This window comes from Phaseolus vulgaris, chromosome 3, assembly GCF_051622355.1.
Source record: "Phaseolus vulgaris cultivar YP4 chromosome 3, ASM5162235v1, whole genome shotgun sequence".
NCBI lineage: Eukaryota > Viridiplantae > Streptophyta > Magnoliopsida > Fabales > Fabaceae > Phaseolus > Phaseolus vulgaris.
This window is the reverse complement of record NC_143500.1, coordinates 40,088,871-40,160,959: the sequence shown is the minus strand read 5'-3', so window position 1 is coordinate 40,160,959 and position 72,089 is coordinate 40,088,871. Positions and strand designations below refer to the sequence as shown.

General features: G+C 29.1%; 6 protein-coding genes across 6 annotated transcripts; 1 reads left to right on the top strand and 5 right to left on the bottom strand.

Moving 5' to 3' along the window:
- The first annotated feature begins 11,542 nt into the window (after positions 1–11,542).
- On the top strand, positions 11,543–13,958 carry LOC137807548 (uncharacterized). The gene is made up of 4 exons (XM_068608234.1): positions 11,543–12,360; positions 12,455–12,569; positions 12,674–12,788; positions 12,946–13,958. The coding sequence occupies exons 1-4, from the start codon at positions 12,260–12,262 to the stop codon at positions 13,824–13,826; spliced, it is 1,212 nt and encodes a 403-aa protein (XP_068464335.1). The 5' UTR covers positions 11,543–12,259; the 3' UTR covers positions 13,827–13,958.
- Positions 13,959–28,687: 14,729 nt separating this feature from the next.
- On the bottom strand, positions 28,688–30,097 carry LOC137807546 (blue copper protein). Its single transcript, XM_068608232.2, has 3 exons — positions 29,828–30,097; positions 29,296–29,724; positions 28,688–29,181 (listed from the first exon to the last, which is right to left on the bottom strand). Exons 1-3 carry the CDS (start codon positions 30,000–30,002, stop codon positions 28,790–28,792), a joined length of 996 nt encoding a protein of 331 aa, XP_068464333.1. The 5' UTR covers positions 30,003–30,097; the 3' UTR covers positions 28,688–28,789.
- Positions 30,098–40,398: 10,301 nt separating this feature from the next.
- On the bottom strand, positions 40,399–41,982 carry LOC137807545 (blue copper protein). Its single transcript, XM_068608231.1, has 3 exons — positions 41,620–41,982; positions 41,059–41,517; positions 40,399–40,943 (listed from the first exon to the last, which is right to left on the bottom strand). The coding sequence occupies exons 1-3, from the start codon at positions 41,792–41,794 to the stop codon at positions 40,543–40,545; spliced, it is 1,035 nt and encodes a 344-aa protein (XP_068464332.1). The 5' UTR covers positions 41,795–41,982; the 3' UTR covers positions 40,399–40,542.
- Positions 41,983–47,321: 5,339 nt separating this feature from the next.
- LOC137805918 (early nodulin-like protein 14) lies at positions 47,322–48,742 on the bottom strand. The gene is made up of 2 exons (XM_068605797.2): positions 48,484–48,742; positions 47,322–48,266 (listed from the first exon to the last, which is right to left on the bottom strand). Exons 1-2 carry the CDS (start codon positions 48,668–48,670, stop codon positions 47,797–47,799), a joined length of 657 nt encoding a protein of 218 aa, XP_068461898.1. The 5' UTR covers positions 48,671–48,742; the 3' UTR covers positions 47,322–47,796.
- Positions 48,743–51,935: 3,193 nt separating this feature from the next.
- On the bottom strand, positions 51,936–52,855 carry LOC137807547 (mavicyanin). The gene is made up of 2 exons (XM_068608233.2): positions 52,539–52,855; positions 51,936–52,453 (listed from the first exon to the last, which is right to left on the bottom strand). Exons 1-2 carry the CDS (start codon positions 52,717–52,719, stop codon positions 52,113–52,115), a joined length of 522 nt encoding a protein of 173 aa, XP_068464334.1. The 5' UTR covers positions 52,720–52,855; the 3' UTR covers positions 51,936–52,112.
- A 3,562-nt stretch (positions 52,856–56,417) lies between these two features.
- On the bottom strand, positions 56,418–59,953 carry LOC137807544 (glucan endo-1,3-beta-glucosidase 14). Its single transcript, XM_068608230.2, has 3 exons — positions 59,430–59,953; positions 57,777–58,804; positions 56,418–56,834 (listed from the first exon to the last, which is right to left on the bottom strand). The coding sequence occupies exons 1-3, from the start codon at positions 59,482–59,484 to the stop codon at positions 56,751–56,753; spliced, it is 1,167 nt and encodes a 388-aa protein (XP_068464331.1). The 5' UTR covers positions 59,485–59,953; the 3' UTR covers positions 56,418–56,750.
- Positions 59,954–72,089: the final 12,136 nt, after the last annotated feature.

Below are 72,089 nucleotides of genomic sequence, written 5' to 3'. Positions count from 1 at the left end.
AAACTCAGAAAAAGTCTCAATGTTGGTCGAAGGTCCCAGACACATGGTTACACGATTTTGTGGAGTACGAAAGAAATAAAGGACCATTCACGCTTTCTTTGTAATGTTCGTATATATTAGATATCTCTAAGACAAGCGTTGGACTAGAGTTTTGTTGTTTTATTAGTCTACACGTTCTTACCAAATCAAATTGGGAAAATTTATTCTTAGGTTGGGATAACCACGAAGAAGCTTCTAAAAAAAACAATTGAAACAAATTATTGATGAAGACACTAAATATGAAAATACATTCTACTTTTATTTCTTTTGTTTTTTTAAAAGCAAAGTTTACATTTAACTTTAAAATATATTTTAGTCTCTTATAAAAAATTTGTTGTAACTAATTAAGTTTATTTATTTTCTGGTGGTGGCAATTGTTCTAAATAAATTTGCAGTAATATTTTTTGGCGATATATATGTGTGAGTGTCCAGCAGTATAATAGAGGGTTTCCATTCATTCTCTTCTTCTCCATTTAAGATTTCAAAATATTTTTCTGCTAAGAAAAAATTAGGTGTGGCAAGGCAAGATGGGCCTTTTAGTTCATGTGTCAAGTTTAGCCCACCTTGTCTAGTCTGCAAAACTGGAAAATCTCAGGAACCAACTTTTTTTAATTACAAATTAAAAATAAAAGATAGATTAATTTTTTTATTATTATTATATTATTTGAAAATGTAAATATATAAAAATATTGTAACTTAAATCATTAACACTTATAAATTAAGTTTTAATTATTAACTATAATAAAATAGTTTAACAAGTAAAATAATAATTATTTTAATTGATCTTATTAGAGATATTAATTAATCAATTAAAAAATTATAAAACATGTGTAAACATTTGAAAATATAAAATTTGAAAAAAAAATTGGCTGGCCAAAAATTTTCAACCTTCTTTGTTGGGGCGAGCTAATGGTAGATCAAGCTGACATGTTTTACCACTCTGAGAAAATTGAGTTTATTAACTCAAACTCCAACAAAATGGTATCAACAGTAATGGTACAAAAGGACTTGTAGGTGCTACTATAGGTGTAACCTTGCTAATTTTGAATGGCAAGAACTACTATCAATGAATAATAAGGATGGAAGTCATTCTTGGCTACCAAGAAATTCTTAAGATTGTGAAAGAAGAAATTTTAGTAGGAGAGAAAAATGTTTCAACAACAACGAATAAAGATTACAAAGGAATGCATTTTCTCCATTAATGTGTACATTTGAGAATCTTTGAGAAATTTTCAAAAGAAAAAACATCAAATGAAGCTTGGGAGATAATGAAGAAGGCTTACGAAAAAACAGAGAAAACTAAGAAAAAAGGTAATATAAACCGATAATACACTACAACAAGAAAATCATTAAATATAAACTAATTTAAAAAAATAAAATAATTAATTATAATTTGATTAAATTAAAGACTATTTTATAAACTATAAAAATTATTGGTATCTAAAGTAGTTTTTATTATTAATAACAATTTATAAAATAGTTTTTAAATTGGTATCTAATCATTAGCTACCAAGGTTTTAGCCACTAATATTTTAGATTTTAAATTAGTCTCTAAAAGACTAATTTATAATATAAAGTAATAAGTAGTTGAAACTTTGGTAGCTAATTTAGATACCAATTTATAAATATTTAATAAATTTTTACTAATAATATAAACCACTTTAGATACCAATAATAAGATAGTGTCTAATTTAGTCAATATAGTGACTAATTAATTTTGGTCTCTAAATTTGTTATTGTTTAGTGATTTTCTTGTATTGATAATGGTTGAACAAGAATTTATTGTTGAGTATTTCAATAGGATGCAGTTGTTCGTGAATGAAATGAAAGCTTGTGCAGAAACAATTTCTATTGATAAAATTGTTGAAAAAAACCTTAGAACCTTGTCTCCTTGATTTGATCACTTTGATGTTACAATTGAGGAAACTAAGGATTTTGATAGCCTGAAGGCAGAGGAACTTCATAACTCTCTTAAAGCACATGAACAAAGACGTATTGAGAGAGTTGGTACAAGAGAAATAGAATAAGCACTATAGGATAAAGTCACCAAGAAGAATTGAAGAAAGAAATGGAAAAATAACAAAGGCAACGACAAAGGGAATTGGTTGGTGTAATCGGTTTGTAATAATTCATTTAATTAGTGAAACCTCTTAAACAATATGCTAAATGGAGAATTGGACGTAGTCCATGTGTTTGGGTGAACTAATATAAAAATTTATTATGTTATTTATTTTGCTTGTTTGTTAGACAATCTACTTTAGTATGTTGCAAAAAGAGCTAAACTTTGCAACCCACTAAACAAAAAAGAAATGAAATTAGTAAATATATGGTGGTGGATCAATTTGGATCACGGGGTTGAAATCAACATAGAAATCAAGTGGTTGTGAAACAAACTAACCCAATGATTTTTTAGGACCAACTTAAGAATTTGATTAAGGAAGATAAAATTGATAACCAACAAATATGAGATTTCAAGAATCTAAAGATAAATAAGGTAAGAAGATTCACTGAATTTGATATGATAGATGACAATGGGTAAGAAACAGTTTTTGAAACTACGACACAAGTTGACATGATCTTTAGCTACCAACTAGAGGGTATTGTGTGCAATTATATACAATTAATTTAATAATGATAGAATCCACAATGATTAGTGAATTCATACATACTTAACCTAAAGAGAAAGTCTCCTATAATATTGTATGTATATGGAAATATGTAAATACCAAAATAAATAAAGAAATCTTTTTTTTTTTTACTATCTTCTTATATAATATATATTGTATTGACAGCCAAATAGCTAATAGGATGGTATCTGCTAACCCATTACACATTTTCGTTAGTGTTAGTAGCTATGCGATGAGATGACGAATTGGTCAAAAGTACGTAAAATTTGTTGACAAAATTATTAGAAATGGTTCAAAATTCTTTTATTATAATGGGTAGAAATTCTTTTTATTACAAAAGTAGTTAAGTAGTGACCTAGAAATATGAGTTTGTTAAGTCGTCTTTTATAGAAAACAGAAAAATTGTGATAGAGTATTGACTCCAGTTGTGTTGATTTTTTTCTTTAAGTTTAAAAAATGGAATCATTAATTGAATTATTAAATTTTTTGACAAATTTAATAAAGTTTTACAGATAATTTTTCAAATAATTATAACTTTTTATAGAAAACTTGAGTTAAGATACATTAAAAATCAAACTTGCTCGAAATAAAGCAAGGAATAGGTGACTGAGTATTGGAGATATCAAAATTTTAAAAAATAATTATTTATTAATAGTTTTTTTATAGTATTTTTTAGACATTTTTTTATTATATATTTTATGTTTTTAGTTTACGTTATTGGTTTAGAGTTTAAATTTACATTTTATGTTTTATAGTTTTGAATTTAAAACTTTTACCTTTAAGTTGAAGATTAGGATTTAAGTATGACATTTTCAGTTAGAGATTTATATTTTACGGTATAGGATTTAGAGTTTCAACACCATTTTAAATTTTTCATAATTTTTTCAATTAAAAAACAACTAAGATTTTCTTAAATGAATAAACCAATTTTTTTTATAAAATCTATCAAATTTTTGACAATAACAATTTAATCAATTATTCTATTTTTTTAACTTTTTTAAAAAATCAAATACAATTAAAATCGTACTTTTCATGCATGATTTCAACTTTATTGAGGTTTTACAAAACTGGGACGACTTTTTCACACAAAAAGTTGACACATAAATTCCACACATGGAAAATAACTTCAATAGAACAGACTCTACTTTTGCCTCACAACTTATTTTTTAATAAAAAACAATTATGCGCATTGTGATAATTTTGAAGAAAAGTTACGCTATTCTAATGCTTTTACTTTCGAATTGAGAACAAGTGAAGATTTGAAGTATCAGTTTTAGACAATATAAATAAAAAAATAATAAAGGCAATAAAACTTGTTGCTTTTTACAAAAGAGTTGTTTTCAATTCTCAAGTATTACATTTATGTGTTTTTTTTTTTTTTTGCAAAAGTTTTTGTTAAACTCTAAACCTATCTTTGTTCAATAACTTTAGTTTCCAACATATACAATTCTTCTAATAATTGCTGAATACAAACTATGCCCTTTGCCAATGTAAATTGAGGTGATCTTAAAACCATCAAATAAAATAGAATTGATAAAGTATTATGTAAGTCTTAGGGTACGTTTTGGATCCAGCGAGAAATTTATAAAACAAACAACACCAACACTAAAAACAATAAATTCATAGAAAAAAGTGTAAGGCATGTCATGTTTTATATCATTGTAAAGACATGAAAAATCTTTAGGGCTACAAGAAAGACTCTCGATAGGCGAAGAATTCCAAAATAACTGAAGTACACTATAATAAAATTATTAAATAATAAATAGTAATTAAAATTTAAAAAATAATAATTAATTATTATATTAATTAGATTATATATTATTTTAAAGATTACAAAATTATTAGTATCTAAAATAGTTTTTATAATTAATAAAAATTAATAAAATAATTTTGAAATTAGTATTTAAATTAACCATCAATACTTTAGTAATTAATATTTTATATTTTAAATTAGTCTCTAAAAGACTATTAAAACCTTGGTAGCTAATGATTATATACCAATTTAAAAATTATTTTATAAATTTGTATTAATAATAGAAATTACTTTAGATATCAATGATTTTTTTTAGTTTATAAAATAGTCTCTAATTTAGTTAAATAACAACTAATTATTTTGATCTCTAAAATTAGTTTCTATTTAATGATTTTCTTGTAATGAGTAGAAGAGTTACAAAATTCCAAAGATATGATATTATGAGCTAGAAAAGAAGACCAAATGAATTTAGAGTAAATTATAACATCATACTATAAAAAAAAAACGATGGGATACAAAATAAACTCTTTTTTAAAAGTTAGTATTTGAATCAACTATTATTATTATTTTACTATTATTATATATAAATATAATCCATTTACACTATAGCTAAAAGTGAGTGAAATTACACTTTCAATAATTTTCTATACAATATAAATTAAATCATTCCAATACTTAAATTTTATAATATTATTTTAATAATTATATATACAGTTTAAAGTTTTATAGATATAGTATTTAACAATAAGTATTACACATTTTAAGATATAATATTATACATTTTAATAAAAATATTTAATAGACCTTTAAATATTTTCAAAAAAAGTATAAAGTTTTTTTTTTATAAATAATCTAATTAAGAAAATATAAAATCTAATAATTAAAATTGATTTAATTATAAAGTCATTTAAAATATAATTTAATTAACATTTACATACTATATAAGTAAATCATATATATATATATATATATATATATATATATATATATATATATATCTTCTACATATGTTCTATTTTTGTACCTTTTGTACCGGTAGGCACCGGACGAACGCACGTGACCGACCGACCGAATGCACAATAAATGTAAGGGCATTTATGTGACAAGCTAAGGTGGTTAAGATACACCTCCGAAGAATAAGGAATAAGCGTTTAAAGAAGATATGTTCCCCGGGTATTCCGGAGCACGACTGGCAAGACATATCCATAACCACCCTGAGCCCAAGGGATAGAAAGCCCATTAGGCAATCCTATAAATACTGTGCTCAAGTCAGAGAAAGGTACGTTTTCATTCACTTACGAAACCGCGCTTGGAATCTCATACTTACTTGAGCGTCGGAGTGCCTTCGCGGAGTGCCTTCGCAGGTACCCTCCTCCACCCGACCGAAGGAGACACAAAGAAGGAACGACCGACTGAAGGAGACACCAAAAAGAAACGAGGACCGAAGGAGAAGAAGATCGACACGTCAGCAATCTCATTACGTCAACCGACCGTGCCTGGGCCCCATTTCTCCAAACAGGTACACCTTTCGTTCTTGTTGTTATTATGATAGATATTAAGATGGGATATGTTTAGATAATTTTGTCCTAAGCATTTTTAAGAGAAATAATATAAAATAAATTAAATAAATTTTACATAAATTATTTTATAAAATATTTTTTTATATAATTATTCTAATTTTTTTATTTTTAACTTATACAGAAATTAAGTTAATTTCAACTTAAAAAAAACCTTATTTATTAAACCCTGACATCTTTACCCTGTACAACAGTTTGTCACAATTACAACAGAACAATTAGATTTTACAAGGAGGGTTTCATTGCGACAAAAATAAAATGTACTTATTGGAAGAGTGGATCTTGGAATAATTGACATTGAAGCAGGAATGTGACACAACATAATGCAAAAATATACATAAAAGTGGAAGAATATTTCCCAAAATCTTGTTAGAAATGGAATAATTGGGTAACCTTGAATGAAGTTCGTTTAAAAGAAAATTATTAAGTAATCTTTTATGGATAAAAATTAATATTTTTAAAAACACTACTTAAGGCAGCATCTCAACAAATACTTGAGATCACTATTTTTTTCATTAAACATGATTATAGTAGCAAAGTAAGTTGTAACTCTCCAGAAAATACATCTAACTATTTAGAAGTTTTACCGGTTTTCATACAAACTTGAAGTTTTTCAAAATATTCTTATTACAAGATTATGACTCATAGAAATACAAATATGTATAATATAAGGTTTAAAACATCCTAAAGCCTTCCAAGACCTCCTACACCTGTATAATCATCTGTTTGTGTACGTAGTACAATCATTCCAGTTCAAACACAACAATAAAAGTAAGGGTAAGCTAATGAAAATAAATTCTATAATATATTTAATTCATGCAAAAAGAACCAATCAAACTAATTATTTATAAATATTTCTTTAAATGTTGTCATATAAAATTTCAATACCAATTCCATCATTCATATAGACCACACGTGAATCTATTTTCAGTCACAATCATTGGATTTCATTTCAATCTCATCGTCTTCTGGAAGACTCATTAAATATGCCCCTACCAGAGACTAGCACCTGATCCAAAGATTACCAACGAATCCAATAGAAAAGATCAAGGTAAGTTCAAACATCCAATATCGAGTATCTACAGTGGAACTCCTTTTTAGCTCCTCACCACCTGATATCTTAGTCTATATGACTTAGACCATCAGTGAAGCTATATGATCTCCGTTAAACATAGACTTTTCATACTTAATGCCATCAATTAACAACTCATACATTATCCCAAATGTATGACATCAATTTCATACAATTTTCATCATTGATATATAATACATATCATTCAATCACATAACATTTAAAAATTCATACTATTCAAGAACTTTTCCAACATCAAACAATATTTAACTTTCAAACTATCAAAACATAATATTTATACATGTTCACACAAAATAAAATCAAACAATTTTATGAACTTACATCCCTGAAAGAGAAAATGAAACTTGAGACCACGTTCCCTGAAAGTTAAAGTTAGTTTCCCTTACTTGAAATTTCACTGATGAAAATTCTACCTAAAACAAAGGAACCACTCCAAAATTTAGAACCTAGATCAAGTTATCAAAATATTACAAAATTTTAGTATGAGCTTAATCAAGTTGAGAGAAACACTTTTCTCAACTGGCCCCACTAAGATTGATGATTAAATCATAGAGAAAAACAAAAAATAAAAGATCTTTGGAGTAAAAATGAACTTACTCTGTTTGAAAATCTGATCGGATAGAAATGTACCCTGACTTCTTAGTTACAATATGGTATGATCATATTTTGGAATAGATGAGGTATGAGAGAGAAAATGAAAAGAGAAAAAAAAAATAGATAGAAAGCAAGTTGGGAAAAAAGGAAGAAAATGAACGTGTGTGGGGGCATTGCTACTTTGAGTATTACAATTATCCCCAACAACAAAAATTTCAGTCCTCGAAAATTTGTTTACCAAGAAATATTAGGATATTATTTTCTTATCTTTTCTTTTATTTTTCAAGTGGAATAAAATCATACGAGATTTCACATAAGCTTTCACTTGAGTCCATTTTTTTTTTATCACACTTTTTTTTAAAAGCTTAAGTTATGTTACATAATGAACCTTTACATCTCATTTAAGCTAACATATGTAAAATTCAACAATCGTTAAGGACATGAATCAAATTATAGAAGGATAAAAAATCTAACTATAGACTTTCTTATCATATTAAGAAGAAATAGGTTTTGTTTCTATTGGGATTAAGAATGTTTCATGTTCTTGCTATATGCTGATGTCGTCTATTCTTAAGTCTCAATTCTTAGTTGAAATGTCAGAGAGGTACCTGCAAAAAGTCTTCTGATAGTCAAGTTAGTACTCAGACAGTTGAATGTAATAAATGTATATCTTGACATGATATTTGTCAACTTATTTATATGGAAAAGTTAATCTTGTACTTATAGATATGTATTAACACAATTTTCGTAGTTAACATTCCAACACTACTTATCATTTTGCAAATAATCTTCTTTTAATCTTGCTATTAGGCAATGTCGATTTAGTTATCCATGGACGAGGGATCTCAACCCAGAAGGATACAAGTTTAAATATAATTCATCATTAAAAAATCAGTTTTATAAAGTGAGAATTATCAGTATTTATACGGTATAATCTAATTTTATCTTTAGAAGAGGTAAGATGTCCGAGATCTCTTTGACTGTTGTTTGTGTTTCCCGTTTTGGTGATGGTACGGACCAAATGTGGGGTGTAGGATTTACGCTTTACCTGTATCATGTGCTTTGCTATTTCCAACGTCACTCCAATAGATTCAAAATTACACTGGAGTGATACACTAAATAGGACAACTTCAATATACTTGAAAACTGCTTGAAATATTTAATGAAATCATAACACACAAATTGATCTCTGATTTCACAATATTTAGATTATGTATAGTTTTTTGAAGTCTATGATTTGTGAAGTGCGTAGTTGATGTGAAGCTGTAGTTGATGAGATAATGTATGTGAATAACTTGCAATTCAATGATTATGAGCATGGCTTACAGAGATAGAGTATGTTTGAGTGGAAAAAAATGGTTGATTGGAAAAAGGGTGCAGACGTATAAAGGAGGAGGGTAGGTGGTTAGGATATAGTGATGAGTCATGATGCGTTGCAAATGGGCTACTGGGCTATATAAAATCAACTTGAGGTGGAGATTGATGCAGAAAACCATGTGGATAAATAATGTTCTGTAAGGTAGAATGTTTATCCTCTCATTGCTCATGGTAAATGCTGTAGAAACAGTGTAGGGGTGCAGAACATGAATAAAGTGTTTTAAATGCTGTGAAAAATAATACTTTAATCATTTTTGCTTTGTAAGAGATAGCCATGGTGTTAGTTGCAAGAGCAATAATGTGTAACTAATGGTAAGAAAATACCGGCTTAGGTGAAGAGGTGGCTAGTGTCTTTGTATACATGATTTTCAACCTTTGAAGGGGCGTTCATATAAAAGGGATAAGTTATTATATTCACCATCAACACCATTCAGACAAAATATGAAAAGTATTATGTGTTCATGTTTATAAATTACTCTATATTTGAATCTGTAGATAACACGAGATTTAAAAAAAAAATACAAGAACTGAGAAAGTAGATTTTGATTGGGCTTGGTCTGATTCGGCCTTAGTGGACTTGAAGTGAGTCCAGAAAAATATGGTAGCTAAAGTTATAGAGTTAAGGATATCTATGTGAGTTGAGGTGAAGAAGATAGATGGAATGGATTTTGTGGTATTGTTTGAACGAAATATGGGAAGACCTAATGAAAAGGAAGGTAGTGATAGTGGGACACAAGAAAAAGAAAAGCCTTAATAGTGGGACACAGAAGAAGAATGAAGCTAGTGATGCTTAAACACTTGACAAATAAAAAGAGAATACTTGAAGAATAAGACAAGGACGAAATAATTGACGAGCACACAGAAAATTACGAAGATCAAGAAAATGTTCCTTAGGTTTCTCATTTAAAAACTATTACATCACATCACTGTTTAGGTAAAAACTATTTTCTTACAAATTTGGTTCATCCGAGTAAAACGAAGTGGAGATAAAAAAACAATTTTATGAACTGAGAAACCAAAGAGATAGTTATTCTTTTAAACATTAAAGCATGGAATGTAGTAGGGATGGAATTGATGAGAAGGGTGTGGGAGGTTAAATTTGGATGGAAATAAAAAAAACGAGTGATTAGGCGAAGTTGGGTGGAGAATCTTGAGGTTGGTGTTGTGTTGTGTTCCTTGGATGAGGTGAGGATAGGAGTGAGGGAAGTAGCTTTCCTCGCCACATTTGTCTTTAGCCTTGGTACTATTTTGCTTATACCCCCGCCATAAATGCATCAAAATGAATTGAAAGGCAACAAAAGTTGGTACAATCCCTACTACCATCACTGATATGACATGCATGATGCATCTGTTCCATCTCCTCTCATCCCACACAAATTAACAAAATACTTTTGCTTTTTTCTTTTTCTCAACTCTTTCCCTTCCCCTGCTTCTCTGTCTCTCTGCTGTGTGTGGATACTGATTTGCCGCAGACCATTGCACGTATCCCTTCCGATTCCTACCCATCACAATTATTTATTTACTCATTGCCAAAATACAGCAGTACTTGGCAGGATCCTATGGTGAAACTGTGTGATTATATATATATTTTATTTATATGGGTAGTGGTCCTACTGGGAGAAAGCAAGATAAATAATAGGAGAAAAATGTGAGCTTGTGAATATGGGAATGGATTAATTCCCTGTTGATTTAGTTGATGTATGAAGTTGAAGATTGAAAAAGTAGGAAGTGGAAAGATGAGGGTTATGGGAAGTACTGTACCGAAAGAAAAAGGATAGAAGTTGGAAGTGGGATGGTCGAGGCTTACATAAAAACTGAAAAAGGAGTTTGGCTTTGTGCAGCCGTTGTCAAGAGTGGACGTGACATGAGAGAGTGGGGAAGGCCCATGCGGCGTCAGTCTTATGCCAAAGGCTGTTTTCATCACATAAAGGGAATTATTTACAGCGCCCAGGCTGCAGAATGTACCTCTTTACCCATCAATGTCTTCACTGCACATTCAATGCAATGCAATGCAAATGCAATAAAATATTATCTTTCTACATCACAAATACACATTTTTATTTTTTATTTACTGTATTAGTAGATAGACACTGGCAGAGGTCACTCATGTAACGTAGTCATACACATTAATTTCTTCAAGCCTGACCTACCAACAACAATTGAAAGAGCAGCATGTGCACGTTGTAGGTGGCACACACGAGCCTAGCACAACCGAAATAACGATGTTTGTCCCCGGAATAAAAGCATGACTGTCAAACAAAAATTAACCCAAGGTAAAAAAAGAAAAGGGGTTTGTTTAAAATTAAGAGATGAAAGAATGTTAGTAGCTTTATTTAGGAAGAATAAGGGCGGAAGTGAAGTAATTGGATTCTCTTTGATTGCTACTAGTTTGTATGGAAGCTGATATTGGTTATGTTTTGTCATTTTCCTTGCAGTTTTGGTGCGGGTTGAAGGGTTGGGTTGTGTTGTGTTGTGTGGTGTGTAGGAATATGGTGGCATAGGGGATGGATGTGCAATAATGTAAAATATAGGGGAAAGATATGATGCATGGAATGGAATGTAACAACCAACCCAAATATTAATAAATATGGGTGAGGGGATAGCATTGGGAAGGGGAGAATTTTAATGGACTTTATTATAGAGGTACTTTTTGATAGTAACCTAACTCTCCCACTCTCCTTTTCCCAAGAGGTGTGACCAGACCCCACCCCCTACGCAAAGGAAAAGATTGAACACAAACATACATCAAACAAAGAAAAGAGTGACCATGGTAATGGCATAGCCTCTAAATTATTGGGGGGAAGACAAAAGAATGAGAAACAAGGGTACCTTCTTGGGCTACTCCCACCCCCAAACAAAACCGTCCCATTACAAATTGTGCAATGGCAACAACGGCGAGACAAGTGAGAAGTAATTGACCCATCAAACAACAAACATAACCCCATGTAATGTAATTGTATTTGTAGAGTGAGTAAGTGAGCAGTTTCACTGTGTATATAGGAGTATGTAAACTGCCCCCAACAGACAGACACGCCTCTCAATTATTTCTGTCCATTTCTACTTCCCATATTGTTTTCGTGTGTTGTGTGTCAGTGTTATTGGTGTGTGTGTGTGTGACTGAGTGAGAGAAAGAAAGAAAGAAAAAGAAAGAAAGGGTGTGTTGGGTTGTTTGGTCTGGTTCAACACTTCCATTTCGGAGATGCCACGCCCAGGGCCTAGGCCTTACGAGTGCGTGAGGAGGGCATGGCACAGCGAGCGCCACCAACCCGTTAGAGGTTCCATCATTCAGCAGATTTTCAGGTTTTGGGTTCTTTACCTTTTCCCCTTTTTTCTCGCCCCTTTTCTCGCCACTGTGCATTCCTCTTACTCTATTGCGCGCCATGTGTTTGATTAGGGTCGTCGTTGACGCTCATAGCCCCGCGACCATGAAGAACAAGGAATGCCAGGAGAAGCTCCCCGTGGTTGTTCTCAGGGCCGAAGAAATCATGTACTCCAAAGCCAATTCCGAGGTTTTTCTAGTTTCTCAAATGCTCGCGGAATGTAGATTCTTAGATCTTTCACTGTGTTGGGTAAAACCCCTTTTGCTTAATCTTTTGTGATTTTGTTGCTGTAGGCAGAGTACTTGAATCCTGATACGCTCTGGGACCGCCTCAATGATGCCATTAACACAATCATACGGAGGGACGAGACATCCGAGACGGGAGACCTCTTGCCCCCATGCGTTGAAGGTACTTCGTTTTTTCGTCTTCTGTGGATCCTGCACTTTTTAAGTGTCTCAAAATCCTATTTTGACGAGTCATTGTGTTGAGTCAAAATTAGTAGTTTTTGAGCTGCTAGTGATTTTTTTATTTTGGATTTCTGGGTTTGTTCACTGTGTTTAAACAGCTGCACTTAACCTGGGTTGCAAGCCCGTGAGAACTTCCAGAAGTGATCGGCACAATAACCCCAGGACTTACCTCTCTCCTAAATATCAACCACCCCCTTCTGTGCCTCTCAAACCTGTTGTTGGAAATCCCTTAAACTACGGCAAGGTCCCAGCTTCTGCGGTGTCACCAATTCCTGTGCCAGATTCAACCCACCGAAGTAGCAAGCTGATGGGTTCCCCTAGCTACCACTTCTCGGAAGGTCTCCCTTCTGCTCATCATCAGCCATTGACAATGGAAGCTAGACCGTCATTGAACATGGGTTCAGTTTATCCCTTGTACTACGGTTATGATGCCAGAGAACCTCAGCCAAGGACCACCCCTCGAGATACAACGTGTTCCGACACAATCTTTGTTGGAAGACCAATCGTTCAAGTACCGGAGCCTTCTGGAATTGGTATATGGCAAAGCTATTCCGATGGTAAGTTCCGTCACTCTGCAAGCAGAGTGGCAGAAGAAAATGCTTTAGTCATTCGGGGGGAGGCACCAGGCAGGGAATGTGATTTATCGTTGAGATTGGGTCAATGCCTGCATCCATGTTCAGGCAGCAAGAGTAGTTCAGCATATGAAATAGATGATGTTGGTTTAGGAGCCTCACCCGAGGGCAGCAAGTTTAGCCATCTATCTTTGCAGAGAAATAAAGAATTCTGTTTTTATCCTAGAGAAACGGGTTATGGCACCATTGAATCTAGTTCTCAATGTTATGTAGACAGCGAAGATCGGAGCTTAGAGGCAACTCTTCGGAAGCGCAAAGCACCTTTAGGTAACAACATGGAGGATGGGCAATTTTGTCGGCATCTAGGGGTCCCATCCCATCGGTTTACTGGTAGGCCAGGTTCGTAGGCAGCCTTTCTTGTTGTATCATATATGCGTTTACAATTCTAGATGACCCTTAATGTTGTGTAATCCTCCTATGTAGACTCTATGTTTAGCTCTGCTTGTGAAAAAAATTAGAATCTGGCGTTGAGTTACTAATTGCATTTCTCCCAATGTGAACTGTATATAAAATCTTAGCTTTCTTTGTTTAATTTCCGCTAGGATCTGAAATAATTATAAGGGGGAAATAAAATGTGAACATCCGCAATGGGGGTGTATAAAAGGGATCATATATTTCCTAGTAAAGATTAAAAGAGTCTAATTTAAATTTGAGGTATTCTATAATTTGACGGGTATGTAATGCTAAGTCTGCTACCTGGTCCTAGCCTGGTTAATAATGGCTCAGACTCCTAACCTTCTAACTGAAATTTCTGTTTTTCTCAGTTAAGATTAGCTACCTAGACCACAATAGGCTTCTAGCATTCTGGTGTCTATTTATGCATATGATCAAGCTACTACATGTCCGAAGGTGTGTACTTTATTATCAAGTCACGAGTAAAACTGTGAACTAACTTGTGACACCAAAGCCAATGAGAGAGGTGTTTCTCCGGCGAAATTTACAATATTTATGTTTGATAATTTAAATCATCCTAATCTAGTAGTGGAATTGAAAGGTGCATTTTAGATAACCTTCTTAACGGCGTGTTGTCCCCCTAAAGCAATAAAAGGTTCTTGGTTTTTAAATCCAGAGGCAGGAAGTTGCTAACTAGGTAAGGATTGTACCGTTAAAAGGCACTATAATACTGTGAAATTTATGATTTTCTTGTCAAGGGCATCTCAAGCTTGGTGAGGGTTGGTTTCTCTCACTTGGAACATATTCAATGTACACTAATTCTTGTTGGGTGTATGGGTTACGCAGCAACAGGGAGGGAAAGTGAACACAAAGGAAAGACGAGAAATCGATGCTTACTATAAAATTGACAAGAGTAAAAAATATACTATGAATATTGAGGTCAATGATCAGAGGTGGAAGGAAACTGATCATGTTTTATGTACAAAACTGAGATGAAGCATCAAGGATTTGCTCATTTGTAGATGATGGACGGAGGTATTGTTGCCTACCATAAACTATCCTTGCACCAACATTTTATGTTCTGCTGTTTGGATCAGAAATACAATTATTTCTTAAGAATGCCTTTACACCTGTCAACTATTGAACTGCTCACATTAAGATTTTCTCGAGATCCTGTGTACTTGTGAGATCCTGGGACCACATTAGCAATCTCCATGCACTGCCTGGATATGGACAAGGAATCAGTTTGAAGTATATCTGTTCAAGTGTATTAGGGAGTGAGTTTCAAGAGATCATAAAGGATAATAAACTATCATATGTCTCTTGGGATCATTAGCAGAATTTCCGCCGTACCAATTGGCTTTTGCTTCTTGCATTTTCGTCAAAGCCACTAAGTAGCCTACAGCCAAACTAAACACAATTCTTGTTGAGGCCCCTTCACTTTTCGTTTCAAAAAGTATTTTTAGCTGAGACACAGTATGTAGTGTTCGAATCATTAATTCACCAGCATAAATTAATTTGAAATTTTTATAGCTTAATTAATATTTTGGTTTGAGTATATAGTAACTATTTTAAAAGTCTGAAAATAGACTTTTTGAATGTGAGAAATCTTATTTGACTTCCAAGATTGCTTTTGCTGTGTGAACTTGCATTAACTCTCTTATAGTAGTTCAATACATGTGACAACCTTACAGGAACATAACACATAAGGGGAAAAGGTATAATTATGTCATTAGTTCACTTAGTTGGAGTGGGGATTTACAGTAATAATAATCAGTTGACAGCAAAGGCAAAGAGAAAAAGAAGAGTTAATTTTATAAAAAACCTGGAGTGCAGTTAATTTTAGATATTTTACTACTTTTTATGATATACATTTTTGGTAAGATCTATAAAATGTTATTTAATCGTTGTTAAGTGGTAGATGCTATTTTGATTAAAAAAACAGAAATTTTATAGTGTATTTTTATTTAATTGTCTAAAAATTCTTAGTTAATTTTTTTTTAATTATTTTAAAAAAATATTAAAAATTAGAAACATTAATGATTGATGTTTTAATTAATAAATATAATAAAGAAAGTATAAACATGAATTTGAATTATTACTTAAAAAATAATGATATTCATGCAAAATTAAATTATCATTAATTACATATTTTTAACATTAATATTCATACACTATTGATAGTTGTGAATTTTAAAACAATTCTTTCAGATTAAGTATGTTTTTCTAAAATTTATTAATTACACGTTATAATTACATTATTTACTTTAAAGAAGAGAATATAATTATGAATTTATGTAGTAAATAAGCAAAATACTCTGGATTTTGAAATAACATATAGCATGAATTGGTTGAAGGAGAAAATAGTTTATACAAAATTGTCTTTTTCAAATATTAGTTGATTTTATGGCACATGATTCATTTATCTTATTTCATTTTCTTCTAACTTCCTCTGTATCTTTTTATCTCTATCATCTTGGCGTCCCAATTTACGCATAAAGAGATTCATGGTGAATAGTGTCCTTAGTTTTGTCAACATCATGCAGTAGTAAGGGTTACAGTTGTTAGCAAACTGATATTACTTATCCTGAAGCTGGCATTCATTGATATATGTTACTTAATGGCGTTATTATCATTAGTCACACTCAAAACACAGCATGTAGACAATTTACGTCAATCTAAATAATACTCGTGGATAATTGTTGTCTGAGAATTGATGTAACCCTGCACCTTCACAAAACAAAGAGACGAGCTTTCAGCTACATTCATTTCTTCATTTAAAATGGGACAACTCTTTTTACATTTTGCTTTATATATATACACTTTCATTTATGGTTTCCCATGAAAAAAAACTCTAGTTCGTTCTATACGATACTATAGCGTGATTTATGTTTTTCTTTTATAAAAATATGATATTACGCAAAACTCAGTATAATTTTTTTATTCAAATTATCTTAGTTCTCATTTCAGATTATTTATGTGGAACCAAACAGCTATTGGTTTTAAATAAATTATCAGGTTTCACACAAACTGGTGATTTTATACTTTTAGACAGATTAAGTAAAAGTAAAAATATGAAATTATTATGAAAAATATGTTTTGTTTTAAATTAATGATAAACCTTGATACATAAATGGACATTGTAACCAACTCTTAGCTATTTACTAGATAATTAATTTCCAAATAAATAACATTTATTTTGAAAATATTAAAGACAAAAAAGTTATTGTGATCGAATGCTGTCAAGTTAATGTTAGAAAGACGCATTCCAATAATAAAAATCACAATTTATTAAAATTAATCATAACATTAAGTAGAACAGACAGAGAGGGTTAATCTTTCCAGGTGAATTAATGTTCGACATTAATTGATAAATGCGTCTATTTATTGTACTAATCATGAGTGAAAAAAACAAAAAACTTCTCAAAGGCAACTCAATATAAAACAGTCTCAAAGTGGAAGACCAAAACTATTAAAACACAGGCATCACTTCCTCCACCTTATATACTATGTCTTGCATCCCATAAATATCAAAGTCTTTATTTATTCTTGAAAATAAAAAAATCAATTTTATTTTTTAATTGTACAACTCGAAAATCATTTTTTTATTTATAAAATGTATAATTTATAAATTATTAGGATTATACAATCCAAGAAGCCCAAATAACTTTTAGATTGTAGTTTTGAGATGTTTTTCTTTTTAAAATATATTTTTAGATCGTATAATTAAAGAAGAAAAATGATTTTTAAATTATATAATTCTAAAATTGAAAATAGTTTTCGAATTATATAATTCGAAAAACTCACCTGGATTGCATCGAAAAATCTAAAACATATTTTTATTTTTGAGATTTCACAATTAAATAAAATAAAAATTTCATACTTATGAGAGTGCATGACGAAAATATAAAAATAGAGGAATAAAGATGTAGCAGTGATCTTGATTCTATTATGTTTTAGTCCAATAACATGACATACCAATATCTGAAAAGTAAAATAGATCTATCAGCTTCTGATTAAGAAATAACTAATTGGATCAACACTACTTAATCCAATACTAACATACTCAGACTTTATGATGCACACATGTAATTACTTGTATTCCATATATACGGATATGATACCATATATATATATTAATATAATATGAAAGACACATGATACAATACAGTAACTAAATAAAAAATCATGAAATGCTCCTAAAACATGTCAAAATAATAATAATTTTTTCAATTAATTACGTTTGATCTCAGCTTTGATGTAGTAAGTTTCTTTAGATTTCTACTTAAACTTGATCCATTTCACCTACAATACACAACATACTAAACAAATAATTTATAGCTCATCTTTGTAATTTTAATGTTTAAAATGTCACATTTTAATAATACATATTTGAAAACTTAATTCACTCATTTAAAATATATTCAATTGAGAAACTTAAAAAAACAAATTAGAAACTTTTAACTAAGTCTTGAAGCTAGATTTAAACAAAATCTACATGCAAGAAAAACACAATAAACCCATTATCCTCTGGTCATCCTAAGATGAAGCGTTCTGATACCATTAAATGTAATACCCCACTAATACCTTAATCACCTCACTAATAAACAGAACCAGGTTTGGTTGGGTGTATGGGCGACAATTGTCACTTGTATTTGGAATCAGCGGAATCTGGTGGTGTTTAAGGAAGGGACCCCCGATGCTGATGAAATTCTTCAAAGTGCTCAATTACAATCCTGGCTGTGGTTGAAACATAAGGCAACTGGCTTCTCATATGCCTTCTCGGATTGGATTTTGTGTCCGTATCAATGCCTCCTTGCTGTTGTGTGAGTGGGTCGTCTGGTTGCCTTTATATATCTACCAGTCTCTTGTAGGGGATGGGTTTGTGAAGTTCTGTTTCGTTGTAGACCAGTGTGGAATGTTGATGGTAGGAGGTGGCGGGTTACCTAAGGCTGCCTTGTTGTGCAATGGTTATTTTTCATTTTAATAGTACAGTGGTTTGTGAACTGTCTATATCAACAAAACAGTTGGTTCCTCTGTAGGCAAACTAGTACACACATAGGAGGATGAGTGTGGCGCCCTCGGGTTGGGGTCTTTGCCTTCAAACAACTCATAAACCAGGTAGTTGAGGTGTAGGATTTTCTACTTGTTTCTGGTGCTGATTGTGCCGCCCGAAGGTGTTCCAAAGATGACCTGTAGATGAATTATGAGGTGAAGCGGTTTCACCTGCTGCAAGGGTTTTATAACAATGTTGCCTGCTGCTGTTTAAGAAGTGTGAGGTGAATTGTTTCTGCCAGCTCGGTGGAGGGGTTTGGGTAGTGAGGACAACAGAGTTCTAAGACTATAAGGGTTAGGATGTTGGAGCACGGTTAATAGTTTGCCATCAGGTGCTGAGGGACATATTCTGTTTCTTCTGCTGGGGATGGCCTGTGATACAGCTTATACTGATCCAACAAGGATATCAACTTGCATCAAAGGCCTCACGTACCAGATAACAGTTTTTTTGCTAACGTCGTTTGTAGTTTTGCAGGTAAAAAGGTGTCTTTTTCAGAGTTGAAGTGTGTCCTCCACGACAGTGTTTTCGCTTGCTGCTGGTGCTCCTTTTTCTTAGGCTTCGGCTCTGCTCTCAATGAACAACAGGAACAGGGTGTCGTTGTTTGTGGGCTACTGCGTGTTATCTTGGTCTTTGTTGTGTAGAGTGCCTAGTTTGTTTTTCTCCTGGTCTTATGGTCATTAGTGGTGTATGTAGTTTTTGGTTTTTCATAGAGGGTGTTACTAATGTCCTTTTTGTTGATGCAGTGATAGTTTCTTGGTCTGGTAGGATCCTCTTTTTGAGGGCGTAGTAAGCCCTTCCCACCAGCTAACAGTGTTTAGAGGTTTTTTGGTGTAAGGTTCCTTAGCTTTTGGTAGTACTCATCTTACAACTGTCACTGTTTGGGTCTTCTTTTGTTCTGTTCTGGTAAGTGTAAAAGGGTTGGGATACCCCTTTGTATCCCCTTAATTTTAATTCATTCTTTGTTGATAAAAAATAAATAAAAATGTAATACCCCAAAAAATATCTATAACTATTACAATACAAGTTCTACATGTTTCTATACAGACTTTTGAGTTTTTCAAAATATTTATATTACAAGATTATGACTTATAAAAATACAAATATTAACAATATAAGGTTCAAAACTACATCCCAAAGCCCTCCAAACCCTCCAACACCTGTATGATCATCTGCTCGTGTATGTAGTACATCCATCGCAGTTCACAACACAACAAGAAAAACAAGGGTAAGCTAATGAAAAGAAATTTCATAACATATTTTATTCATGCAAAAAGAAACAAACAACTAATTGTTTATAAACATTTTTTTTAAATGTTGTCATATAAAATTTCAATACCAATTCCATAAATCATATAGACCACACATGGATCTATTTTCAATCACAATCATTGGATTTCATTTCAATCCCACTGACTACACATGAATCCATCGTCTCCTGGAAGACTAATTAAGTATGCCCCTACCAGAGACTAACACCTGATCTAAAGATTATCAGCGAATCCAAGAGAAAGGACCAGGGTAAGTTCAAACATCAAATACCGAGTGTCTACAATGAGACCCGATGTGTATGAACTCCCTCACCAGCTTCTCACCACCTAATATCTTAGTCTATATGATTTAGAGCATTAGTAAAGTTATATGATCTTTGTTAAACATAGGCTTTTGATACTTAATGTACCATCACACAATAACTCATACATTATCCCAAATGTATGATATCAATTTCATACAATTTTCATCATTCATATATAATACATATAATTCAATCACATAATATTTAAAAATCCATACCATTCAAGAACTTTTTCAACATAAAAAACAATATTTAACTTCCAAACTATCAAAATATAATATTTATACATGTTCACCCAACATAAAATCAAACAATTTTATCAAATAACATCCCTGCAAGAGAAATTGAATATTGTAACCAAGCCCCCTCCACATCCAAATCTTCTAGCCTAGAGTGCTATTAAAAATTAAAGTTAGCTTTTCTTACCTGAAATTCCTTATTCTGATGGAAATTCTACCATAAATCGGGGAACCACTCCAAAATTTAGGAACCTAGATGAAGTTATTTAAACATTACCAAATTTTAGTATGAGCTTAATTAAGTTGAGATAAACACTTTTCTTAACTGGTCTCACTAAGATTGATGATTAAAACATAGCGAAAAATAGATAATAAGAGATATTTAAAGTAAAAATGAATTTACTCTATTTGAAAATCTGATCGGATAGAAATGTAGTCTGACTCAAAGAGAAAGAGAGAGAGAGAGGAAAAATGAAAGAAGTGACGGGGAGGGGGTGTTGCGTGTTGCAAAGTGTTACAATTTGTACTCTTTTTCATATATATTGGTCACATATATATTGATAGGGATGGCAAAGCGGGTCAGCCCGCCCCGCGCTTGGCCCGCCCCGCAAAGTTATTGCGGGCTAGAATTTCCGACCCGCCCCGCATAAGAGCTGGCCCACAGGTTTGCGGGCCAGCCCGCGTTCTTTTTTTTTAAAAAATTAAATATTTATTTTTTTACATTTTGTTATTAAAAAATTGTCAAATTAAACCTATATATTTGTTATTATCAAATCTAATTTTTTTCCTTCCTTTTCAAATATAGTCAAACATCAAAACATTAAGATAAATATCAAATATCACTATTCTTCCACTTCCAAAACATTAAAAATACCTAATTCCAAAACATTAAACATAAACATTAATTCAAAAACATTAAACATAAACATTATTGACATTATTCAATTTCAGTAACATTGGATGCCACTGTAGTAGAACCTTCATCCATTTTTTCATAATTATAATTTTCCTCATCATCTGCATATATTAAAACAATGACAATTAATTAATTAATTTTTCATAAAAATAATACAATAAAAATAAGATAATTTTTGGCTCAACTGAAGGCTTGGTCATGGGTAACTTCTAAATACCCTCTGCTTACTTCTCATTCTCTGATGTCTTGCTCCTTTATCGTGTTTGAAATTGATTTAATTGGCATGACCCAGTTTAGGTTGCCCTGCTACTACTAAGTGCCAATATTTTTTTCTTGCGGGTTTGCGGGCCAGTCTGACCCGCCCCGCTACTGGCCCGCCCGAGTTGCGGGCTAATGCGGGTTAGTGGGTTGAAAAGGTTATCCCGTCCCGCGTTTTTTACTTGCGGGCCGCGGATCGACCCGCACGGCCCGCCCCGCTTTGCCATCCCTATATATTGACATGATGGCAAAAGTATTTTATAAATTTTCTAAACCTCCTATATTTAGTGAAAAGTACTTAAGGTTACTCTATTAACATCATAGCTACTATGTTAATCATTACTTTTTGATCAACTTACACAATTCTTTATTTTTTTCAAAATAATCAATAACATATTATTTTTTTAAATAAAAATAAATTATAATATATAAGTGAACTTATAATTCTAATTATAATATATATATATATATATATATATATATATATATTACAAAAGTTCTCACTTTATATTATATATTTTAAAAATGAGTTATGAAATCAATCAACATATAACTTTTATTGAATATTACATTGAGATTGCATTGAAGAAAGAAAAGTATTTTAAAGTATAAAATAAAAAAATTTCTTAATCAGCAGAGTGATTAACACTTTAAAAAAAAATATTGCTGAACACTTATTTATGCTTTGTTCGGTTTAAAGAAAAAGATGAATAGTAAGTGAGATTATTTTTTAAGTGTGCTTTTTTAAATATTTTTTAAGTGTGATATAGTAAATAGATAACTTTTATTATGATTGTGAGTGTAAATTTTTTATATTATCAATTAATTATAAATGAATTTAGATATAATTTTAAATAGTTATTATGAATATTATAAACTTAAACATGGGATGAAATAATATCTTTAGCGTATTCTAATTAACTTTGACATTAAAAAGAAGGTTCATTGAGGTAACTATTATAAATTAATTTAAGTTGTTGTGAGGACATTTTATTATTCCTTTTCTTTCAAAATGAATGTTCTCTCAGTCATAAATTAACTTATATTTTCACATTCTAATGAAATTTTACTGTTTTCGTAATATGCTTTCAAATTAATTAGTTATCATTTTTATTTAATGTATTATAAAAAGAGTTGGACTTGTTTAATAAGATTGTTTCAAATGATTATGTAACAAAGGAAGTATAATCAAGAGTGACTATATTTATTTATTATTAACCATGATATATATTAGATCGTAACTTAAGACTACTCTTTTCATAAACATAAATCCAGTTCTAATCTTCCTTTATTAAAAAAACAGAAATTAATTGTGACTTTTTAATTATCATTTTGACCCAAAATTTAATCTCACGCCTTCATTTCTAAATTCTAAAAAAACTTTAGCAAAAAAAAAAAACATGAATTTAGTGTTGTCTTTTAAAAATGTTTTACAAGTAAAGATTATTCAATCTAGACACTTTTTTCCTCATAACAAATATAATAGAAATATAAGTCGTCTTTATATTAATTCATCTCCACAATTGATATTATATTCGGCCTAAACTTCAAACTTTCACTAATATTAAACTTTATTAGAAGTATTATATGAAGATACTTCTAACCAATCATTCAACTATTTTTTTTAACTTATTCTCCAAATAAAATCTCAATATTATTTTAACAGTTATATCTTAGATTTTGTACACTATTACAAACCGAAACATTTTTTTATAGTCAGATGTAAAATTAAGTTCATATTTGCAAAAATATTCAATAAGATGATATTATATTTGTTTTAGAAAGGTAGAATATGACAGAGAAGATTTGCTAATAGACTAATAATCTTTTTGGAAAATGATAGTGGTCACAACTATAATAAATATTGTAAAGAATAAATTTGTAATTAAATAATATAAAAAAATATTAAAATAATAATATTGTGAATGATAATGTAGTTGTATAAAAATTGAGGTTGTCCATATATTATTGTTCAATAATCTTATTGCATGTCCTTATGTGCGAATTTTACGTTTGAAAAAAATATTTGTCGTTAGACTTTTAGAGTTTTCTGATTTTTTTTTCTTCTTTCAAATGAACACTTTTATCTTAAATATATAAAACTTTTAAATAAAAATATTAAATAATATTTATGATAGTAAGAACAGTTAGTTTTACTTAGATATGACTCACACAAATTATAAATAATGATTTTATAATGTAAACCTTTAGTGTATATATAGTTCGATATATCACTTAAATAATATATTGTTTAATATAGAAGATAATTTATTTAATATTTCAAAAACATATCTATTTAACATTTTTTACAAGTCTCTTAATAATTTTAGTTGTAAAGCCTCTCTAAAATAATACATAATTGTTTAAAGTCTGACAAAGTGTTTATCAAGTGGAATGAGGACAACTTTTGCAAGATTATTAATTATTTAATGTAGAGGTCACGGAAGCATTATAGTCTTTTACTTTTTCAGTTCTTTGTTTAAAGTATAAATTAATCGTTTAAAGTGTTTTTTATGTATACATTTGACTTAAATTAAAAGTAATTAGTTAATTGAAATACTCGGTGGTATTTTATGCATTTAAACTTGTTCAAACATTTGTTCTTAAAAGAAAAGGGCAATTGAAACAATTTTTTTTCTTAAATATCCTTCATGCTTCCTTGCACACTCATCCAACAAATAAATGAAATTAAATAATTAATTTTTATAGCCACACTCACTATGTTCTTTCAATAATAATAAAGTTGTATAAAATGAAGGCAGAAAATTATAATAGTAGACTGCACAAAAGCAAGCCATGGCCATCACAAACAATTAATGTAATAAATTGAATTAGATCTCCACAAAGTTAATATAATAAACGTAAACGGCCCAAAACGTGTTTTATTCTACCATTAAATACACTTTTAAATTTACAATGGTGAGACGAATTCCAAGGTTTTTGGTGGGCACGAAAGGCCCATGTTAGAGATTATTGTTATTGTTTTCTCTTCATGTTAATAGTGGTACCCATGTGTGTGGTTGGGTCATTCATGCTTCAGCTTCAGGTCATCATCATTCCAAAATAATAAAAATATTAGAATTCTATATAAAAAAAGTTTATATGTGAATGCTTAAGTCACCACTAACTTTTGGTTAGTCCTTTAAATGAATTGTTAGTTAACTTGATTTTGTCTACTTGCAAATTAATTTTTGTTTTAAATAATAATACGTGAAGGTGATTTACATGTTAACAAATTATATTCTAAAAATAAATTTATAATAAAATGTTGGAAATCTCATCAACTAATGACATTTCATATTATACCAATATTGAAATATAAATCAACATTTTAAATCCAAAATCTTAAAGATAATGATTTTTTTTTCAAATATTTTATTCAATTTCTCATTTTAATTAATATAAAACGGTTTTTTAACATTTTCCAGTTCCTGACAAAAAAAAAACACGCTAAAATTCGACTCAGTGCTGTTTCATTTTGACTTTGAACAAATGGAATAAAAAAGTCGTTGTCGTTTCTTTCTAGAAGTAATTCTCTATTCATTTATCATGAAAAGTAGCACTTTTATTTTCCAAAGCGTAATATATATTTAAGAGGTCTTTCTCATATTTTTATGATTTATTATTATTCTTTAAAAAATTTATATCTTGAGATATTTAAGTGTATATCATAGATCCACGTTTTACATCTATATTTCCATTCATCCCGGCAATTCACATCATTCAACAACTCCTTTCACACTCATCCTACCATACATGTTCCTTCTTTCTTCTTCACTAACACAACACATTTTCCACCAAACAATTTTAGTGCTTACCAACATTATATTCATCATTTTATTTCCTAATTCATAAGTTTTAATACAAAAAAATTTGACAAAAACGCAAATATAATAGTCACAACTTCAAGTTCCCATGTAATTTTTTGTGCATATATTGATGAATTTATGCATCATCATGTATTTTAAATTTTTAGGAAACTTAATATTATGTTAACATGTGAAGCCCATAAACAAAGTTGTTGCGAGAAGTAAATTTATAAAATAGAGGGAAATTGGGGAATCATTTGAATTAAGGATAAAAATAGAAAAATACTAAAGTAACTATTAAAAAGACGGATTTATAGTAGAAGTGGTAAAATTAAAATACCTGAATATTTTATTATTGTAGTTAAAAGAGTATATAAATAGAAATTCAGTTATGCATATTTCATTTTAAAAGAATTACTATCTTTCTAAAAACTTTTTTTTTCTTTCATCTGCATTCTCTCTAAGATTTTGATCCCCTCACTCATCAGTTTGACGATCGGAATCCACCATTAGACTTCTGGCAGTGAATACTAAAAGACTGTCTGATCATAATTTTTAGTAGAGTAAGTTCATTTTTGCTCTTTTCTTTGAGTCCATTTTTGAAGTTGTTAGGTTTGTCTCTGCATAGGATTTGCATGAGACTCTTTTAGCTTCAGGGTTAATCTCTATTAGCTCAAGATCCTAGTAATATAATTAGATTTTTTTATCAGGACTTTGTGGTGCAAGTTAGGTTAAGTTATCCTTGAGTTTTTGGTAGGTTTCGAGTTCTTGGTGAGCATTTGCTCAAGTTCAAGTAAGGGAAGCTAGTTTAAATTTTCAATAGAACCTTAGGCTAGAAGATCTGGATGTGGGGGTGATGTGGTCACCAATTCTAAATTTTGTTTGCAGGATTGATTGTTTATGAGTAATATAGAATATTGTTTGAAATAAAATGTGAATATGTTGATTTTGATATGAATGATTTAAGGTTGATGCTCTTGTTTGAATATGAAAAGTTGGTTGATTTGTATAGTTAATATAGTGTAAGTTACTTTTGAAGTGAAATGAGTTATTGAAAAAAAAACTTAAATTTTATTTTGCTTTTGAAGCTTAGTTTATTATTGTTCATTGTTTTTCAGTGAAAATTTCAAATTTTATTTAAAAATATGGTTAGGGGAAATTAGTTATGTGTTTAACTAAATTTTGAGATATGTTTTGATTGTTTAGAAAATTTAAATTATGATGCGATTGAATGGTATATTGATGTGTTACATAAGGTATGGAATGATGTGAAAGTGTGATCAAAACATAGTATTTTCAGGAAAGGAAATACTGTGTTCAGATTGTTATTAGGGTGTATTGATATGTCAGGTCTCGATCCAATGAGACAATTCTGACTCTAGTGATATAAGGAATCACATAGAAGTTATTCAGTTGGTGAGAGTTGATGGAGGTTCATATGACTTTGTCTGCGGTTTGAAATATAATTTGGTCTTTCAGGTCATATGAATTTACTCTGTCATACGAGATGATGAGATATTGAGATGTTTATGCGCATGGATGATTGTGTGGATTCACAACAAGTAGTATGACAGGTGCAGGTCTCAGGATTCTAATTTCAATACAAGAGTCTTCCGGAAGTATCATCAAGTGTCCATATGTTGTGAGTCAATAGAAGTCTAACATGAAAAAGATTAATTGTGAATTTTGATAGACACTTGATGGTTGTGTGAAAATGTATGAGAATTGGTGACTTTATGTGGATATTTAAAGTTATATTTATATTAAAAATTTTAAAAATAGCTGGTGATAGAGTTCCCTAGTGAGAAGCTGGATGATGAAATTTTTTATTTTCTTGTGAATATTTATTTTAATTTTATGTACATATTTAAAGTCCTATGAAGGGTAATATATTTTGAAACACTATATTAAAGAACTCTAAACATATTTATATCATGTTTATATATTTATTTTGATATTTCATGCAGATTATGATTATTAGATATGAAAAAAAATATAAGGATGTTATATTTATAAGTCATATGTAGTTTTTTTTATCAAATTGGTATAATGTTATTTCGTTATTTACATAAATGAATAAATTTTAAAAAAATTACAAATATAAATAAATTGTGTTTGAAATAAGGATTTTAAAATTTTAAATTAATACAAAATTTATAATACTCACATATATATATATATATTAAATTATATATACAAGTATATTTTTAGGTTTTATATATTTATTTAAATCAATTTCTTTTTGTAACCGAGAAATGCATCACAATGAAATCCTGTATTGAATTTAACTTTGTTTGATAGGTTGTGCTAAAAATTAAAAATATTTAGTACTTTTTAAATATTTTTAAAGTTAGTAAACATTTTTAAAGAATAGTAAATATTTTTAATTTTTAGCACAACTTATTTTTAATCTAATTTATTTAAAATGTTTTATATATAATTTTAGTATATAAAAAACTAATATAGGATAAGTTTATTTTTATAAAAGAATTAGTTTTAAGTTTTCAACTTCATATATAATTTTTTAAATAAAATAAAATAAAATATTGATATTATATACTATAAAATAAAAAATTTCACAGATAATGTACTTTTACATAATTTAAAAATTACTATATATATTTATATTTAAAAAAAAATATTATTTATTATTTTAATGAAAAATATTTGAACTAAATTGTGATAATAACTTCAATTCAAATAAAATATATTAAAAATAACAATCTTAAATAAATTTTTTTATATTTTATTTAAATTTAAATTGTCATCCAAATTTAACTATTTTGTACTCATATTATAGGAATTTAAAAACGTTATTTTCATAATTTCCAATTGAAGAATCTCATTGTAGTTGGAGATTTTGGAGTACTTTAGAATATTCTTTTCAATTTTATATTTGAAAATATTTGTAAATCTTAATTATGTATGAAGAATGTTCTAAAAAATTCTATAAATATGTAGATATGTATTATAATAGTTACAAGTACTTATGGAATATTACAAATTCATGAAAAACAATGGAAAAACGATAATAATAAACACTCCTAACTAAAATCTCATGTATATCTAATTGAAGAAAGCCGCGGCCAGTGAAAGAAGGGTGGCAGAAACTCCAACAAGTCCGAGAGATGCAGCTCCGGAGTTCAGTGGGGGAGGGGCGAGAGAGCCTGCAGGAGAAGGCATAGAAGGGTTGGTGGTCGGAGAGGTGGTGGCGGAAGGTGGGGTGGCGACGGGGGAAGGCGAGGTGGCGTTGCTGCCGGTGACATTGATGACAAGCTTTTGACCTGCTGGACAGTGGCCTTGAAAGCCACAGATGAAATAGTGAGCACCGGATTTGGTGAGAGTCACTCTGGCAGGTGGAGTGGTGTAAGTGGCAAGAGGAGAGGTTGAGTTGCAAGAATCGAAATTCTCCTTTGTCACTTCCTCAACGTTGTGTGTGTTAGATTGGTAGTTGAACACTGGAAAACACAAACCATAGATGTTTCTGGTTAATTATATGATTCAAGTTTTGACCAACTATAAATCTCTTAAAAATGTGTAAGTGTTTAATTTAATGATGGATGGTGACTTACCTAGTATGTCTCCAACCTTGAAGGTTTTGCCAGAGGCCCAGGATGCGTAAGCTGTAGCACCATTAGCAGGAACGGTCCAGCCTAAGGTGTCTCCAACAGTGAAAGTAACTGGTTCAGCGGATGGGCCTGGAGCAGGTGCTTGTGTTGGTGTGGGGACAGGGCTAGCCGTTGGTGGAGAACCACTCCTACTGGGTTGAGGGGCAGGGGAAGAAGTGGCAGAGGTTCCGTTAACAACGTTAATTGTCAATTTCTGACCGAGAGAACAGTGTGTTCCAAAGGAGCAAATATAATATTGTTCCCCTGATTGGTTCAACACCACGCTCGCTGGACCGGAGGTAAGGGTGAAAAGGGTGGTGGCACCGTTGCATGCGTCATATGCTGATTTCGTCACCTTAGCCACATCGTGTCGGCCGTTGGTAAAGTTAAACACTGCAAAAGTCATTAATAAAAAAATTATAATGCATAAATTTGTAATTTGAATAACACATAAATAATAAACCAATGAATAGAAAGATTTGGAAGATTAACGTACCAAGAGTGTCACCCAATGTGAAGGTTTTGTCGGAAGCCCAGGTGGTGTAGGTTGCAGCACCGTCGGAAGGGATGGTCCAGCCAGTGGAATCACCCACCATGTGTCTGGTCTGTGCAGCGGAGCCATGAAGCAGGGTGGCTACTGCAAATAGCACAAGGAAGAAGCTTCTTGCCATGGATATGTGTTCTTGGAAAGTTGCCCCTGGTTCTATATCTCTTGCTCCTCTTTTCTCTTTTTTCTCCTTTTCGTTCTACTCAATGAACTTGCGATGTCCAATGCCAATGCTCTTCGTTGGTATTTATAGCTCAAGGGGAACTAAGTTGTTATTGGAAATAACAACTGCATTTTTTCTAAAAGATTTTTTAAGATAAAACTAGATTAGTTAAGATAATATATATTCTGTTAAAAAGATTATTTAAGATAATATTTTAGTAATAAGATTATACAAGATTATCTATAGTCTATTAAAAAGATTATTTAAGATAAGATATTATCTGTATCTATATAACATATATTTCGTTTAATAACTAACTACCCGTATGATCAAATTACCTGCAAAATGACAAAAAAGGTTTAAAAATATAGAATAGTTAAACAATTAAACAATTTTACTGTTGAATAAACAAAAAATAACTTCTTTATTTAATAAAATAAAAAATTAAATAACTTTTCTTTAAAAAATAACGACTATATAATTTGTTAATATTATTATAAAAAATCATATATATTTACTTATTTTAAAATATATTATTTTTTTAATTAATTATATCAAATTGGTATAATGCTATTTCATTAATAAATTTTTAAAAAATTACGTATTTAAATAAATTGAGTTTGAAATTAAGTTTTTAAAATTTTAAATTAACTAAATTTTTTGTAATATAACTTTTAAATTTTTTTATATACAAGTACATTTTTAGGTATTATATATTTATTTAAATCAAATTCTTTTCGTAACAGAGAAATGCATTACAATGAAATCGTATATTGAATTTTAACTTTGTTTGGTTTTTGTAATGAACTATTTTTTTAAAAATTTTGTAGATTAAAATTAATACAAACATTAATTTTAAATTAAAAAACATATATACATTTTAATTTTTGAAATAACCATTTTTATATAAAAATTAATCAGTTAATTAAAAAAATGGAACAAAGTTTAAAAGAAAATTCAAATTCAATTGAGTTCATGCTTACATGATTTCAATGTAAATCACTTCTCCATTTAAAAAAAAAAATCAATTTACAAAAATATATAATTTTTAAAAAAGTGGTTGTATAAAAATTTCATTTGATCCAAAATTATGTTTAGAAGTAAAATTTCTTCATTTCAAAATCATGATGATTAAATAGAATTCAATTTTAGAAAAAAATAATAATTAATTATTATATTGACTAAATTAGATATTATTTTAGAGATTAAAAAAATTATTATTTTTTAAATTAATTTCTATTATTAATAAATAAATTATAAATTGATATTTAATTAACTACCGAGGTTTTAACTACTAATTATTTATATTCTAAATTTGGTTTAAAAAATCTTAATAAATAATTTGAATCCAATTTAAAAATATTTATCAATAATAAAATTATTTTTAATAATTTTTTTAATTTATATAATATAATATAATATAATCAATATAATAACTAATTTTTTTATCTATAAAATTGATTTTTATTTATTTATTTTTTTGTAGTGTATGTTTAAAAGTAAAATTTCTTCATTTCAAAATCATGTTTCTAATCACACTTTATTAAATGTGAATGTATTTACAATTTATTCATTTGCGTAATAATAGAATAATATCACACCATTTGGTTGAAAAACCAATACATGTTACTTATTTTATACAAGGTTGGGTTTTACTTAACTAATTTATTCAATATAATGTTAAAAATAGTTTTATTAAAGTTTTCATTTAAATAAAAAGTGAAAGACTTTATATAGTTCGGATAATAAATACGGTTAAGCCGAAAAAGAATTGTATATTTATATACTCATAGAATATATATAAGGGCTAAAAAATGTATAGCCTGCCAATAAAACTATACTTTGCTAGCAGTCTTAGAGACAGTTTATTTATTTACATAAACAATAAGTATGGTATTGTACAATTACTTATAGGCTTGCCAAATAAAACTACTAGCTTTATTATTTTATAAGTTTTACAACACATAGTCTTTGTTATTTGTACTCTGTACTTAAACAAAACTAAAAAATATATAATTTTTATAATTATTATTGTACAACTTGATATTAGTACAGTGATCTCAAGCTGATAAAATAGACAGAGATGTAGTTTTATCATGTGAAATAAAATATATGAGCTACTAATTATGTACATAATAAATTAAATGAATTATAGAATAACGACGTAGAAACATATGATGCGTCAATAAAAGAATCATTTTAAGTAGATGCATCTATTTTATAAACTATTAATAATTTTATTTTGAATAATTATTTTAAATTTAAGTTCCAACATTAAATAATATAATATATTGAAATAAACTAAATTAATTCACGGTAATTAATCTTATCCTTTGAGCAATAGTGAAAGTTTTGAACATGAATATTATTATTTTTATCTTATTTGTTTAGATTCATTTTAAAATTTATACATTAGTAGTAGATAATATTTTTTTTAAATGTGAATTTAAACTAATACAGGCAAAAGATAAAACAACATTATTTTTATTTTATGTTATCTTGAATAAATTTGTATATCTAAATATTATCTTTATGAGATGATTTTAATAAATGACATATTTTCAATATAAAAATTAAATTAATGTCTAATTTAAAACGTATTAACTAAGTAAATTTTAAAAAAATAACAATTAGTATTTTTTTCATTTAATTGTAACCATATTTTTATCTTTCTTCATACATTAACTTTTACTGTTTTTTTACATATTTGTTTTAATTAATATCTATATATTTAAACTTGTATTAATGGTAAATATATCCAGGTGACGTTTGATAAGTTTACCCGAAAAAGAAAGTGAGAAAAAAATATTAAATTATTTAAGAATTGGAAGAAAGACAATATTTTGAATTGCCTTACTAGAGAGGTAAATTATGTCACAATCTACTGAAAAAAAATATGACAACATAATATGAATATTGATGGATCTTTAAAAAAGACAAGATAATATAAACTTCTGATTTAATATTATTCATATGTTCAAAGTTTCATACAACCATGACTCAATAAGAAAAATATATATTTTCATATGCATGTTATACAATAATATCTTAGAAAAAACAAATATTTTGTCATTTTCTAGTTGATTTAAACATCTAAGAAGGAAAAATATATAGGATGAAATGTTATGATAGTCATGTATATTTATATCACTTTCCTCCATTTCAATTCATGATGTATTTTGAAAGAAAGTTTGTGAGACCCTAATTGAACTAAGTTCGGTTAGAGAGTTGTGGTCTAAAACATTGACTTTAGACACTTTACAATTGCTAAAAAAAAGTTAAAGAAAATATTCATTCTTTCCTTTTTTTTTTTGACATAATTGTTCATTTACCCATTCACTTAGTACATGAGACAAACATTGTAGACCAAGTACAACATTGTTTGACATATCCAATTGAAATGTACTTCCATAAGATCAAATCATATCGAATAGGATGTATTGTACAAGAATGTGTGCACTTTTCTTAAAGATATTTTGATGAAATTGAGACAATATTAAATAAACATGGAAGAAATTATGAAGATTACCTACATCACTTAAATAAATCAAATCTAAAAAATTTCTACAACTTGAAAAACTATTGCAATTAGAAAATACGCTGAGTTAAATGTAGTAAAATAAGAGCAAACAAGAAATTTTGTTCTCCAAAATTGTGATGAAGACCTTTTATTGAGTAAGTGATTTTATTAAATTAAAAATTTATATTATTGTAACTATATGTTTCGTTATAATAATGTATTTTATTATTAGACAACACAAACAAGAATTGGATAAAGAAATTTCGTAAAATGTTACAAAGACATTAATAAAAAATTTCAATGGTTAAAAAAGTATGTAAGAATTAATTTAATTTCTTTGATTATTATTATATAGATTAAGCATATTCACCTTTTTTTTTTCAATAGTTTGCCCTTTTGAAAAAAGAAAGTGACATAAGAATAAATGATTCATGATTCACTTAGCTTGTGGACTAGATTCAAATGTTTTTCAAGATATATAATTTTAATAAATGGTTGGAAGTTTAATGTAAATGATATATGTATGTATATATATATGTATATATATATATGTATATATATATATATTTGAAATCACAAAATAGTGAAATTTTAGTTAAAGGTGTTGGAGATCCCACATCGACTAGAGATTAGAGCCTTTCATTGTATATAAGTGGGTGCAAACCTCAATCCTATGAGCCGGTTTTATGGGGTTGAGTTAGGCTTAAAGTCCACTTCGTAACAAAAGGTGATGAGAATACGAGTAATTTAGTTTACTTTGGTGTCTTGACTGATATCGTTAAATTAGATTATTCTACAGAAAATAATATTATTTTATTTAAATGTGATTGGTGTGATGTGTACTCCAAGGGAATTAGAAGGGTACAAGGAAGAAAAATATGGATTTATTTTAATAATAATAAGCATAAATTGAGGACTAATGAGTCATGTGTCTTAGCTAATCAAGCTCAACAAGTGTATTATGTTAAGGACACCAAAGACCCTAATGACTTATTGTAGTGAAAATAAAGCCACGAGATTGGTATAATATATGTCAGATTAATGTTCAAATGAAGTGTGTCAAGAAAACAAATACATTGACTCAATCTCATTTGTATCTAATGTTTCAGATAATGAGCATGAATTTTCATTGGATATAAATGACTTAACTTAATTCACAACTAATGAAAATCCAATAATGCCTATAGAAGTTATTGATGATGACGACAAGGAAGAAAATGATGATCAAAGTATTGATTCAAAAGAGGATAAAGAAAACAATGTTATTGATAAAAATAATAAATTATTAAGTATTGTTTTATATCATTTTGTAAAACTAATTTTGTCATTATTTATGTTTATTATTTTTAAGAAGTTAATAAGTTATTTATTAATATCATAATAACAAGTACAAATGTATGAATAGATAGATAATTTAGTTATCTCATTAATAATTTTTTATCTAAAAAGTAAAATAAATTTCTTACTTTTTATAAATAATTACTAATGATATAATAATAATATTATATGATCATTATAAATTTATAAACATTCAATAATGTTTTTATTAATATTCTTATCAAAAGAAAAATAGTTTTATCATATGATATTTTATGTTAATATGTAATTATTTGTGACATGTATTAATAGAAAAAAATTGACAAATTAAAAAATAGTGAAAACTTTTATATTTATCCATATTAATTGTGATGTGACAAAATGAAAATAATATTACCTTAGAAATAAAGATAATAAATTTAAATATACAATAATATTGATATTGATGGGCTTATTTGTCAAGAAAGGATTGTTAAGGAGGAGTTTGATCATGTTCTTCATTGTCAATACTTGTTTTGGAAAGAGAGGGCCAAGATGCTTTAGTTTAAAGATGAGGATAAAAATATTGTTTTTTTTTCATGTTGTGGTAAAGAGGCGAAATAATTCTAGTGAGATTCACAAACTAAGGATTGAGAATGAGGTTATTGAGTATCCTAAACTCATTGCGAATCATATCTTGGATTTTTATAAAAATATTTATGCTGGGTCTAGTTCTAATGATCAGGCTACATGTAGTATAGAAGAGTTTATTGGAACTTATATCTCTGAAATGGTTTTCTCTGAGGAGAATACTATGTTGATTAAATGCCCGAATTATTTGAAGATTAAAAATGCATTTTTTAATCTTAATGGTAATAGTGCTCCTGGTCCAAACGATTTTGGGGGTGTTTTCTTTCATTCTTGTTGGGACATTATTGGGTCGGATGTTTGCAAAGCTGTTCAGCAGTTTTTTAAGCAAAATTGGGTTCTTCTTAGAATGATAGCAATGTGGCCCCTCTCATTACTAAGATTTAGGGTGCTGATTCCATTAAAGATTACAAGCCAATTGCTGTCGGTAATTTAAAATTTAAGATTATTTACAAAATATTGACGGATAGGCTTTCAATTTTCAAGATTGTATTAGTGTTTCTTCTGAAACTATTAACATGCTTTCTAAAAAGGTTAGGGGAGGTAATGTGGCTTACAAAGTGTCAATTTTCTACAGCCTTTGGCTGATAAAATCAAATTGAAGTTAGCATCTTGGAAAGGAAGATCTTTTAGCATGATGGGTCAGATTCAGTTGGTTAATACGGTCATTACTGGATTTCTAACGTATAGTTTTAATATGTATAAATGGCATGTTTCAATTCTTAAGCAAGTCAAACAGTAGTGTAGAAATTTTACTTGGATGAGTGATATACCGAAAAAAAAAAGGCATAAAAATAGTTAATTGGGCTAAGATTTGTTCTCCTCTTAAGAATGAAGGTTTGAAGATTATTAATCTCCATCATGAAAATAATGTGTATCTTCTTAAGTTTGCTTGGAATTTTGCTTATAGTAATAAGTCTTGGTCTCTTCTCCTGAAAGCCAAAGTTCTTAAATCAAAATATAACTTATAGTGGTTTATAGATCCTCATCTATTTGGTATGAAATTAAATAGTTTTATGAAACCATTCTTGATCATACTTACTGGATTGTTGGCACGGGTACTCTTATTAATTTTTGGAATGATAAATGGTGTTCTACTACTTCTTTATCAAACATTGCAGGGTTATCTGATGGTGATAGTATTCCGGATATAGTCTCCTAATTTTGGATTGGTTATGATTGAAATATTCCCTTGTCTTTACCGCAAATGCCTCATCTTTTTACTAATATCATGATTAGGGAGGTGATGACTTTTTACGGCAAGTGCACCGCATTTGTCAGAAGTAATAATTGTCCCTAAGGACGGATATCGATCCCACAAAGAACAGTGAATCATCGAGTACAATATTCGCTAAATATAACAACAGAACAATAAAAAAGAGTTTGAAGTGATTATGTTGGCACTGATCAATAAGAAAACAAACAAAGAATTAATTGCTTCAATTGGAAAAATTGGAATTAAGTTTCATCTCTCTCACTCTCATGTATTTTGATTAGCATGTTAATATTAAGTTCTTTAATTGAAATTGATGCCCGTATAAAAATCATTTATATCGATTCCTCGCATATAAAATCCTTAAGAATGTCCCCTAACTATCGATCCCTCGCATAATTATAAGAACAACTTAGAACGAAGCTCAGACGTTTAATAGCAATTAACATTTCAAGTCTATTCCTAGCACTCAAATATGTTAAGTATTGTTGTTTAGGTCTGAACCCTAAAAATACCTCCCGGTCATATTTAAGATTCTCAATTTGTCACGAAAAATTAAAAGTAAAACAACAATACCAATAATCAATCAAGAAACTGAATATTAATATATAAAATATCACCTCAATACATAAGAGTTTGAGCAGATTACTCCCAATCCCAAAGGGTAGAATTAGCCACGCATACTTCTATCACCTTCCATTCTCCCAATTGGGTTACAATTCACTTTATGGTGTTTTCCTCTCAATCTAGCACCCTAAGGTTGAGCCTCTAGCCCTCTATTTATCCTAGTTTTCTAGGGTTAGGTTGTTTATTGTGTCGCGCTAATGGGCTAAATGATAAAACATAAAAAGGCCCAATCTTTCTTTCTTTCTTTTTTTTTCTTTCATTCTGGGACCTTCTATCTTTATCTTTTTGGCTCAAATCATTCATCTTTAATCCAAATCTCCAATCTTCCTTAGAAATCTGCAATTAACACCAAATTTGGGAATAAAATACTCTTATTCAAATAAAGATCATACAAAATGTAAAAAGGTATAAATTCATAAATTAGAGATTATTTTATATGTAAATTAGCAATAAATCCTCATAAGTGCCTATATTTTAATATGAAATATTACTGAAATTAGACACTTATCAGGAGGAACATGATATTCCTAATTGGACTCTAGATGAGTATGGTCATTTCACTCTAAAATCGGCTAGGACTTTTTTCTTAGATCCAAGAGTTCCCTGTGGTTGGGGTAAAATCATTTGGTCTTCATATATTCCTCCTTCCAAAACTCTAATACTCTGGAAATTTTTCATTGGCTACAGATCAGCACATTCAGAATAAAGATTTGCATATGTGTTCTATGTGTTTGTTTTGTGGAAAGCAGGAAGAATCTATTAAACATTTATTTTTCAAATGTTCTACTGCTTTACATATTTGGAGTTGAGTTCTCCAGATTTTTATTAATTCTCATTTCTCTAATAAGGATGATCTTCTTTCTTTTATTAAGAGTGATAGTCCTTTGGTTAAATTGATTAAGTTGGTTGTGATAACGTTTTTTCTATTTGGATGATATGACGTATGAGGAATTATGTTAGATTTTAGGATAAATTGATGTTTCTCAGACTATTTCGGTCATAAGATCTCACGTGTCTAATGAGAAATTAGTCTAAAGCTTCAATGAAAAAGGATATGTTGGATTTCAATGTGATTAAGTTTTTTGATATTAATACTCGTAGTGGTAAAGTTCTTCGTTCTCTTACTGTTAGATGAGAGTTTCCTTCACTAGGCTGGGTTAAAATTAACATTGATGGTGCGGCTAGGGATTATCCTGGTCTTGCTAGTATGGGGGAGTTTATTGGTAGTTTTTATGCGTTTATTGACGTTCAAACTGTTTTGGTTGTTGAGTTTTATGTAGTTATATATGTTATGGAGAAAGCTCAAAAGATGAGTCTTACTAATGTATGGCTTGAATGTGATTCTGCCTTGGTTAGTGATGCATTTACTGCTAGTACTAAGATTTCGTGGATGCTTCGTAATTGGTGGAACACTTGTCTTAATTACTGTGGGAAAATAAGGTTTAGGGTTACTTATATTTTTCATGAAGAGAATGCGTGTGCGGATAAAATGCCTCACTTAACATTTATTCATAGAGACTCATTTCATTGGTATAATAGGCTTTCATTTAGTCTATTCTTAGAGTTCTTTATGAATAGGTATAATTTACCTATATGTCGTTTTTGTAATCATATGGGTTTTGGTCTAATCCCCCATATTTTTTTGTATTTTCTTTTTTCTTTTAATAATATTTTTTCATGTGATGACAAATGATTATTGTTATTTGGGGTGTCAGCCTACCTGATATGTCAAGTTGCATACATATGCCTAAAATGAAAGCTTTATATAAAAAAAATACAATAATACTAATTTAATATTTTTTCCTTTGAATACGTGACACAAATATTTTAGCATTATAATAATTAATACTTTGTGACTAGTAATAAATAAACATTAATTTATAAATATTTAATAAATTTATATTAATTATATTATTAGGATTTTTTTTTTCATTTATATAATACTTTTTAGTAATTATTTAGGATATATATATATATTAACTTCTAATATAATTATTGTGTCATTTTCTAATTTTAGAACTATTATAAATAATATTTTTATAACATAAAAAATAATGACAAATAATATATAAAGAGTGACAAAATTTATATTTATTAATAAGTTTTTGTTCAAGTTTTTATTGTAGTATAATAAGTAATAATAGTCTTATAGTATATTTGTCCATTTTTATCATAATCTTATTAAAAATTACGTTGATTTAATTGATTAGTACATAATTATTTTGCATTAGTGATGCGTAATCACTAAGTTTTATCAAATCATTAACGTTTTCAGGGAATAATCTATAAAGTCTACGCATAAAGTGTAAAATTTTACTCACCTCTATATAAGGAGATAAAATTTTGACTATACGATTAAATTGTGAAGTAAAAGTAAAGAAATTTAAATCAGATAAGTGATGCTGGAACTTTAAATTAGTAAGTTAATAAAGACAAAAATAAGAAGTAAAAGAGATGAAAATAAAAGACACGAAGAAATATAAAAAATAATGAAAAAGTAAAATCATTAAGATAGAACAAGATGGTTATGGTTACTTTAATTTATAGATACAGAACATTATGTTGTTGGCATGTTGCATAACTTTTATTTAATAGGGTCCTGCATAGGATACCTAAACTTGTGGGGTTTTTTCTAATCTAATTTATAATCATACATGAGAAACTGGGAACCCATATTTCAAAGTTCAATATAATTTAATAGTTTAAGTGGAAGTGAGTCTACCCCAACATTCACATACACAACAACAAAAGGGTCTAGCACTTTCGTTTATGACTTCCGTGTGTCACGCTTTCTTTTGCAAGCACTTTCGTTTTCAAAATAATTTATTTTTTTCAGACGGGGTAAGTTATCAACTTTCTTCCTATAATTCTATAATCAAACCCAATTTTGGCACCACCAAACAAAAGATTGACAGCGAAAGGCGTCATCGATTTGTTCATCATTCAAATATATATATGTATCTCCAATTCCAATTTACAAATATAGCTAACAATTTTAGTCATCAAGAGGATAAAACAAGAAAGGAAAAAAAAAGAAACAAAACTGCAGCGGATTAAGGGAAAGCTCACTTTATTCTCATCCTTAAAAAAAATAAACAAAGTGAATTCATGAAAAACAATGGAAGGGCGATAATAATCGCGAGTTCCAAACACTCCTAATTACAATCTCATGTTCCTAATATAAGAATCTCATGTCTCTAATAAAAGAAAGCCGCGGCAAGTGAAAGAAGGGTGGCAGAAACTCCAACAAGTCCGAGAGATGCAGCTCCGGAGTTCAATGGGGGAGGGGCGAGAGAGCCTGTAGGAGAAGGCGTAGAAGGGTTGGTGGTGGGGGAAGGAGGGGTGGTGGTGGCGGAAGGAGGGGTGGCGATGGGGGAAGGCGAGGTGGCGCTGTTGCCGGTGACATTGATGGCAAGCTTTTGACCTGCAGGACAGTGCCCTTGAAAGCCACAGATGAAATAGTGAGCACCGGATTTGGTGAGAGTCACTCTGGCAGGTGGAGTGGTGTAAGTTTTAAGAGGAGAGGTTGAGTTGCAAGAATCGAAATTCTCCTTTGTCACTTCCTCAACGTTGTGTGTGTTAGATTGGTAGTTGAACACTTCAAAACACAAACCATAGATGTTTTCTGGTTAATTATTTGATTCAAGTTTTGACCAACTATAAATCTCTTAAAAATGTGTAAGTGTTTAATTTAATGATGGATGGTGACTTACCTAGTATGTCTCCAACCTTGAAGGTTTTGCCAGAAGCCCAGGATGTGTAAGCTGCAGCACCATTAGAAGGAACGATCCAGCCTGAGGTGTCTCCAACAGTGAAAGTAACTGGTCCAGAGGATGGGCCTGGAGCAGGTGCTGGCACAGTGCTTGGTGCTGGTGTAGGTGCTTGTGTTGGTGTGGGGACAGGGCTAGCCGTTGGTGGAGAACCACTCCTACTGGGTTGAGGGGCAGGGGAAGGAGTAGCAGAGTTTCTGTTAACAACGTTAATTGTCAATTTCTGACCGAGGGAACAGTGTGTTCCGAAGGAGCAAATGTAATATTGTTCCCCTGACTGGTTCAACACCACGCTCGCTGGACCGGAGGTAAGGGTGAAAAGGGTGGTGGCAGCGTTGCATGCGTCATAAGCTGATTTCGTCACCTTAGCCACATCGTGTCGGCCGTTGGTAAAGTTAAACACTGCAAAAGTCATTAATAAAAAAATTATAATTCATAAATTTGTAATTTAATGACACATAAATAATAAACCAATGAACAGAAAGATTTGGAAGATTAACGTACCAAGAGTGTCACCCACTGTGAAGGTTTTGTCGGAAGCCCAGGTGGTGTAGGTTGCAGCACCGCCGGAAGGGATGGTCCAGCCAGTGGAATCACCCACCACGTGTCTGGTCTGTGCAGCGGAGCCATGAAGAAGGGTGGCTACTGCAAATAGCACAAGGAACAAGCTTCTTGCCATGGATATGTGTTCTTGGAGGTAAGTCGCCCCTGTTTGTTTGTAGGACTAGATCTTTGTGCTCTTCTTTTCTCTTTCTACTCGATGAAGTTGCAATGTCTAAGGCCAATGCTCTACGTTGGTATTTATAGCATAACACCTACAACTTTTCTAAAAGATTTTTTAAGATAAAAGTAGATTACTTAAAGACTGTATATTTTCTGTTAAGAAGAGCACTTAAGATAATAGTTTAGTAATAAGATTATACTAGATTATGTATAGCCTATTAAAAAGATTATTTAAGATAAGATTATCTATATCACAGTTAGATTAATTCTTTTCGAAAAGATAACAGGTTAAGTATAAGATATATTTTCATTTAATAACTACCTATATAATAAAATTACCTGTAAAATGAGAAAAAAAAACGGTTTAAAAATAAAGAATAATTAAATCATTAAACTTTTTAATAAATAATTTTTATTTATTTATTTAATAAAATAAAAACTTTAATAACTTTTCTTTTAAATATAACGAGTACATAATTTTTTAATATTATAACGAAATTATATTATATAATCTAGTTTGGATTCCTAAAAAGAAAATAGAAGTGTATTGGGCGGTGGAGGTGAAGATAATTAGTTAGGTGAACAAAATTAGTGTGATGTGGGAATTTGGCAGAGTTGGAGGGTGCCGAGATTTGAGACTAGGAAAAAATTGTGGAGGGATAGCCGCGTTACCAATTACAGATCTCACCGAATCAATTTGACTTGTACCGTTTACCAGTCTCCGCTTCCTTCTTTCTTCACGAGCCATGGAAGTGGGCTCAATATCTTATTCTTCCTCAGCATTTTTTTTATATATTTTTGCTTCTTCGTTGCGTTCAAGTTGTAAAGTTGAATTTATTATAAAGTGATAGCAAGGAAGGGCAGTGAAAAGGCAGAAGTTGGATGGAAAATTCCAAGATGGGAGTTTCCACTTCCCACGGAGAAGTAATGTGAGACGAAGGTGAGGTTTTTTTGTCAACATTAGAATGAGATTGAGAATTCGTCAAACTTCATGGTTCAAGCTTTATCATATTCCAACTCTGACTATCTTCGAAGTACAGCACACTGCACAGACTTTCAAACATACCAATTTGTTGTTTTCTACGAGAGTGGAGAATGTCATTGTACCTATTTTCCTCCATCAAAATACTGTTTCACTTTTTTCTTAATAAACACCCACTTATTAAAAAAACTTAAGAGTGTGTTTGTTTTGATGGAAGAGGAAGGAGGGATGTTTTTTTTTTTTTTTTTTTATTTGTTTTAAGGGTTTTGAGCGTGTGGAAGTTGATGGAGGAGAGAGTGAGTGATTTTTTTTATTCTTCATAAAATGAAGAAATTTGTGAGGATAACTGTAAGATGATTGTATTTTATCAAAATATCTTTGAACATGTATTTTATTACAATATCAAAATTAAATATTACATAAATTTATTTATAATTTAAAAAATATTTAATTATACATTAATAACAACCTACAATTATAAATAATGAAAATAAAAAAATTATAATATTAATAAAATATATATAGTTATTATATGAATATAATAATAAATATTATTTTCATAAATTTTAATATATTTGATAATTTTATTTCAATATAACACAAAAATATTTTCTATTATATTTTTAATTTTTTATTATAAAATATAAGTAATTATGAATATTATATATTAAAAAAATAATTAATTCAAATATACACACAAAAAATCATAATTAATTGTTTAAATATTTTTAATAACAATGATAAATTTGTAAACTTACAATAAATCATCCTCACAAATCCTCTCTATCATCCCTCAATCCAAACAATCTCATATATCCTCACACATCATCTCTAATCCTCACAAATTCACTCTCTCCCCTCCTCACAAATTCTCTCCTCAATCCAAAGATAGCCTTCTTCATCATTTTAATTTATCTCTAAATATCCCTTATGTCAGTCCGAACTTTTTATTTTACTATTCCAGTCATTTATGTTAAACGCTGCAGTGTGTTTTTTTCACAAATCAGAAGTACATTCCTTACGGACTCTTTGGTTGAGTCTATTCACTCAACGTAAAGTCAAAACATGTTAATATAACATTTGTATATGTTTCTTACAAACTATTAATTTTTGGGAATAATTGATTTTTGAAAAAATTATAACTTCTGATTTTGTGGTTGTACTACATTTAGGATTAGTGATGGTAATGTAGGACGAACTCATTATTATAATTCATTGATCCGTTTAAATTCGTTCTACATAATTTACAATTTATACGGACCAACATCGAAGTGGGGCGGGTTAACTCGCTGTCCCGAATAAATAAATAAAATAATTATTATTTTAAAAAAAAAAATAATATTTCACTCACTCATTATTGCAATATCATCTTTATTTTAAAAAATTGAATTTTAAATTATTAAAAATGAAATGTTTTATTTTAATAATCTAAAAAAGTTAATATTAAGAGTGAGAATAGATTTAGTTTTAATTAAAATCTTCTATTTAAAATTTGTTAATAAAAACAAAGAAGAGATTCTAATAAGATACTCTTTAAAAATTTAGTCATATTCATTCAAAGATTTTGTAGCAAAACTTTGATAAGGTAGTCAGATTCATTTAGATACAGAAAATATATGTAAAATAAAACTTTAATTATTTTTAATCAAACTTTCTAACAATCCTCATACATGAATTCATATTTTTATTTTAATTAAAATATGGATAAATTTTAACTTTTCAGAGAAATAATTTTTTTTATAATTAATGAATTTTTTTTTAAATATTTTTCTTATAGGAACAAGTTAATAAAATGAGCATGCATTCTTTATGCGGATGGGCCAAACGTGACGGATGAGCCCGCATTACCATCCTTATCTGAGATGTATAAAAAGTCATTTTTTTAATGAGAATTCTATTTTCATTTGTTTTCTATTTAAATCAATTTAGTTTTTAAAACTATTTTAGAAAATAGAGAGAAAGAAGAAAGATTCAGAAAAAATGAGAAACTGAAAAAACATAAAACTATTGCGCATTGCGTAAAGTAAAAAACAGGAGTGTATATATAAGAAAAAGCACTACCTAAACATGTGGCATACATAGAAAAAGGGATGAACCCAATAAAGACCCAAAAACTAATAACATTGAACTTTTTTAACATTTTAACAATTGGATATATTCTATAATATCCAATTGAATTCTTACCGTTTCTCTCTCTCCTGAATATAGGATAAACTATACCTATATATAGAGGGGATTCCCCTCTTAACCGTTTTTAATTTTTTTTTCTATTTTATCTTTATATTAATATTTAATTTTATTATTGTATTATGGTCATTATGTCATTTCTTATTCCCCTCTTAACTCCTCTTAATTTTTTTCTCATTTTATCCTTATATTAATATTTAATTTTATTATTGTATTATGGTCATTGTGCCATTTCTTATTTTTTCTACAATATTTGGTATACATAGTGGGGCGGTTTTGAATTGAAAAAGAGGTGGAAAAGCGGTTTTGAATTGAAAGAGATGTGGAGGAACAATTATGAATTAAAAGAGGGGTGGAGGAACGGTTATGAATTGAAAGAGAGGTGAATGAGTGGTTATGAATTGAAAGAGATAATTTATTTTGAAAATTAATTGCATAATGAGAGTGTCTGTTGCATGAGAGAGAAATAAATTTAATAAAATATTTGAAAACCATTTACCTTCACTTTCTTACGAAAGAGTAGTTTTCAATAGTTACATCCACTCCCTTATAAGAAGTAGTTGAGCGGTTACCACTTTCTTCCACTTCCTTATAAGAAGTAGTTTTCAACCGTTGCATCCAAAGAAAAAAATGCTCATAAATTTTGACACATTTTGAACCCTCTTCCTTCATGCTCCATGTTCTTCTCCTACTCTCACCCATCTTAGTCCCTCTTCAATCACCACTGTACAACAACCACCATTGCTTCCTCCTTCTCGCACTTCTCAAAACGTTCGAAGCAGAGACGTGTCTCATTGTTATAGGATTTGTACATTTTTGTTTTTATTGCTTTCTTAATTTTTTTTTATATTTTTGTATGAATCCTAAGCTCAGCTTTGCAAACAAAGTTTTTATGTCTACTGATGCTTTGATCTATTAGATATTACATAAGTTGGAAGTTTGGTAATTTGTATTTAGATTATTATTTTATTTTTTTCAACTTTTTTGCCATGGAAGCTGTGGATTCAATTGATATGGTGACATATTCTACCACTTCCAACATACAACCATTTGCATTATGTTTTGACATTGTTTGCTGGTCCATTTTTTTTAAACCTTAATTTTAATCTTGATAACCTTACAAAGTTCAAGATTACACCCAAATTAAATCAAAATTTAATATTCAAAAACAATAAAATGAAAATATAAAAAAAATTAACATAAAATCTTAATAAAACTATTATCAATGGTGCATTTAGATAATTTACATATCTTTTCATATAATTTAATATTTATTAAAATTATATGAATATATAAATAATAAAAATGAAAAATGCGGATACACAGACACGTGAGTCCCTGTCTTCCCACTAGTTCTAATAAAAATCATACCAAAAACACATCTAACTCTAAAATGGAAGAGGGGTCAAAACTCAAAGTAGAAAAGCTATATTGAAAAAGCGTATATTTTAAATTAAATTTCATTTATGACAAGTTCCACAAAATCCACAAACTATATAAAATATAATTATTTAAGACATTTAAGTATTAAAAAAATTAAATCTAACCAACATCTAAATAAAAATTTAAAAGTTTAAGACTAAATAAAAATTATATTACACACTAAAATACATGAAAAAAAATACAAATAATATAAAATTCATTAACACTGTTCAAATTTTTTATACTCGCACCATATAAAATACATGAACTTAAACCCAAATATAACTTCTAATGGTAATAAATAACTCATTCCTTTTAATTATAAAAAATTAAGTCATTCCTTTTTGTCTTAATTATTAATGCATGAAGTTTAATCTTTTTGAATCACGCACCAACACATCAAAGAAGGCATTTCCGTTCTACACGTAAAAAAACAATAACTTTTTAAAACAATTTTACATAAAATCCTTATTTGTTTCATAAATGTATTATTTCAAATAAAAAAGAGAAAATAATTAATTTAAGATCATATTAAAAAATACCTTATTGGAACATGACATAGTAAATTTTTAAACTTTTTATATTGCTAAAATTAAGATGATTTTGGAAGGGATATAGTACAAATTTAAATTATTGGAAGGCACCCCACTCACATCGTACCGCAACAAATTACATTAAAACTTTTGCATCCTGCATGTGATTCTTCTACACCTCAGATTTCTGTTTATAACTTGTAAAAGCTCAAAGTCAAAATATCAATATATATATATATATATATATATATATATATATATATATGTATAGATATACTAGTTGACAAATCTCGCCATCTCTGGTGTATAATTTTTGAACATGACACGTTCACACGTTCCATATTATACATTAAACCCAATTGTTAAAACGCAACCTCAGCTAAAATTTTCATTAGCAGAAAAAGTAAGACATTGGTGGAACAACATGTTACACATAAATAAAAGAAACTGAATCGGTAAAACCCACAATAGAATAGTTGTTTATTCAATCACAATCATCTCAATTCAATCCGCATGGAAAATCAATGAAACAATATTTTTGAAGAATCTTATCACAAGCCAAAATTTTGGAAATCTAATATGCTTAATGAAATACACTACGGAATAGTGTATCATGATTGTAGGAATTCTCCAATATCCTATTTCTGAAACATTCTCTTTATTTTCACGAAGTTCATGTGAATCATATATGCATGTCTCGTTCTTTAAGTTAACAAGATTCACATGAATTTCTATATATAAAGAAAATATTTTGGAAAGAGAGAGTATTGATAATATATTTAGGGTTTAAGGTAATATATTGCTACTGATACCACACAGATAACAATAAGTGTCTTAAAATTGAGACAGGAAATTGATGAATATGGTGAAGATGAATAGAGAGAAGGTAGAAGAGAGAGTGGTCGCTGAGCCCTGTGGTGGAGAGGCTGTAGCAGATGAATCAGTTTGGGGTGCTGGGGCTGTTTTAGTGGGATTTGAACTAGGAACTGAACCAGATGCAGAAGGAGAAGGTGAAGGACCTTCAACTGTAGCACTCTTTGGTGCAGGAGGAGAAGTGGAAGGACCTTGAGTTGGAGTTTTCTTTGGTGCTGGTGAAGAAGAGTCAGTGACTATAACGCTTAGCTTTTGGCCACTGCTGCAGTGGCCTGAGAAGGGGCAGGAATAGTAGAATTCCCCTGGGCCTGTAAGGCTGACTCTAGCTGGTCCTCTATTAAAGGATTTGATATTGTCGTCGACTCCACAGTTTTCATAGTTAGCCTTGGTAACTTCCACCACACTGTGACTTCCAGACTCGAAGTTGAACACTGCAAAAGAAGGGTGCCATCACAAACATCATCATACAAAGTGATAAGAAAAATTAAATATTTAGCTTCAATGCTTCATGATCATATTGGAATAGCTTAGTATATTCTCAAAGTAACATGAAATAGAGAATTATGAATTTAAACAACAGAATTTTTTGGTTTTGACTTTCTTAAGGAGCAACAAGGTTGTTTGCTGTACACGTAGATACTTACTTACCTAGAGTGTCATTTACTTTGAAGGTAAAATTTGAAGCCCATCTGGAATAGAAAGAGGCACCTCCTGGAGGAAAGCTTGTCCAACCTGTGGTACCCCCCACCTCGTAATCTTCAGCTTCTGTGGTCTTTAGTAACACTGCAGCCACAATTATTACAACAAGAATTCCCACATTCCTTAATTGAGCCATCCTATGTTGTTTGTTTTGTGTGTCAGGTCGCCCCTGTTTGATGGCTCTTTCTGTGCCTCAATCAATCCGTATTGATTATGGAATATATAGAAGCAGGCGAACCCATGATAGCCATTGTTTATGAAGAGATCGAAGAAACATTCTTTTAGTTGCATTATCATCTACTCATCACACTTGGTCACCGTTTGACTGAATGTTTTTTTATATTTCTATACCAAGTTGTTGGCTCATAAATAACTATATATACCTGTAGAGAACTCAGCAAATGGAAATGGTTCACGTTGAAAATTCCCATCAAAACAAAGACATAAGATGATGCAAACCTCTTTTTTATTTTTTAAATCAGACTGAGTTAAACTTAAAAGTCCATATCTTAGCCCTTTGCCAATTCAAGCAATGAAAGATTTTCCTCTTTGCGTTATAGTGTACTTATTAATATATTTCAATCAAATTTTATTTTTCTTATCTGTCAATACGTTATTGATTTAATGCTCCCAAGTCTGAATCTGGATACTGTCAAATTTATGAAAGAATATATATACAAATTTGGATTTTAATTAAATTTATAAGCCATATCACACTAACTCCCTTCTATTTTTAAACTACATTGTTGCGGTTCATGGCCAGATTTTTTATACTTAATGAGCTAGCAACCAGCTAGCTTTCAAATGGCCAAAGCCTGAATTAATTATAAAGTAGATTGTATTCACACCAACTAAATTACTGATTTCAACAATGTAAACGGGCATAGTTGAGATAATAAAATAACTATTATTGTATAGTCAACCTTGAAGCTAACTGTTGGGTTTTCCCATTGGATATATGAAGGGAAAGACACTACGGTAACTAGGAATTTTTTATTTTTTTTATAAATATTGTTCATCTCCCTCGACCAAATGTAAGACTTTGAACTTTAGATTTAAATTCTTTATACTAATATTTTATTTTCAATGACAGATAACAATGATGTTGTCACACTGGAGCCCGAGTCAGTGCCCTAGATCACCCAATAATGGAGGATTAAAAACATCTAAATATTTAAATCCAATTTATAATTGTTTCGATACACCCAATAATAAATATCACAATTTAAATATAATTTTATATCTTACTAAACTTCTTTTAAAAATAAAACATGATCAGAATTTGAGTTCTAACTACCTCCCTGCTTTACTTGAAGTCGGAACAAACCAAATTATTTTAATAAATAAACTTTAAATTCAAACTTATATTTATTAATTTTAAATTTAACCCAAATAATTGGAAACGAGTTTTAAATTTATAAATATTTTGAAATTAATGTTCATCATAAAAAAATCATTGGATTACTTTAATACATTATTGATTTCAACTGATGCAGCTTTTACTCAATAAAGTGTCTATTTATATTAAATTACGGTTGGGACATTGTTGAGTCAATTTTCGGTCCTAGCTTCCTCAACTAACTCAACTAATTGTTAACCGAAGTATGATTATATTAAAAATTTTAAGTTATTCATATATCAATATAAACAAATTTATTAAATAAAAATTTATTTTAAAAATTAAAATAATTAGTTATTATTTGATTAAATTAGATATTATTTTATAAATTAAAATAATTATTAGTATTTAAAAAAATTTCTATTATTAATAAAAAATTATATAATAATTTTTAAATTGATATCTAACTATTAGTTATCAAGATTTTAACTATTCATTATTTTATATTTTAAATTAGTCTCTATTAACCTTTTGGAAACTAATTTAGAATATAAAATATTAGTCGCTAAAATTTAGATAATTAATTTAAATATAAATTTAAAAATATTTTATAATTTTTTATTAATAATAGAAACTATTTTAAATATAAATAATTTGTTAGTCTCTAAATTTAGTTACTATTTAATGATTTTCTTATATCATATATTTTTAAAAAGATGAATATTAAAATAAATAAATTTAAGCCAGTAATATGACGTTATAATAAAATGGTTAGACACATGGAGCATATATGTGTTCATATTGTCATAAGATAAAAAAATTATAATTAAAAATATTAAGCATTGAGAAAAATAATACATGAGTATGATCACCCCTATCTCAAAATTAATAGTTCAATCTTAAAAAATATTTTAATTATTTAATAGAAGATATAACAATTAAATTAGTTCAACTTAAACATCATTTATATGTGTAAGACACAGTAGTAGCCTCGATTTTAATGTTATATCCAAATTAAATAGATATAAATCTAATATAATTTAAATTAAACTAGATTCAAAAACTTTAAATCATTTGATTAAGTTAAATCGATATGAATTTTAAATTCAATTTTCTTTATTGGATTTGAATTAAATATAAATTAAATTTTTGGAAATCTAATCCACTCCTGCATATTGTTGTGTGGTGAAGTTGGCAACATAGAAATAACACTAGTGTAGGCATATCTAATTCTCTGCACATTCATTATATTTGTTTTTGTTTTAAAATGTATTATTTGAGCCTTTAAAGTTTGAGTTCATATTAAATACAAATTATTTTAACTAAGTTTCCTAAATTTTATATATTTAAAAGATTTGAACTTAATTGTTGAAATTAAAATTAAAATTGTACTATTTTTACCCGACCCATTTAATTTGTTATCCGTATTGATTGTACCTACGTTGGAGTCGATAGTCGATTTCGTCACCTTTATTAAGATGTAAATTGTTGAACTCGTGTTGATGTACTCTCATTCCTCACAATATAAGTAACTATTTTTTGTGTTCATTGTTAACTTTTGACATCCAAAGAGAAACAAAATACACTTGAATAAATCAACCATAGGCAATATTCAACGGTGGTGATACTTTAACACCACACACCACAAAATAAATTACATACACTTCACGCTCTAATAAATTATTATTTTAATTATATTCATTTTATTTTTTAATTAAAAATATTATTATATTATTATAATTGATTTTGAAGTATACGTTGTTTACTGATTTGAGTGTTGAAACTTTTCCTATTCAAACTTGTTCTAGGAATATCTTGTCTTGCAGGTTTAATAAACTTATATCTTGAATCCATTTTACTTTCACCTGCATCTTAATTTGAGATTGCTAAATTGTATATCCTCCAAAATTTAGATAACATGTTTTGTTTTTGTACACTTCAGAAAATACCAATTTTAGATGCATTTAATTGGTTGAATAATTTGTGGATAACAAAAAAATGAATAGAGATAGGGAAGGCAAAAGCGAATGGTTCTTACTCCATAGCCTATCCTGCAACAATCTACAATAATTCAACATTTTCTTTTATTCATCAACAATTCTCACATACAACACTAATGTCCTTGTCAATGCAGCTGGAAAATGAAAACTATCAATTTATTGCCACAACACAACAAACAACCATACCCTCAGACAGAAAGACAGACCACATACGTAAAAATAACCGCTTTTACAAGATCTTAATTGGAATGAAACAAGAGATTTGTGGCAACTGCCATGAGAAGAACAGGGACAGTGACAGCGAAGAGCGTGGGTGCACGCGAGTGAGGTGGAGGTGGGGATGGAGCTTCCGATGGTGTGAGGGAAGAAGAGCCTCCTGCGATGACGTTAATGCTGAGCTTTTGGCCGAGGCTGCAGTGAGAAGGGAAGGCGCACGCGAAGTAGAACTCGCCAGTGCGGTTGAGAGTGATTATCGCCGGCGACGTGTTGAATGATTCCATTGCGTCACTCACGTTGCAACTTTCGAAGTGTTTCTGCGACAGTGTGACAACGTTGTGAACTCCTGTTTTGAACTTGAACACTGAAAGAGAAAACAGTTAGATAGTTAGATTAACGGTTAAAGAAGAAGAAGAAGAAGTTAGAAATGTTTGAGAGACGATGTTGACCAAGAGTGTCGTTTACTCTGAAGGTTGTAGTTGCTGCGAAGGAGGAATAGAGGGAAGGGTTATCCAGAGGAATGATCCAACCGGAAGCACCACCTACTACATGCTCTGCAGCTTCTGTGATATATGGCAATGGCATTAATATGGCTGCCACAAGAAGAAACAGGATTTCCACGTTGGCCATGACCACTATGTTTCTGTGTCTCAGGTTGCCCCTGTTCCGTTTGTGCCACTTTCCAAGCCAGTCTTGCTATGCGATAATGTTTCCTTGGGATGCTGAGGAAGAGACTCAACCTTTTATACCACAAACATTCAGATTCAGGTGGATTTTATTCGTGTTACAGTTTAATTTTATGGAATTAAATTATATTTGTATATTATTCAAGAAAATATTGCAATGCAAAAACTGATTCCTTTTTTATGTTAATTATATATTATATTCAATACAGTGGTTTTTAGATATTATTTTAACAATGTTTTTCTGGATAAAATCCTCTTAATGTAGCATGCTTTTCCTTTGAAAATTATGTGTTCAAACTGATTTCTTTTGTAGAAAAGTTCAAGTAGCATTTAGGTTTTGATGGTAATTTTTAATGAAAATATTGGAAATGAATAACTTTTAAAAAGATAAGTAACAGAGAGTAAAGGGTTTTTGTGATTTTAAATTTTAAAAGTTCGCGATTTATGATTATGAGAATCGGTTTTAATTTATTACAGATTAAAAAGCTAAAATAGTAATAATTAATAATCTATTTTATGTTGAATATATAAATTAGATTTTCAACTATTTAATTAATTTTTACTTTTTTTATAGAGTTTTTTCTCATATTGTTTTACCCAACAATACCAATAAAATTGTGATAAATTAACTATCATTTCTAATCAATCAAAATTATTTTTTATATAGTAATTTATTTTTGTTTTATAGTCTATTTTATAATACATAGATGTTTTAGCTATCAAAGAATAAGAACATTTTAAAAGAAAGAACAATTTTAGTTCAATGGGATTATTTCATGTTGTCAAGATGTACAATGATTTTGAATGAATTGTATTTGTTGTTGTTTTCTTATGAAATCTTCATGTTTTTTCCTTGAACAACGTTTGGTATAAAAAGTATTTATATGCATTGTCCCATTCAGTTCTGATTTGACTGATATGAAACAATTCAAAAATAGACTTTTTATATATCATTTAATTAGTGTTAATTTTGTATCGAAAAATATATTGTTTCTATAAGAGAGATTTATTTCTAAACTGATTATAATATAAAACATTTCTATATTTATATTTGTAAATGTTGGAGATATGACTTTTGTAATTTTTGGAAATAATTGCCTGTATATCCAAAAGGCATTTATTAATAAAGCTTGATTACAATACTTCAAAAATTATTAGATCATTTATCATTAAGTTTGATAAAAACACTGTATAGTTTAAAAATATTTTAGCTAACACAAAATACTCATTAAAATGTTTAGATAATAAACTCATGTATATACAAGTAAATCATGCTTAGTATTTATTATCATTAAAACTCATATTGAGTTCACTTGGATTAGTATAACTTCTAGTACTTAGTATATATATATATATATTAAAAAAATTAAATATTATAATTTTTTTTGTTTATAACTTCTATGTATTATAATTATTATATAAAAACATATTTATATTATATGAAATTGTATTTACTAAAATAGACTTTTCCATTTTTCAAGTTATTTTCATAAATGGTATCTTAAAGTGATGAATTAAAACTCAGATGTTAATAAATGAAAATCATATATCCAAAACATACTTTATGCTTTTTTAAATTTTTTTTCTATTTTCTTTAAGGATAATGGTAAAATGCAAAAAGAAAAAAACTAGATTTTATCAACTCAATCTAATTGAATCTCTATAATGCTTCATAAGCAAATAAATCCAAACTGCATAAGCATACTTGTGTTAAATGAAATTGTATTTACTAAAATAGACTTTTCCATTTTTCAAGTTATTTCCCTAAATGGTATCTTAAAGTGATTAATTAAAACTCAGATGTTAATAAATGAAAATCATATATCCAAAACATATTTTATGTTTTTTTAAATCTTTTTTTTTTATTTTCTTTAAGGATAATGGTAAAATGCAAAAAGAAAAAACTAGATTTTATCAACTCAATCTAATTGAATCTCTATAATGCTTCATAAGGAAGTAAATTTAAACTGCATAAGCATACTTGTGTTTTTAAGCTTGCTATTATTTAAGGGCTTGCTCTGATGCGGTGCAGTTAGAAATTATGGGTGTAGGAGAAAAAACCTTATTTAAGTAATGATAGCTGATCCAATTTGATGATTAAAGCCCAATTTTGAATGCTATCCAATCTATCCTGTACCTGTTATAGAAGCTTCTTCCTGCACCCCTACATTTTTCTTTCTGCACCCCCAAAATTTCTAAATCCCGAAACTGGCCTTAGTCTTTTATTTGAAAAAGGACACCATGGTTACCGGAAATAGGGATCTGAGAGTGTACTACGGATTCATCATTCCAGAATCGAATTTTTTTTTTTTCAGATGAGGGGGTGTTCTGGAAGCAATTTTTGAATAAATTATTAATTTCTGGATTGCTGAATCCGGAAGTCTAATTCTGTTACGGATTCATGAATCCAGAAGGCTTTTTTTTTTTTTAAATTACGGATTTCTAAATCTGGAATGCATATTTCTGTTATGGATTGGTGAATCCGGAAAGTTTTTTTTTGAATGATGGATTTTTTAATGTAAAATGCATATTTTGAATTACGGATTGGTGGATCCGAAATTTTATCAGAAGTGTCAATCCAAAAATTTTTCAGATTCCATAATCCATAATGCAAAAAAATAAACACAGTTCAAATGCATTTTAGGGTTTTTTAAAAATAATTGGGACAATTTAGTCTTTACATAACATTGTGGAGGTGCAGGAAGAAAAATGTAGGAGTGCAAGAAGAAACTGCCTTTGAAGAAATATCTTAGTTTTAAAACTATTATCATACCTCTCTATGCCAAATGAAAACTCAAAATGGAAAAAAAATAAATGAATAGAACTTAACATGGGAAATAATGAATAAAGTGAAAATAGAAAATAAAATAAAATAATGTTCCTCGTCATGTTTTTCCAGAAGTTTTCTTCCATAAAGGATTATAGGAAGAATGTATCTTAGTGGTATTTACAATAAAGAGGAGTGCAAATATAAATAGTAAATAAATCAACTCATAATCCCTATTTCATTCAAACTGAAGTTTAAAAGGTACAATTTTGTTCAGATTGAGTTTCTTATTCATTTTAGGTAGAGAAAGTGCTTCTATGTTTAAAATTTATTATTTTTATATAATAATGAACGATTTAATTTATATTGTAATTGAGGAAAAAATCAAATAAGAAAGAAAATAGAGACCATAATCAAAACACTACTTCACGACTAAAAAGTTAATTAATCCATTTTGATTATGCTATTTTTGTTAGTCGATACATTTTTGTTTTTAACTTTAGTCACGAAATATACATGCCATGATATTTTTAATTATGTTAAGAATTGATAATTTTACTAATCTGTAATATGACATGATTGTAACATCATGACGACATTGTGTCCATTAGAATTAATGGAAAAAGTCAGGTTCAGGAACTAAACATAAAAAATAAATTAAAAAACACAAACAAAATAAATAAATTCAAATTTAAACTAGGAAAATGACAGTGTTAGGGAGAGGTCATTGTCATTTCACGTCCTAATAATAATAATAATAATAAGTAATAACAATTTATTATTATTATTATTAGCAGCCCATGATTTGTGTTCCAACACATAGTTAGATTAAAATACCCTCCTCCTCCCTCCCCCACCCACCCCTTTTAGACCAATTTGCTTCTATATTTTTAAATGCTTTGATTAACAAACAAAATACCAAAATTTACAGTGTATTCTACAAAATTAAAATTTCTGTCCAAAATTTCAAATATATTAGTAAAAACTGAAAAATCTAGTTCTCATCAAAGAGAGGAAATGCTTTCTCAAGTGAAATAATTACACATTTGCTGAATATGGGGGAACATCAGAATTTCTAGATATTGCTTTATGAAATATGACAATCAATGGTATAATTTTGATCTATGGTGAGACATGAAGTGGAGCCAAGTCAAACCCATTTCGTTGGCAGGGAGCTGGTAGCTGAGCAGGTTGGTAACATAAGATCACTAACTCCACCAAATCAGCACTATCAACGATGATAAAGAGAATACCATCGAGTAGGACCAGGACAAACCTTGAGTATAGATATTCTGCCAAGTGAAATTAAAAGGAAACAGTGAACACCAAAAGGAGAGAATGTAAAAATTTGCATAATCTGAATTCACAAGTTAATTCCAAACTTCTTTATCAGCAAAATTAAATTCGCAAGTGTTAGTGCCAGAAGTGAATTAAACATCTATTGATTGAACCCCCTATCAATTGAAACCAGCAATAAACTCTTTTTCCCCGAGTCAATTAACTTCACACCGTGGAGATAATCTAGAAAGGTGAATGCATTTCAATTTAGCCCCATTATAGGCTCTAAACCAGTGTTCACTTGCACCCATAACCAATGTTTCTCATGCTGTTACTTTTATGCTGAAAGATTCCGGAAAAAATTAAATGGAAGCAGAATTAAAGAGTTAAAAAACTAAGTTATTGAATTGTATCCACTTTCTACAAACACTTGGAAATTGGAATATTGCAAAACTACAACAGGTTTGACTCATCTTTGCATAACCAGCAACCGTAATGATGAAGTAAAGACTTAAAGGGGTTACTTGATATCCCTTGTTCGTTTCACATTAAAGCTCAAATAGCTTGGATATTGATAAATCTTACTAAAACCGTGGAACATGGGTTTTGGTTCTGCCTGTGATGCACATATAGTATTAGCGTATCAGTTTCCAATAAGTTAGTCTCTTATAAATGGTGTGGAGCAAAAGTTGACATTGTCTATGCTAGTGTATATTGAATGGCATTGCATCATCATCATCTAGTATATTTGTTACATTTTGTTAAGAAATAACTCTCCCCTCCCCCTCTCTTCCAATAAACCAGTTCACTTGCCAAAACTACGAAAGATATCATGAGAACAGACTGGAAATAAATAGGGGGAGATCATGGTTTCGTTTTATCTCTCTTCATGTTTGGCGTGTGAAAATTTCTAAATGGGCTTAAACAAAAGTAGTATCAAATGCAATTTAAAGTACCTTAAGAGACAAAAGAGATGAATGTCCAGCACTAAGTCCATGAAAACCAATGTTATATGATATACTCCCATCAGCCTTGAAGAGTCCATAGTTCTTCTCAGATGAATGCCCCGGCTTGTCATTCTCATTGAACAATGCAAAAATGTATGCCTTCACAACATTTTTAGGCCTGTGCGGGGTTCCTTTCCTCTTCGCAAGCCTTTTACGCAGATTATAATTATATGTCCTTGCATTAGTTACATTTGCTCCAGCTTCACTTTGATCTCCATTTGAGGCCCAGCCAGTCTCAGTAACTATAACTTCCATTTTGTGAAATCCAGCATTCTCCAAAGCCGCATAGGCTGCATCAATCTGAGCATCAAGCATGTTATCATAATGCAGACGATATGTTGGATCATAAATTCCCTCTGTAGGTTCAAAAAGTGCATAATTTATATCAATATGTTCAGGGTCACTCGCGTAGGCTAAGAAAGGGTAAGCGTTCAAACAGAAAGGAGAGCCAATCTGTTGGAGAAACTCCAACAGAGGCTTCATATACTGATTAACATTATCACTAAATTTACATGAGGAGGGAGGGTAGGAATTGGCAAAAACCGCAAATGAGTGTGCAGTAGAAATCTGAACCAGTTTATCCAAATGAAGCTTCTTGGTAGCAGTGTAAATATTTTTAACAGCACCCAAAAGAACTCCCCACATAGAAAAGTCATCCCCACCCAAAACCTCATTGCCTACAGCAATTCCACGAATTCGTGTGCCAGGAAGAAATGACTGTACATTTTCTTTTACCCAGCTCAAAGCATGGTCTGCATTCGAACTCATGTTTTGCAGCTGTCCATTGGGAAGTCCCACTACAATTTCAAGCCCAGTTCCACTAAATGCTTGGAGAACACTGTGATCAGCATCATAGATTCTAACGTTCCTTATTTTTGCTGCTCTGAGAAGAGTAACAACTTCATCAGGTGAGGGAATATTATTTGCAATCCTCCCATAATTTATACCATAGGTCCCAGTGAACGATTGCACGTAACCTGGAAACCAAACAGGGAGGGTAGAGTTCCGTTAACATGACGTTGCCAACATAAAAGAACATATCAGGAACTTCTATAATTCTAAAATTATTCGGCCATTCATGAACAAAATTTGTACTGAGTAAACGCACATGAAAGAACAAAAAGTACAAACTCTAGAAACCCCAATCAGAAAGGCCATCCATAATCAGAACCACGAATTGACAGAATTGGAATAATCATTATATGTCCAAGGAACAGTGGTCTCATGTGAAATCATGAAGGAAAGGCACTGATCAATGCAATCCTAATGATAACTTGAAAGGAAAGCAATATGTATATATTAAAAATTTGAAAATTGAAAACTAAAATTAAAATCTCTCCCTAAAAGGGGAGGAGGAGCATGAGAGAAAAAAAATTGATATCAGAAGAATAAAAGGAAGCAATCAAGGTAAGAACCCAAAAGATACGAAATACAGATACAAATAATAACAGTATGAAGAACTTGATTCAATATAAGATGCTGAAAGCACCGACCCATGATCATGCAAAATCATAAAGATCAATTAAAACTGGGGGAAAGTCAATAAAGTAGGTAAATCAATCAGTTGTTAAAAAAGATTAGATAAAGAAAGCATTAAGGTACCTGTTTGAGTGAAGAAGAGTATAAAGAAAGGGGAGAAGAAGCGAAAGATTGTCATGGGGTGGGAAATAAATGAGCGATGTGGGGTTTATCTGGCGATCAAATTGGGAATTGAAAGAGAAAGGCGTTGTTGGGGTTGCAAGCAGTGCTTCTTCCTCCTGAGACATGCCATAAGACGAAAGAAGCACTTTCTAGTTATGCCGCGTTGAACCAGACCTTCATATCATAACTTGTTCTCTCTAAAATGTGAAGGAAGAAGATGAGGGTACAAGAGAGGGGAAAGGAAAAGGGAAGAAAGTTAGAGATGTGAGGGGGGTTTTATAATTGAGTTCAAGTGAGTGAGTAAGCAAAAGCAAAGCAGAGGCAGAAGAAGTGAAGAACACTGCGGTGTGGGTTTGTACTAAACCTCGTCTTCATTGGTCAATGCATTGCACTTGTTCCTCATAATGCGTTTTTTGTTTTGTGGTCTGCGTTAAGGTATTGTTTTCTTCTTCTTCCCCCACGCGCTCCTTCCATCAATGCTCAACACACACCTAAACAATCTACTTTATTTACACTTGCATACTAATAAAATGTGATTATCATTGCTAATTTCAATTAAATCATAATGGTATACCTATAATAAAATACCCAGAGAAGAATATTTTACCTTTCCTAGGCTTGAAGGATTTTTTCACGCATAAGAGGTTATTATTTTTTCTAAGTTACAGCAACGGATAAATTTTAAATTCACTACTTTGTTTGCATACGTAAGTCATGTTTTAAAGTATAAAAAAAACGTGTTTCAAAACACGGTTATGTTTTATTATAAAAAAGTTAAGAATGTGTTTAATTTTAACTTTTTTTTTCTTTTTTAAAATTATAAACTCATGGTTTTGTCCACTATTTTAACTTTTTTATTTAAATATTATTTGGGGACAGGACGTTAACCCTAAAAAAATACAGTTACTGAAGTCTCATTCTAAAATGAAACATCTTCAAAAGGTTTTTAAAAAATTAAATAGAATATCTATTAGACAACTTACAATTTTTAATAAAAAAATATATATAAAGGGAGTTTGTGTTTTAAATTAATCTTTTAATACAAAGTCGTATTTTAGAACGCGATTTACGTATTCATTCATTGTGTAATAAATTAAACTTTTTTAAAAATTACCCATTTATACAGTTTACCAAATAAATACGCCTTTAAAGAGTGTATATTGATTTTGTTGCCATAGTATTAGCATCAATTAACTTAATTTTAAAAATAACATTTTATAATTTTAAATTACTTGTGTCTAATAATGTTTTTATATTAACCAGACTTTTTTATAATTTCAAATAATAAATTAATTTAGATATAATTTTAGGAATAATTGGATCCAATATTCTTAGTTTTGAACGTTCCTTTCTATTTTGTAGCATGTATGAGAGAAATGTTCTTTTGGAATAATGTGAACACGTTGACAACATAGAATGAAAAAAAGGATCGATTTTACAAAAAGAGAAAAGAACAAAATATCTTTTAGCATTTGAAACGATAGGGACGGAAACTTTGCCCATTTATTGGAATATATACGAGTTTTGGTAAAATAGTTGTGTAATTCGATTCGGAAATATATATTCACTATTCAAATACTTTTTAATAGATACTTATATTTTAAATGTAACATGTGATATCATAGTAGTAAGTTTGTGATTTATAAAACTTTAAAAAGTTTATGATTTATTAAAAAAACTTATATTACTATGAATTTTAACGTATTTTTATTATTTACAAATATATAAAAAAAATGGTTAATAATATTGATATACATTTAAATTATTTTATATTTTAAAGTATACTACATAATTTTAATTTATATAAATATGAGTCTTAAAAATTGGATCTGGCTCTTCTAGAAGAACATCTCACTTTAAATAAAAAGAAAAATAATTGTTGATTAGCTAGTGTTATGTGCATGTACCTGATAAATTATGAATGTGTTGAGATATTAAGTGCTATTTCTTTTCAAACACAGTGATGATTATTATTTATGGAAATGCCGTCAAGATTTGTTTTTACCAATAACTCATCTACTAAATTCATGTATTTATGCATTAAGATGGAATTACATTTTGTTGAAATTCTATACTGGTATTTGAAATAAAAACTTATTCAAATGAGAAAGAAATATAAAAAATAAATTTCAATTAATAAGATATTATTTAGTAAATATGAGTTAATTTAGTCAAATTTGATACTCTTTTATCTCATAAAAGCGATAAGAAGAGTTTTCTTAATTTAAATTTGGTAGAGAATATAGATTCGAAAATAAAAAGAAGATTGAGAATTAAATTAATTAATTTATAAAAAAAAATATTTATTAAAAAAATTACTTTTTTAAAATTTAAAACCTTCTATTTCTCTTTTTGAACACAGTAGTAGTGTGCGAAAAAATAGATTAAATTCTACATATCATTTTTTTATTTGAATAAGTTTTTTTATTTCACTTACTCTCCTTTTTCATGCTTGGAGTGTTTTACGGTTTTGTAAGTGTAATGTAATATGAACAAAAAAATTTGCAACATCCATATACTTTTCCTACATCAAATATTATATATATATATATATATATATATATATTTCATTTGTTCACTCAGAAGCTCTTTCACCTACAAGATAAGTTACTTATAAAATCTTTTGTTATATATAACACTCCAAAAAATAACATCTAACTATTACAATACAGGTTCTACATATTTCTATACAAGCATAAAGTTTTTCAAAACATTCCTAATACATGATTAGGACATATAGAAATACAAATATTTACGATATAAGTTTCAAAATCAACATCCTAAAGCTCTTTAAATCCTCAAACATCTATAAGATCATCTGGTCGTGTACATAGTACAATTATCGCAGTTCAAACACAACAAGAAAAGCAAGGTAAGCTAGTGAAAGAAGAATTTTATAATATACACAATTAAATCAAAAGAGAAAACCAAGCAATTTCTCAAATTATTCAATCTTCTTCAAATCTCAATAATAAAACGATCACATAGATCTCACATGGATCTACACATTCAAAATATTCAACAAACAACGTCTTTCGGAAGACCCGTATTAAGTAAGTCCTACCAGAGACTAACACCTGATCCAAAGATTACCAGCGAATCCAACAGAAAGGATCACGGTAAGTTCAATACAACTCAAGCCGTGCATCTCATATGTCACGGTGTGCATGAACTCCTCCATTAGCTTCTCACCACCTGATATCTTAGTTTATGTGACTTAGATCATCAGTGAAGCTCGGAGATCTCTGTTACCACATAGGGATAAATACTTAATACACAACAAACATCAATCTATACATTATCCCAAATGTATGAATTCAAATTCCATACCATTCCGTCATATAATATCATTCAAAAAGTGATCCACAATATTCAAAAGTGTAATTAACATAAAAAAAACAACACTTAAATATTAAACCATCAAAATATAATATTTTTACAAATTTAAATAATATATAAACAAACAACCCAATATATAAACACATAACATCCCTGCAAGAAAAATTGAATATTGGGACCACGTCCCTTCCGCATTCAGATCCTTTATCCTAAGGTGCTATTAAAAATTAAATTTAGCTTCCCTTACCTCAATTGCTTGCTTTCCAAGCAACTTCTAGAATTTTTATTCCCCACAGTCTAGATAAGCTTCAAGATTTACGGGTCTAATGCAAGTTATCCAAACAGAACAAAAATTTAGTATATAATAGAATAAGTTGAGACGATTAAGCTTCTCAACTGACCCCACCAAGATTGATGACTAAATCCTAAGGAAAAACAGAGAACAAAAGATATTTAGAGTAAAAATGAACTTACTCTGATTGAAAATCTAATCAGGTAGAAATGTTCCTTAGCTCGCTAGCTACAACGTGGTCCGATCAGATTCTAAAATAGATGAAGATTGGAAGAGAAAATTAAGAGAGAGGGAGAGAAGAGAATATGGAGAGAGAGAAAAAAAGAAAAGTTTTGTGCGTGACAGGGGCTTTGGCTTCTGCTTCTTTACTTTTTTTTATACTGTTAAATTATATAATTTCAATTGGCAAACATAAAGTCATCAACTCTCATATATTTTCTCAAAATTTATTAAGTGTCTATCATAATTTCATTCACATTACTCAAGTCAAACTTCTACTAACCAACATAGTCAGACACTTAACTTTACTTTTGGAAGACTCGTCAAACATTACCTGTTTAATGATTCATCAAATTATTCAAATACATTCATTTACTTATTCAAATAAAAAATAATATAATTCTACAACATCTAACATATCTACATCACCCCCACATCCAGATCTTCTAACCTAGGATTCTATTGAAAAAATAAAACTAGCTTTCCTTACCTGAGTTTGAGTAGGTGCTCACTAAGAGTTCAAAACCTACCAAAAGCTCAATGGTAGTTTAACCTGCAACATAGAGTCATGATAAAAAATCTGACTACTTCCACTCTGAGCGAACATAAACTAATCCTAAAGCTAAAAGAGTCACATGCAAGGGCTTATACTAAAGACAAACCTAATCTTATCAAAACTAACTCAAAGGAAAAAAGAGAAAAAATGAACTTACTTTATCAAAAACTCTAATCGGACAGTCTTGTAGTATTTGCTGTTTCAGGAATTCAATGTCAAACTCTAATCGTCATTCTGATGACAATGATGTTCAAAAGGTTAGAAAGAAGACAGAGGAAGGAAATAGGAAAAATTTAGAAGGACGATGGTTATTTTGAGATGAGACCTGAATAATTGATTTTTCTATTTATATACTCTTTGTATTTTAATAATAAAATATTTCGATGTTATCAAAATATAACACTTCTACTCTAAAGCTATTCTTTAGGTCCTTACAAAAAATATATGATAGTCTATGTTGATAGGAGAGTTTGATTTTTTTTGAATAATTTGTTTATAAACTGTTAAAATTTTCCTAATTCCTTTTTGTGTTTGAGCTTTTTTTTGGTGTGGAGGAATTAATTATAAGATAAGGAAACTAAGTTAATCATTATTTAGAAAATAATTGAAAATATTGATAATATTACTATGTTATTTTTTATAGAGAGACAAACGTAATTATGATAAATATTAAGTTATATACATGAAAGTATTGAAGAATATGTATAGAGTTTATATGTAATTTTTTGACTTGTAGGTAAATTTATTATTAAATTGCAAATTAATATTTATTTATGAAATTAAATTAATGATGACTTTTTAAATTCCTGTGGAATATTTTTTAATGATTTGATGTTAGAATTTTGATATATTATGGTGTTGATTTTTGCATGAGATTTTTTACACGGTAACGTGAGTGAACTCACACATAGGTGTGAAAAATTCGTAGATATAAATATTTGTATCAAAGTTTCACCCAAAAAATATCTTTTAGTCCAAACAGGTGTGAAAAACTCGATGAAATAAATATTTGGATGAGTAAAAAAAAACATAAAATGTGAGCTAAACCAATCTATTTAGATATTTTGAAATTAATTATTAAATATTCCGTTTATTTAAATATGTTCATGTATTTTATTTATGACATATATTGGGATATTGCATTTTTTTAAGGTTTGATTTAGGTTACATAGAGTCTAGTTAGACTTATTAATAATTATATGCTTTTCTTAATGGTTTAATGTGAGTCTATTTAAAAATCTATTTTATCATAAGCTGTTTAAGAAAAAAACTAATGAATTTATTATGTTATTAGTTTAAATAGGTCCATTAATAATAACGACTTTCTTTTATTATTAGGTAACAAGTATACAATAGCAAATTACTTATTTAGTAATCTATTTTTTGTAACAGTGTTGAATAAATTCGTTTTTTTAATAATTTATAAGTTTGATTTTTTATGTAGGTTAATACGTTTAATAATAAAAAAGATAAATAAATATATAATTTTAATATACTATAAAAATATTTAATGTAATAATAAAAATAAATTACTATTTATAATTTCTTTAGATTGTTAGCTTATGAGATTGAAGAGACTTTTTGAATCACCTTATGTTTGAACGTTTTAATCAAATAGGGTTTTATAGAAGTTTAAATATAAATTATTTTCTGAATATAGTCCTATATAATAATTTAGAACATTAATATTTTAACAACCTCTAATAAAAAATATCCACTTAAAAATTAATTATACTAGTATTTAAATTATATCTTTTTAACTTAAAATATTAATAAATATTATTATATTATTAAAATTAATTGTTGAATTGATGCTTTTTTTTTAAAGGTATCAAAATATAATTTTCCAATAAGTTAAGTCTGATGCGAACATGTTCTTTATCGAGTAATCTGACCTATTTTTACCTTTAACTCAAGTTAAAATAAAGAGAAATTAATTTGAAAATAAATGAGAAAAAATAATATTAAAGTTTTATTGGAAGGAGATAATATTAATTAATTCGAAGTATTTTTAGATAACTAAAATTGTAGTCATTATGTGATGAATAAGAGTAATATATAACCTACTAAAATTTAAGTTAATATATAACAAGATATTATCTACACAATTTTTCCAATTCAAATTTAAGTTTAAAATTCAAAATAAAAATTAATGTTTATGTAACTTTTCATTGGTTAAATTCAAATTGTTTGATTTGAAGGTAAGTTAACAAGTTTTTATGTGTGATTCCTCTTTAAAAATTCAATTTTGTTTTTCACACAATATATTAATGTTGTTTTCTATAAAAAATTTTAAGCTTTTAAGCTCCGAACATTATAGTTGTTTAATTGTAGTAAAAACATAACAAATAATATTAACATACTCAAACTTTTACACAATATATTAATACTCAAACTTTTTCTATAACATTTTTTAAGCTTTTAAGCTCGGAACATTATAGTTGTTAAGTTGTAGTAAAAACATAGCAAATAATATTAACATACTCAAACTTTTGTGCAAGTTTAATCATCTTTTTTTTCGTATCACGTGTAAGTTGATTATCGGAGTCTAAATTGTATATCTTAGTCTTCTTGAGTGAGAAGTATAAAGTGATTCTCATTGTCTGACCCCCTCCATACAGTTTGATCCATCGTTAGAAGGCTCCACCTCAACATAATCTTTCTCCTTGTTTTTTTTTTTTTATTACAAAGTGGACTTTAAGCCTAACTCAACCCCATAAAACCGGCTCATGGGGTGAGGTTTGCACCCACTTATATACAATGAAAGGCTCTAATCTCCAACACACCCCCTCACGCCGAGACTGTCAACTCGTGCGTGGGACTATATATTATGGGTGGTCCGATAGCGGCCCGATAGCGGGTGGCACGATAGGCCCAACACAAACACTCGCTAGGATAGGCTCAACCTGGCTCTAATACCATTTTACGAAATGGACTTTAAGTCTAACTCAACCCCATAAAACCGACTCATAGGGTTGAGGTCTGCACCCATTTATATATTATGAAATGTCCTTATCTCTAGTCGATGTGGGATCTCCAACATTTTTTTCTGGAGCTTTACACATTTGTTTGAGTTTCATGGGATGTGACATCCTTGCTAATGAAGCATCTAGCTTCGCTGAGTTCCAACTTCCAAAACTAGTACCCCGTTACTCCTTTAGCGTATTCAATGAAGGTACCTCTCTGTTTATGTTTCTAGTTTATCTTTCTCAACATGTGCAAATGTTAAGGCGTCAAATACCTTCAAATTATTATAATTTGTTGCTCACTCAACACCTCTATGATAGTCTTACAATTTAGAGCAGGCAATGGAATTTTGTTCATAAGATAAATCGTAGTGCTTTGTAGTTTTCCATAGAAAGACATAGGCAAACCAATTCTTAATAACACGCACTTTACACGTTCCAAAATAATTATGTCCATCTTCTCAATAAGATCATTTGTTGAGGTGTATCGACAACCATCTTATGTCTCCTTTTATACCTTTTTTTTTAAAAAAAAAAAAACTCATTAAAGTATTCTAACACAAATTTTAATCCACTTTCAGTTTTTAGCATTTTAAGTTTGGTCTCATGTTGACTACCGATCATGGTTTATCACTCCTTAAGCCTTTCAATCTTAGTCTTACTTTTTCAAGATTAAATCAACATCATCGACGAGTAATCGTCTATAATAGTAAGGAAATAAGACTTTCCACCATAAGTTTAAGCTCATCTTCGACCCATAGGTCTGCATGAGCATACTTCAATGGTTTGCTAGACACATCCTTACTAATCTCAAACTTCAATCTATGAAACTTTCCAATATACAACAATCACAAAACCTCAACTCTTCCAACCTATCACTTATGAGCAGGTTTTGTTTGCTCAATTCCATCAAACCTCTCTCACTAATGTGTCCTAGCTTCAGATGTCACAACTTCGTCTTATCTTACATCGTTTGACTAGCCACAACGCATGCACAATCACTGTTGAATCGTCTAATATGTAAAGACCTTTATTTCTCACTCCTTAACAACTATAGACACTCCTTTCAAAATATTTATAGTACCTTGTTTAGTGTTGATTGACAAACCCATAAGATCAAACATTCTAATTGACAAAAGATTTCTCTTGAGATTTGGAACATACCTCACATCTTGCAACAACAACTCTTGGTTGTCAAACATACCAATTTGATTGACCTATGACATGCACCTTGTAGGCTTAATTGTTCTCCAGAAAAACTACACCTCCTTTTTCTAGTTCTTAGGTTTCAAAGAAGTCCTTCATTAGACATGTGATAAGTGCATCTTAAGTCCATGACCCAACTCCTATGTATGTGTATTTAACATAGACACCATCAATACTTCAACATACTCATAACTATGAGACGCTACTGCAAGATCAACAAATTCTCTTTTGAAATGAGAATTTTTACCTTTCTCACTCTTATTCTCCTGACATTTTGCCTTGTAAAACCTCTTTTATGGCAATTGCAACACTCAAATCTTTTTGACGTATCATCAGATAAATATTTTGATATATTCCCTTTCATCTCCTTCTTTTTCTTACCCTTTGACTTTGAGACATTCAACTCAACCTATTATCATTTGTCTTAGAGTTTTGAAGCTTCTTAGTTTAAATGCATCTCCCTTAGAGTAATGGTTTGTTCTTTCCTGAACAACAAAACATCTTTAAAATGCTCAAATATCTTAGATAAAGACATTAAAAATCAAAACAACATTATCTTCATTCTTAAGCATCACTTCCATCTTGATTCTCAATAATATGACCATAAAACTTCTTCATGTCAAACCTAGTAAACACAAACATGACATTTTTTTGACTTTCTTCCTTTTATCTCCACAAATAATGTCAATTATAAAAATTAAATAACAATAGAAAAATACAATAACGAAGAAAACAACATTATTAAACTGAAACTTCCTAGTTTATTTATCAAATACAATGTATCTAGCATATAAATAAAGTTTTCTTATATAAAAAATTAAAATAAAATAATAGAAAATCATTTATACAGTTAATGGAAAATATCTTTTTACACATTTTATAATAATTTACACATATCTACACAAAATTATCCAGTATTTATACCTTATAAGTGAGATGGATATAGATATCTGTTGATGTTTCATCTACATGATTTGAATGTATCTAGCATATAAATAAAGTTTTTTATATAAAAAAATAAATTAAAATAATAGAAAATCATTTATACAGTTAATTGAAAATATCTTTTTACACATTTTATAATTATTTACACATATCTACACAAAATTACCCAGTATTTATATCTTATAAGTGAGATGGATATAGATATCTGTTGATGTTTCTAAATATAAATTGCATCTACATGATTTGAAACATGTAAGCTTCTTATAAGCATCCAACCTAACCTAATTACCTTTTTTTATGGATTGGTTTGAATTCTATTTAATACACGAATCCACTAATAAATTTCTGGATTTCAAATAAATGAATTTAATGCAATCCAATCCCTTTATACAATATAAATAAATAGTAAATCTATTATCTGTTTAATAATTATATATATATATATATATAGAAAACAATATCATACGTGGTTATATGAAAATTATAAATAAATATTTCATACCAGATAAATTTTTCATTCTTTACCTTGTATTCGGGCTGTAAGCTGTAAAATAGATTTATAACTATTATTTTAATATATTTTTTTTATCATATTTATACTTTAATTACTATTCCTAACTTATAAACAATAGAAAGAATACATTGGTTTTGAGATTTGTTTGGTTAAAAATTAAAAAAAATTATAGTATTTTATTTAATTATTTAAAATACTCAATACAATCCTATCTAATTCAATTATAAAGTTAGATCAGATTAAGTTAGAAAATATAAAATAAAAACAAATCCAACTTAATCTAAATATTAGGTAAAAAATGGTGATCTCTGGCATGCTTCATATCAATGTTAAGCCTCATGTTTCTCACAATACAATCTTTTAATTATTATTATTTTGTTATTATCTTTTTTCTTTCTCTGCATATAAAAAATTGAAAATAAGTTTATTCATCAAAGAAAGCCAGTGAATGTTTATTATACAGTGTATACTGATGACGGTGTGGTAGTGATGCATAGGGGTACCAGGTAAACTCCATTTTCTCCCTGTTAGAGACAAAATCACGTGACCTTCCACAATTAACACAAAAAATCACGTGACCTCTCACAAAAATCATGTGACAATCCAATTGGTTAATCAATCAATGAATCACCAACAATCTTAGGAAAAAGAAAACACACTGTGATGCCAGATACTCCACTGCACCTTCTTCAGGGTTTTTTTAAATCCTACCTTTAATACATGTATTCTTTAAAAGAAACTTTTAAAAATTATTATAATAATTATTTATTATCCTTATTTTCTTATAAAAGAAAAATATTCTTTAATAGAAGAAAAATAAAAAGATGATGGAATTTCTTTTATGATGTTTAATAAAAGATTGTGACGTAAAATATAATTATTTAGAACTATTTATAAGGTACTATATTATTGTTTCCAGACTAAGACGTCCCAACGCCTACAATAGCCAAATCAAATAAAAAAAAGTGTGTTTCTTTAATACTCTTCTTAGTGTGATTATTTAGTTTGAAATTAAGATTTATTTATGAATATTGATATTTTTTATTTAATTGGAATTTTCTTTTATAATTTAAAATATAATAAATAGTCGTACAGTAAGTATGGATATATTCCATTTTTAAGTATAATAAAAAAAATATAATTTCAATAAAAAAAATTAGGTGTGTTAATTTTGTTTGATATTCACTAATAGTTAAAGTAATTGAATACATATTTGGTTTCTAGAAATTGTCACTTGTATTTATTAAAGAAGGTGAGAAGTGAAAAAAATAACACACAAATCTTACATGATTTGATTGATAATAATAGTGTATGTTAATATATTTAAAATGTTTAGCATAGAGAGTTTAGGGTTTGAAATAAAATTTAAAAAATAAATTTATGTAAAAAATAATATATAAATTAAAGTTAAAATATATTTTAAAATTAAAAAAAATCTAATTTTTTTATAAATAAAATTATATGTCAAAATAAAATATAGTAAATTCAAATAGAAATAGAAATAGAAATTAAAATTAAAATAAATTTAAATTTAAAATAAAAATATAAATATAAATTTTCAAAATATTTCAAACAAGAATTATATTTCAAAATAAAATATATTAAAGTAAATTAGATAATAAAATATTAAATTTAAATTATTTATTATATTTAAAATATAATTAATAATAATAATATATTATATTAAAAATTCATAAATAATCCATTATTAATCTACATACATAATCGATGATGTAAAAACACAGTGGATTATGATCAATTTTCCTGCAAATCTCCTCTAAATAAAAAAAGAAATAAATGATATTACAGTATTCTTTTTATATTTTTAATATTTTATATTTTCTTTTTTGATTTTTTTTTCATGAACAGTATTTATATGTTTTTTGGGAAATAAATAATTTTTTTCCTCTATTTTTCTTCAACCTATCAATCCAACCAAAGCATAATGAGAAAAGTTTCAACAGTAACTTAAGTAGGAATTTGACTTTTTATTGAATGTGAATTAAGGACAGGTACAAATTCAGGATATTTGCAACAAAGTACTGATGAAGTTAAAAAAAAGGTTTCATTAATATGAGGCAAATATATTCCTTCACTCCTTGAAAAGATGATCTGTATGGAATTATTCAATTTAATATAATACCAATTTTTAATTAGATTGAAATAATATATATATATATATATTCAAACTTTATAGTTAAATATACTGTGATTCTTAGTTAAAAACAGTGTTTTGATTTTTTTAAGTTTTACTTTATTTTTCTTTTTATTCAAGTTCTATAATTTTATTTTAATCTGTGCCTTTTTTATTAATCATGGCAAATTTTTACTGTTAAAAATTATATTTTTATTCATTAAAACAATTTTTGTTTATTCTAGGGATTCTGAATCCACAATACATAGAATGGTCTAAAACTCTTTTTGAAACTCTTAAAAGAACTATTTAGTATTAGTATTTCTAATTGTAAAGAGGGTTTCGTATTTGATGAAGTGACAAATTAAAATTATAAATGAAAAAGTAAAATTAACACCAAACTTTGTTAGAAAAAGAATTCACACCTAATTCTTTTTTACAAAATTAGTA

Coding starts and splice junctions, on each gene's coding strand:
- LOC137807546 (XM_068608232.2), bottom strand. CDS start 30,002: ATGGCAAGAAGCTTCTTCCTTGTGCTATTTGCAGTAGCCACCCTGCTT. Junction 29,725..29,827: donor CACATTGGGTGACACTCTTG/GTACGTTAATCT, acceptor TGACTTTTGCAG/TGTTTAACTTTACCAACGGC. Junction 29,182..29,295: donor CAAGGTTGGAGACATACTAG/GTAAGTCACCAT, acceptor TGTGTTTTCCAG/TGTTCAACTACCAATCTAAC.
- LOC137807547 (XM_068608233.2), bottom strand. CDS start 52,719: ATGGCCAACGTGGAAATCCTGTTTCTTCTTGTGGCAGCCATATTAATG. Junction 52,454..52,538: donor CAGAGTAAACGACACTCTTG/GTCAACATCGTC, acceptor TTTCTCTTTCAG/TGTTCAAGTTCAAAACAGGA.
- LOC137807545 (XM_068608231.1), bottom strand. CDS start 41,794: ATGGCAAGAAGCTTGTTCCTTGTGCTATTTGCAGTAGCCACCCTTCTT. Junction 41,518..41,619: donor CACAGTGGGTGACACTCTTG/GTACGTTAATCT, acceptor TGACTTTTGCAG/TGTTTAACTTTACCAACGGC. Junction 40,944..41,058: donor CAAGGTTGGAGACATACTAG/GTAAGTCACCAT, acceptor TGTGTTTTGAAG/TGTTCAACTACCAATCTAAC.
- LOC137807548 (XM_068608234.1), top strand. CDS start 12,260: ATGCCACGCCCAGGGCCTAGGCCTTACGAGTGCGTGAGGAGGGCATGG. Junction 12,570..12,673: donor ACTCCAAAGCCAATTCCGAG/GTTTTTCTAGTT, acceptor TTGTTGCTGTAG/GCAGAGTACTTGAATCCTGA. Junction 12,789..12,945: donor CTTGCCCCCATGCGTTGAAG/GTACTTCGTTTT, acceptor GTGTTTAAACAG/CTGCACTTAACCTGGGTTGC.
- LOC137807544 (XM_068608230.2), bottom strand. CDS start 59,484: ATGACAATCTTTCGCTTCTTCTCCCCTTTCTTTATACTCTTCTTCACT. Junction 58,805..59,429: donor ACTCTTCTTCACTCAAACAG/GTACCTTAATGC, acceptor TTTGGTTTCCAG/GTTACGTGCAATCGTTCACT. Junction 56,835..57,776: donor CATCTCTTTTGTCTCTTAAG/GTACTTTAAATT, acceptor TTCACTTGGCAG/AATATCTATACTCAAGGTTT.
- LOC137805918 (XM_068605797.2), bottom strand. CDS start 48,670: ATGGCTCAATTAAGGAATGTGGGAATTCTTGTTGTAATAATTGTGGCT. Junction 48,267..48,483: donor CAAAGTAAATGACACTCTAG/GTAAGTAAGTAT, acceptor CTTCTTTTGCAG/TGTTCAACTTCGAGTCTGGA.